Below are 72,089 nucleotides of genomic sequence, written 5' to 3'. Positions count from 1 at the left end.
GACTTTTTCCCTCTTCAATCCAATTTTGACCTTAACCCTTGTTAACGTTGGTGGCATTGACATTGTATATTTTATTTTTTTCGTTCACATGACTTTAGAAGAATCTACAAAGCAGTACTCTTCAACATGTACGAAAGATCCGGATCCAAAGGTCCTGTAAGTCTAGTCTACAACTTCTCATGGGAACTCGGTTACATTATAAGGTCTTGCTCCATATCACTAGGCTTATCTAAAGATTATACAGCAACTTGTATGTGTGTGTGTATATATATATATGTGTATGTATGTATGTATACACACACATACACAAAATAAAATATGATTTAAAATAGTGTCTTTGATTTTTTTTTTTTTTCGGTGACCATTGCATTTATTTTAGTTGGACCCAGATCTGGCAACCCACGTGCCACATAAAATGCAATCACTGCTCCAGCGTTTAGTACGTGTATATTTAAGTTGACGCTGTTTCGTGGATCCCACCCTTCAAATAAATATTATTCTAACGAGACCAAAAAGAGGGGCATGTGACGCTTCGCAGTCCATTGTGCCAGCTGATATATTCTCTCGTGCTTTTTTTTAATTAGTGTTGTACCTACGTTCCAGTAGATGGCATAAAAATGTGCAAAAAATCATCTAGATGACGTGCAAATGATCATTGCCAGTTGGACCGGTTTGTGAGAATTTCGGTGTATACTTTTATATCACCATTGCTTTAGTTTCGTTTCATCAGATCAGTTTAAAAACAAATCAGAATATAGTTGTCTACTATCTGTTGGTGACAATAAATCCACAGAAATAGCAAAGATGGAGGATTAAATAGCATTACTACTATTTAGGAAAAAAAAACTGCTAAATCAAAATATTAGATTTATTTAGGACTGCAAATAGTCTAAGCTATGTATGAACAATTTGGCATTGGCTTGATAAGAATTTTTTGAGTTCGGTTGAATTTAAAATATGAGATAGAAATTAAAACTCCATTTATAAATGAACTAACCTCAACATTATATATAGTTTGCAACAATTTTAATGGCACTTGCCTTGGATCTGAGTATAAGAGCCGAGTTCGAACATCGAATCTGAAGCTGGATTTAAGCCTGAGCTCAATCAGTATTTTATATGCAACTGATCAAGTCAAACTTGAGTAGCCTCGAAACTATCATGTTGGCAGGTAATGGTCATAATTTAGTTAAAGATATATGAGATTGTGGTAAGATAAATGATTTTAGATGCATGCAAATAATATTAAGTTATTGCTGTCCAGATGTCAATTGCTAAAGATCAATTAATGTGACAACATTGCTTTATTTTTGAGTAAGTATATTGAATTGTGTATAAAAATATACATTATACACACAACCATGTATGTGTATGTGAAGCTGTTTAATTAATGGTCGTCCCTCCTTTCTTCTATATTTTAGTAATGTCCGTGGCCTTCTTTGTTCCCCCATTGCCGTGAAAAGAAAGGAAAAAAATTGGACCACATGCATGCATGCGCGCACTCATATACATACATGTTTGTCCATGCATATTTAGTTGTATCTCTCTATTATCTATTATTTAAATTAACTACTCTGTTAAAACAAGTGCTGTCCTTGTTTTCTCAAAAAAAGGAAAAAGTGCTCCAATAGAAATTAATCTCATAACTCTTTCATATTAAAGCTAAAATAGAAGAAAGAAAAAAGACACCCAAGTTCAAGAAAAAAAAAAAACTGATTATAGATGGGATGAAATGAACTGTTTTATTATAACATACGCCAGTCTTCATCCACTAATTCATCATATTTCTAGATAAAGACATCAAACTTTATATTCCAAAAAAAAAAACTCTTAAATTCCCAAAAAAATGGAGAAAAAAAGGAAAGATAGATAGATAGATAGCTCTTACCCAAGAAGTCGATGCCGTTGTAGCCATTGCTGAACCTTCCGGTGGGCCTCGAGTGCGGGAAGTCGATGCCGTAATGAGGGAAGTTGGCCTTGGCATTATTCCCCGGCAGGTAGTTGTTGTTCCCGACGTCCGCCGTGGAGTCACCGAACACATAGATCGCCGGAACCTTTGGCTGAGCATTCCCACTCACAGACATAGAAAAGAAAAGAGCAAGGAGAAGAACAGGAGCTAACGCCATGGCTGCTGCTTCGAATTAAGCTCTGAAGATATTATTTCTCCTCTAGCTGTTATTTATTTATAGACTGGGGGAGCGGGCTGATTAAGAAGCCATGGGAAAGCCATTGCCGCCAGCTATAACTGAAAGCTTACGGAAAGCGTGCATCTACAATTAATTAATTAATAAACCAACAAGAAAGAAACAGTCGTCAGAGCGTCGGTCCCAGCGCCGAGTGGTGCTAGGTCTCCGTAAGCAGAGAAGGTACGTGGAGCCCTCCGCCTTTGGTCATTTTTGGATAGTTCCGTTGGAGTTTTTCCATTTCTTTCGTAAAAGATTCAAACTTTTAGATAGATATTTTATTAATTTTATTTTTTAAAAAAATTTATAAAACATTTTTAATAGTCTAATATTAGATATTCAAATATAAATATGATCATATTTATTGATGTCGATTTAGTTGAGCATGTGCGCCTGCTTGCTCCTTCGTATTCTGAATTGAATGTATTGTTTTTAAATTTTAATTTTAATTTTAATTTTAAATTAGATTAATAATATTGAAGGACTCTACCAAACCCTCCGAGACCTTTCAACTGTTGAGCCTTAAATAGAAAAATTTGAATCAGATCATGTGCTACTCTTAAAAATAGCATCTTCCTAGTCTTTCGATCTTCATTAAATTTTCTTTATTTTTCACTCAATATTTTCTTCTCTTTAAATTTTTCTAAATTTTTATTGTTCCTTTTGTGGAGCGATTGAAAGAGTTTATATGTCATATCTTCATACTATGATCAATATAATAACAGGTTTTAGGTTGAATTGGATTCATTATACCTTGAGGACAAATTCACTATAAATAAATATGAGAGGAAAAATTTATTCTTAGGATAATGTGCTTGCATTTCTCATTTCAAAACATCTATCTTTCAAATTATTGTACATAATTTATCTTATTATTAAATTTTTAAATTATTTATGAATTTTATTTTATGTAATTATTATTAATTTCTATCAAATAGCATTTAATAGTGATTTTATCTCAGAAAGGACTAGAACAGGATTGCCTAACATAATTGCCTAATGATAGTAGTTTTGAAGATTGTCCAATTACAAGAATGTAAAGTATATATACAGTGAGTATGAAATAATATGATGTTTATTTATTATGATTCTGTTCAATGTAAGAATTTCTTAACGAAGAGATGGAAACCAACTTAGCTATTACTTATTGAAAACGTAAAAAAAAGAAAAGTAAAAGTAGTTGTCATCCACCAATGGCATAGATAGCTATAGAGAAGATATTTTGCGTGCCATGGCCCAAAAACTATAATCTCCCAGTTTCTCTCGCTCTCTGTCTCTCTTCTTTTTTTTTTTTTTTTACCTAAACGTCGGTTTCCTATATCGCTTGTGTTTGCCCACTTGAAACTATTTGTCACTTATTCAACAATAGTTTGGCCATTGTCACACTGTGGCCATTGTCATATTGTTATTTTATTATAACGTTCTCATTTAATACGTACAACCAAGCACTGTTATTTTTTCGTATTTTCTTGTTTCTTTGCAAATAATAACTGATATATATTCCATGTTGAGGAGTGAGGGCCGATTCAATTCAATGAATGCGCGGCACATTGGAACGCCGCGTGGAGCTTGGGAGCCGACCTCGTGTTTAAAAGAAAATTTAAAAAAAAAAAAAGGGATGGAGACAGTAAATATTGGTGGCTGTCTGTAGCTGTGTGACCTCAGACAGCAGACATGAAATAAGACCATCCCAACCGGCATCAGAGGAGAATTCCATAGGGCCCACAACGTCTGCCAGGAGTAGGAGAAACTATTGCATGCTCCAGCTGTCCGCTGTTTTAGTCGGAATAGCTGAAGGCGTGACAGGGGGCGTCTGGGGACCTCGCTTGCGCCGCAGTGTGAGAACTATTCCGACAGGCTACGGTCAAACGAGGAGAAAGGAGTCTTAAAAAAATCGTCATATTTTTTTAAAGAAAACCTTGGGAAGTTTAGACTGAGTCAGGGAACACGTGATGACCGATAAAAAATTGTTTTATTTTTGACGCGCCACCCAACCCTCATTGGCGACCATATTTATTCTCCCTCACCTCCCTGTTGACAAAGATTCAATTCAAAACTTGAGGTGAACTCAAAAAATTTGATATATTTTAGTAATCTTGTGGATTATGTATGATATCATCTTCGATCTTTAATTACGAAATATGCATCATCCTTCCATTTGGAATATTCTTTTGCTGATAGTATATGTGGCCTCGTGGATAACAAGGGTGCCAACAAAAAAAAATCCTTCCAATATAATAAAATTTTCGAACCTGAGGGATGTGAGTACTTCTACCGCAACTCAGAAAGCTGAAACAGTAATTTTGTGTGAAAAAAAACATTTCATATAACTATGGAGCATTAATGAAGCTTGGTGCTCTCATGATGAAATTAATGATAATGACCACTCAAAACAATCCTTTTAATGAGGGATGGAAACTTATTGAGATACATACACGCGCCTCTGGTATAGTTAAATGTTACGCTCAATCCTTAAGTCCACGTCAAAGATTAGGTAGGGTTCCAGACAATAAGATGTGAAAGGGGTGTATCTTTTTCACAATGATTGATCTTCCTTCGCACAAGTCCACCATGATTGGGTCATATGATAATTGCTTTGAGATCAAATGGATGAGTGATGAAATCTGGATTACTTTAAGATTTTGGCAGATCGCAGTCTCAGAGAAATGATTGCGAAAGAAGATCAATTATGCTTTCATATGAAAAATACAACCAAAAGTGGGGTGAAATGTCGCATCCCCCATGCATGCTTTGCACAGATGCTTTTCACGTAACATCTTGAGAAATTAATTTAGCTCTCAAACAGAATTGTCCATGCATCTCCCGAAATTGGATGTTTGTAGAGTCGTCGTGAGATATGCTTTATTATTGTTACGTGTGCATCACCTTTCTGATTGAGAGTTTTATGGATTAACTAGGTCAAAGCTCACGTATTTGTACCAAGATTAGAGGATGACCTTGGGAAGGCATTATCAAAGGGAAGTACCTAGAGATTTGATAGTGTTGGGAGATAATTTCGTACTAGTTGAAGATGCAAAGTATATGAGAACGTGAAGCCACATCAAGTTTGGTCTAAAATCTGATTCCATCACATCATCCCATTAAAATATGGAAATAACTAGAAGTAAAAGAAAGGGCCATCCATTCTCAAAATAGCTAGTTGTCATCTCATGCCATTAATAGATGAGACACTCACATACCATGAAGAGATGTTATCCACCCAACTTGAGAAGGTCAAAAGGACAAACACAATCTTCGAGGATACTCAATGAGAATCATAAAAAAATGGATAAAAAATAAAAAATAAATAAATTTTTCCAACTAAGGAAAAGATAACAGACGTATCTCTGTCACGCCTCAAATTCGGAACATAATACGGCCATGCTACCGAGGGATGGACCCACGATAACACGAAATCAAAATTCATCTTCTTAAATATAATAACAGGTGTATCATAAATAAATGTAATAATAAAGTTCAATTCAAATATTTAATTAAACCAAAACTGGTTCAGAGCATCTAAATCCAAAAATAAAATAATCCAAGCCTTAAAATTCATAATGACTACAATCCATAAACATAAACTGAATTCCTAGTGCAAAATTTTCAAGCTTGCTTTGCTGATCCCCAAGCCTGGATTTTCTTTCCATCAGTCCTAGCCTTATTTCTCTGTACATAAAAAAGAAAACAAAAAGAATATGAGCTATACCAGCTCAGTAAGTAGACTTCCGCTTCCTTACCGGATCAAGCATAAGTTTTCTATGATAATGCATCATTTAGCAAATAACAATTATTGTAAAAATAAATATTTCATAGAACATATAATAAAATAAGTTATAAGCTCATCATGCATGCATAAATCATGTATATTTCACAATTATGAATCATAAATCATTTTCATCATATATTCATGTCATGTTTCAAAATATTGCTCACAGATATTTGTGCTAAGGTCACTATTATACCTATGACAGGGCCATGTTTCTTAATCGACAGAGTTTTTAATTCATGTGCCAACTTTATACTTGCTGACAGGGCCATGTTTCGTGTGGATGCTAGCTCCGGATATCGACCTTCCCGAAGAAATTCATTCATAGCCATCTGAGAGTCTTTGAAATCATTATATCTTTTTTCTTAAAGCATACATATACATAGATGAAAAAAATAATAAAATTCATGCTTCATAATCATGCTATTTTCATAAGACATATTCATGAAGTCAATGCTCATAATAAAATATGCTTTTTCATATCATATATGCCGATCCTTATTTTATGAAAAATTATGATTTCATTGATAGTAATTCTTTGCATAAAAATATGATCATTTAAAAATAAATAAGGAGCATAAGATCTACTTACCTCGATCGTCCTAGACCTTTTAATCTTCCTTAAAAGAATCGGACAATCCTATTTAAAATATTAAATCATCAATAAATTTTATTTCATATATTTAATAAAATTACATAATATAAGGAGATGACCGATTTGATGATCAGTCCAATAAATCTCTCCCTTCAGCTTTAAACCGATTTAAGATCATAGGTCCCTAGGAGTGGAGAAGATGGCCTAATAGGAGATCCATAGGGCTTCTTAGAGGGAGAAAATTTTTAGAGAGAGAAAGTAGAGAGAAAGTCTAATTCTAGAGAGAGAAAGACTTTAGAGAGGGATGAAAAAATTTTCTCTCATGTGTATTTATTATTATTATTATTTTTATTTTATTTTCTTTTCTTTTTCTTTTTCTTTTTCTTTTTTTTCCTTTTCTTATCTTTTTCCTTTTCTTTTCTTTTTCCCGTGACCTTCTTTGGCCGAAACAGGAGACCTAGAGGTCCCCGTACCTTAGACCGGCCGTTCACGATCGTACCTTACCCGACGGTGGCCGACAGCAAAAGGCGACTCTCCCGAGTTTGGAGAGGCCAGAGCCGGCGGTCGGCGTGACCATCGGTGCCTTAAAAATTAGGAAAAGGAAGAGGCCAAACAGGGCTTTCCTTTTCTAACAAAATCCGGCGACTCCTGTCGCCGGCAGTCATACCCACCGGCATAGAAAAGAAGGGAGAGAAGGGAGGAAGAGGAGGAAGGACTTACCACAGCCTCCGATGACCCCCACCGGCGTGAAATCGCGGCGAGCACGAGTCGAGGGGCCGCGGCTTCAATAGAAAAAATCAGAGAAGAACTCTGACGATCTTCAGTGACTGTTGTGTCCTCTCTTAGAGGAGAGGAGGGGGGTTCTTATAGGGCTCGTCCTAGGGTCTTTTAATGATCCTAGGACTTCGATTCCTGATCGAAACCGGGGAAGGGGAAGACTCCGATCGGGAGTCTTCTTCCCTTTTTTTTTTCCTAAGTGGGCTTAGTAGGCTTTTGGCCCATCGAGCCGGGTTATCACATCTCACCCAACAAGGCAAGCTTAACCACTTAATCCTCCTTCCTCTCATGGCTCTTTAACCACCGCCCATAAATAAACGGCCAAGAGGGACCCTCCAGATATGCGATCTCTTTTCTCCTAAAATGCTCGCTTCTCTCTGTTGAATAGAAGTATGACTTGAGCATCGGAGAATCTCCGTCGAAACCGACTTCGGTTGGGAATTATTTTTGCAAGTTCTGCCACCACCATCCAGCCATCGCCGACCTACTATCACCATCCAACTTCAACTGATCCAACCTTGAGATGAATTTCTGCATCAATAGATAATATCCGATTTGACAGGACCACATGGCATTTTCTTAAATTCTCATTAAATAAAGAAAAGAATAGATAAAAATTAAAAAAATAATAAAAAATAAGAAAGAATCTTCAATCATCCATTCCTAGCTGTAAGGATCCGTACGAGTATGTATTTAGTCCCATATCGATTATTCGTTGGTAAGGACTTAGATACTTATACAAGATCAAAAAATTCAAATAATACTTTTCGATTAATCTTTTTGGATAAGATCCTTGATTGTTACAATGATTTCAAAGCTGAGCCTATCATAGTCTATGTGGAATAGGAAATACTATAGCACAGATTTATTAAGGCTGACCACAAGAGGATATCAGGACTAAAATGAAAGAAGTATGTGAGGATCTGTGTGACATATATTTAGTCCCACATCGGTTATTTATTAGGAAGAATTTAAATATATTTACAGGACCAAGGAATACAAATAACATCTTCAACTAGTTTTTTTGGATGAGGCTGGATTGTTACAAATCGACTATTGGAGGCAACTGCAACTAGCAAACAGCTGCTGGCATTAGGCAGGCCTTAACCCTTCCATGACTATCCCTATTTAAATCTCCCTCTTCTCCTGCATTTAGCATCATTGAGCCTTTCCCTCCTTCCTCCTCTCAAGCAGCCGATGAACTATAGCCAAGCTCAGTCATCCAAAACCCCCTCCTTTCTCTCTTTATTCCATCATTACTCTATTTTTTATTTCAATTTTATGATCTTGAACCATTGGAATCCGCTGCCATTGACCAACATTCGCCATCTCCGTTGATCACTAATGAGTCTCTTTTGCTCATACATTTCCCCTCGAATGGAGCCCGATCCTTTCAATTTCCAGCCAAAAAAACACCATGTTCCATGGTATTCTTTTGGGTTGCGGCCATCCTTGCTAGCCGCCAACACTGTCAACTGCCTTAACTATCTGGTGACCCACCCTGCCAGCATGGCTAGATGACCACCAAGGCTCCTTCTTCTCCATCTTCTCTTCGCTTCCCTTTCTTTCTTTTCCCTCCCTTCCTCTTCGTTATCATCCTCCTTAAGTAGGGCTTCCATCCATATCTAGAATGCAATAGATAAAGAGACTCATAATAGAAATTTATGCTCTTTCTACTCCTAGAATAGAATTAGATGGCTGATAATATCATTTGTTGAAACAATTCAACCGACCTCCAACTCCGACTCTATATTGACCTTATGAACATAATACTCTAACTAACAATCAATTGACCGACAGACAGTCGGCTATTATCAACCAACAATAGACAATCATGACAACTCAATTAATATCCAACTGATGATCATCAACGTATCAGAGTCACTACCCGATGCTCATTCGGATCTCCACGACTACCGACCTACTATTACCGACATATAGTCGGCTTATCTTCCTACGATCACATAAGGCCGAAATATGCGGAACCTACACATCTAACTATTATAAATAGTTATCGACTATATGCCATGGTCATTAGTGGACATAAACAGTCCATTAACTCCACGATTATGGCCTGATAATTTAGAGTCATAAAAAATGAGATCACGTGCTCGACGGTTACACCTGAATCATCTATAAAAGAGAGATAACTGAACAGTATTGATAAGGCAATTCTGGATTGAAACTCTGTCATTTTAAATATTCTTATTTGCTGTTCACCACTCCCCACTGACTTAAGCATCGGAGGGTTCTTGCCGAACATAATTCTGATCTGTGAGGACTTCATTTTGCAGATGCTCTTCACCGACTCAGACGATAGGAGATTAGCCGCAACACTATTGATTTGAACTATTTACGTCCCAAAATATTACCACTACAAATATTCAGAATAAGCAGTATATAGGTGCCGAAACAATCTAACATTCCAACATTCCAAAGTTTTAAGATATGATTAGTGAAATATTAGTGAAATACAAGGAGAAAACTTTGATTGATGAGACTTTTGAGATCTAGATCCACACCTTATCTAATTGTTTATCACATATTCCAACCATGATATGCATGTGATGACTTAATCTATCTTGAAAAAGAAATTAGCAACAAGCATTAGTGCTTGAAATTAAGTTGTTGTTCTTGCTTTGTTTCTCCTATTTTCAGATACATTACCATATGTGTTAAATGTGTGAGAATTTTGAAAATATAATCTAGTTCAATTTGGCACGTGGCATCTATATCTTGCAATCACAATCAAGCCAAGCCACATCCTTTCTCCATCAATTGCTCTAACACAAGAATCTATTTTCATAAGAATAGGGACAGTGTCTTTCACCCAAAAGAAGGATCCACCTTCCATTGCATGGATCTACTAAAAGAAGAATTCATAAAGATTTGCAAGGACCACCCAATTCTTTCTTTTGCATAAATTTTAAAGTAGATCTAAAAAAAAATTAAACCCCATATACTCTGTATGTGAGGCGGAAGAGAAGGACTTCCAATAGAATCCACCTCCTCTCCCCGAATTCGATTAGGATCGGAAGTCTAGAGCTCACCATAGCTCTAAATCCTAGCTATAAATCCGATCCCTTTTCCTCTAAGCAAGTCACCCTTACCCCCGAACCACCACCGGCAAAATCCTTAAGCTTCCCTTGATTTTCTATTGAGATCCCTCGATGAGCCATCATCGAATACATTGTTGGAGACTAGGTAAAGGCCTCTAAATTCCCTTTTTCTCTCTTTCTTGGTCCGTTGCCATTGTTGCCATCTTGGATTGCCACTAGTAGTCATCGAATTTTATGATAGATAGGCCTTTCCTTGTTTATTTCTTTTTTCCTTCTTCTTTTCTTCTGTCAAGCTGGCTACCATTGCCAGGCTTGGACTTGCTTTGATTGTCGAGAGTCAGAGCCACCACCACCAAAGCGTTCGATATATCTACCATCAAGGGTCGAGGCCATGGAAGGTGGTCAGCCTAAGATTTCCCTTCCCCTGTTTTCCACAAAGAATAAACAGAAATAAGAGAAATTAAAGAAAAGGAGAAGAAAAGAAAAAAAAATGAGAAAAGAAAAATGAAATGAGAGAGTCTCTCTCTTCCCTCTCTTCACTTATTTTTCTTAATTTCTCTCTTTATAACTTTCTCTCTCTAGATTATTTCTCTCTTCGTGAATTTTTTTTTAGAAATCTTATAGATCAATAGAGGATCCAGATATCTAGCTATACTTAAATTGACCAATTGATCTTAGATGGGATCCTAGACCTGTAGTGCTATGGTAGTTTATCATAATTTTTCACCATCCTTAATTATCCATAATTTTTATGTTTGACACTCGTTATGTCGAGGTGCAACTATCTGCATAAGAAGATGTCAAGCGAAACATCTTATTTCTGAGTTCATAGATTAGAAAGTTGATCGATCACTGTACTTAAGTCTGGAATCAGTAGAGGTAATTAAGGACACTTTTACATTATCATCCATATGTATGTTTTTTAAGCATGCATGATGATTTTGACTTTATATTGAATATATGATTCTTTATTATATATGTACCGCATATTGGCTATTTTGGTTAATGAAAATATGATATCTGATTTTTTTTAAATTGAGCAAGAAATATAATAAAAATTATTGAATGGATTATTAATTTGTGTAAGAGGATTGGACTAGCCATGATGTGGATTGCCAGTCATAGGATGAATCATGATATCCTGAATTGCCAGTTATAGACCAAATCATAGCATCCTAGTTTGCCACCGTGATCAAAGTGTGGATATCCTAATTTGCCATCATAGATTGAAGTACGGATATTATGATTTTCTATCATGGATTGAAGCGCAGATATTATGGTTTGTCATCACAGATCTAAGCGTGACCATGATTAATCTAAAACTAAAAGACAAACATTAATTCGGATTATGTTAATAAAATATAAGTTGTAAATCGCATGAATCCACTGATGATATTTATGAAGGATTTGTGATAATACATGATTTACGAGTGTTGTTTATAACATTGTTGAGTCATATGGGATATCTGATACAAGATTTTGTGAATTATGATTTTTTTTTGATACTGCTCAGTCATTATTTTTAAATTCTATTACTATATAGATGCAAATATGATGGGATTCTTGTTAGACTGCAAAGATCACACCCCCAATTCTTTATTTTCTTTTAGAATCGCAGAATATCTAGTATTGGTGAGGTTAGGCATGAAATTTGAATAGTAGAGTTATTAGTCCACTAATTAATTCAATTTTTGATACTAATGGGTATTTGAATAATTGTAATTGAATAAATTTGCTTGACCATTATGAATCTATTTAATTGACATATTTAATTATTTATTATTTTAAATAAATTTTAATTTTTTAGAGGTTTTGTATATTTTATAGTCTTGCATGGCCTCTCTAGCTTACTTTAGGGTTCGTGCGACCATACCATGTAATCAACTTGGGGGATAGATTCGAGGCATGACAAAGGTCATGTTGTTACTTTTTTTATTTTTATTATCTTGTCAAAATAGCAATGGTGCATATCTAGTGACATTGTTTTTGTCATTACTTATAAAATATTTGGAACTTCTTGAGATGATATATATTTTGCAGTGGATATTGCTATGTTTACCCGATAATTTACACAAACTTGACGCCAAACACAGCAAGCAGATGGTTAATTAGAGGTCAGAATACCAACTTGTCCCAAATGGTTCAAAATAAAAGGGGTCGACCAAATTTCAAACAGACATTTGAGAAGACGAAGCAATTTTCTTGTTTACTTTTGGAAAGAAGTATAATAATTTTTTTGAGAAAAAAGGGATTATGTGCTCTTAACATTTAGGCTCCGGAATAGGAATCCTTTGTCCAAGTGCCATTTGATGTTCCATCCCTGCACGCGCCTAGCATTTTAGATTTAGTGTTTACATATAATTAAACTTGTATTTTGCACAATTAAAAGTATTTTTAAGGGTTTTTCCTACTGAAAAATACATGGTAATCATCGGAAAATATTGAAAATGTAATATCTAATGAAGCAATAGATAGGCTTCGTCAGCATAGAGGTTTTGATAGAAACCTGTGTGTCTTCACAGTAGGAACAGCATAGGTTTTGACAGAAACCTGTGTGTCTTAACAGCAGAAAATACAGGTTTAGACAAGATTTTGATTGAACATTACAGGCTTTTGAAGGTATTGCCTTAGCCATCTCGGCTGTCGGCAATGTTACGCTTATGTACAATTTACTTATATTTTACTAAATAAACAGGGCAGTTTTATCCTCCCTTTACATCAAAAAAAAAAAAAAAGAAAAATACATGGTAATCTTTGTTTTGCACAAATACACTTGGAAATACAATGCATACATTAATGAATAGAACCATAGATTAGATATAAAATAAACGTCAAAATTATGGACTTGATATAATATGCCGTTAATAAGAGCTAAACGTGAAATAACAGCCAATCAAAAGAATCGACCTTTGTTACCGTTATGCATTTTATTTAAATTTTGGCATTTTGGTAACGTAAACAGGAACAAGCTCTTAAATTTGATGGCTGGATGTGGCAGCGATGAGCTGCTGAAGAAAGAAGACTGAGCGCGTGGCCAAACAGGAACATGAAGAACATGCCCACAGGCTAATCTCTTCTTCCATGCATGTGCGTCCGTATAGATGGCTAAATAAATGGGAGGATAGATATATAGTGGTGGAGATGAGACGATTAAGTGGTTCTGGTTGACGGGTGGGATGGAGGGGGAGCTGTGCTCGAGAAAGCGTCAAAGGGCTTGGTGAAGGAGGTGGGCAAGGAAGAGGAGGATGAAGAATGCCTGGAAGAAGCAATCCAAGCTTAATTGATGATGACAATGGCATTCACAGACCTCACCGATTTGGTCGGCCGGGAGGTGGTCATCATGACCTGCCTCCATCTTCTTCTACTGCTGCTAGTGGACTCGATTTAATTTTATGAACCATGTTTACTTCCTGGAATGGTCTTGAATTTTCCTTCCCAAAGATTTTAAGGCATGTTTGGTTGGAAGAGTTTGGCTTTGGAATGATAATGGGAATGAATCACTCGCATTCCAACTATGTGGTTGGTAGAAGTCCTAATCTCATTCTAATTTCTAGGGAATAAGAATGTCCCGATCTCTCAAAATTTAAATGCTATTCCCACCACGATCAAAAATATATCACAAAATATGATCGTTCTGGTCTCCATTCTAATTCCGCTTCCAATTTCAATCACAAACCAAGCGCACCTTTAGCTTCCCAAGAAGGGTATCTGGTGTACTGGCTGGGCGAGAGGGCTGTAAATGCGGAGAGGTTTCTTGAAGGAAAAGGAGGGGCTTGCACGGATGTTAGCGGTCTTCCTGTTCTGGATTCATTTGTCGGAGTCGAAGTTTTTTCCGTGCATACAGACGGTAAAGATTTGGAAAACCGAGTTTGGTTTGTGATCAACTGCTGCTTGTTCTCTCGGTGAAGTGGGAGGCTAACCTCGAAAGAACAAAGAAGAGAAATAGAAGCGAGTGTGGCAGGTCTTAAAATCTCGCCATCTTGAAAACCCGCAGCCATGGCTAACAGCGGCAAAGAGCGACCAAGCGCTCGCAACTGATTAAACCATCTTGTTGAAGGCGAATAGTCTTCTTTTAAACAAATAAATAAGTAAGCCAAATCCGTTCGAAAAAGATATTTTATCTCATTTAGTAAGTAATCCCATTCGAAAAATAATACCACGAATTTTTCCCCAATGATCAACGTGATCTATCAAAAGCCAAGCCCCCAAAACAGCCATCATCTTATCACCGGAACAAATCCGGTCCCTTCCAGAACCAAGCAAGTACTGTTAAATTTATCATCACAACAAAATGTAGTTCCGATTCTACCCACAAACGAAAAAAAACAGCTTCGGAGTTGGCTTGTTTGCCATAACTAAATCCTTGAGGCAACCGAACAATGTTCGACAAGCATGAACCACGAGAACGTGAAAAAAAAAACGAGTTGCATAAACGGCAACATAGGTCCCACACGAGGAAATAAAAGAAACCGAATAGTGTTCGAGAAGCATGAACCACGAGAACGTGAAAAAAAACAAGTTGCATAAACAACAATACAGAGGTTCCACACAAGGACATAAAAGAAAAGCCTTTGATTAATTTGGGTTTTGGTTGTACCTTTCGCACCCTGCACCGATCTCAGAGCATGACAAACAGCATTCATCTATCTGCACAGCACTCAAAGCGACCATTGTGCAATCTGATGGTAGATCCGAAGGTGAATCCTTGTTCCGCGCGAAAGCTACGACCCATCTGATTAATTTGACATACTCAAACAATAAAAAGAGTCGGGTCATGAAGTTGTCTCAAACAAATCTAATTTGTCAAGTCATTGTTCGATCATGTAGTTTCTCAAGACACCAGATAATACTGAATTAAAGAGCCAATAGCTGACTTGAGAATGCTGTGCTGAACCGGAACCTTACAATACCATGTTTTTGGAGGGTGCTGTACAATACCATGTTTATTTGGAGCATACTACCTAAAGAAGAAAATGGACCTACGTGCATCATAATCAAAGCCAGAAAAGAAGGAATCAGAAAACCTTGTCATTTATCAGCAAAGATCACCAAATTAATGCCCTCTTAATCTGCATTAGTTCTCTTCTCTCTGTAATCTATTTTTTGTTCCATCTTCCTCAAAAAAAATATCATTAACTTCATTTAATAAATGTACAACAGATGGTGATACAACATAAGAATTGACTTCCACACGTCTCTGCTGGAAAACCTAGAAGGCAACAATATTTTCCTCATTCTGTCTAAACTAATGTTAATATGGCTTTAGTTTCATACAAAATCCCCGATAATCTGAAGAAAAATTAATCAGGGAAAATCATCTGATAATATCAGAAAAAATTGAATTATTCAATGTAGCTTTTCTGGCTTCAGCAAGACATCGAATGCATCAAAGCATTAAAAGCACCTGGACCAATAGCTTCTCAAGCTTCTTTCCGAGTTATCCTGTTAATCAATGGGGTAAAGCTGTCACAGGATGCCCCTGATTTTGGAAAAAGCTTGCATATAGCCATGAGTCAAATGATTGCCAAACCTGAAGCAGCTGATGCCCAGTGCATTGGTGATCTCATGGATGACTGACGTAGCAAAATGCAGGTAGAGTCCCACTGTTACAAACAGAAAATCAGTAAGGTATGGTATAATTGGAAGACCCGGGTCACAAATTGAAGTATTGCAAGCAAAGCTCAGCCCAATGCACGACACATAATGCCAAAAGCTAGGCAAAGATCGAATGATTTGCACCAGAAACCACATACATAACAGGACAAGATAGAGACCTATTTTTATGGATTCAAGATGCCACCCATGAGGGACAATATCAAATCAATAATCTATCATCTTTGCATAAATACTGACACTGCATTTGGCATACAACAGGAATCAGTCTTCCTGTTTAAACAATAAAGCCAATGAAACAGGTTCGTCACCGCCACAGAACCGCTCTCACAGCGAGAGCAAAGCCTAAATTGTAACAACAATTTAATTTTGACTAAAGCAAAACATTCAGGAAGACTAACCCAAGAAAGAGGTTAATCTCTGAGGTGACATAGCAAGAGAATAAAATATAACATAAATAACATGTCTATAAAATAAAGAAAACCAAGATAACTGAATCCCAAGAAAAACAGGATTTCTTCTACCTGTGAATACACAATACAAGAGAAGCATAAAATGCTCGTCAACCAGAGGAATTCTGCAACAAAGAGAAGGCAAATAAACACAAGAAAAAAAGCAAAGGCATACAAAATAGAAGCTAACTCTAGTTTCTAAAAGGCATGTGTAAAGCAAGAAAAAAATTGCATACCCATCATTAAGCTTTGCAGTAAGAGCATTTGCAATGGCAAGAGGAATAAACAACAAAGACTGTTACAGGGCAACATGTCAGTAAATTCAGAATAACAAACATGTTTAGGATAACTGTGTATGACGAACAAAAGCTACTGGCCCAGATTCATGATCCTGTTAGTATGACTTGAATGAATAGACAAAGGGATAAATAAATATGATGATTCATCGGTTCAGAAAGTGGCAGTTACCATGCACATTCCAGTTTTTAAACCCTTGGGTTCATCACAAAGGTGAGCCAGAATCATCCTTCCCTGCCAGTAAGTTCCAAATTAAGCTCTCCAATTACATGAAAACACACAATGGAAGCATTGCTTGCACTAGGTCTCCAACAAAATTTATATTGTGATATGCCATGCTGTTTCGTAAGTGTGTTGTATAGACAACATGCAACCCATGATGCAATGATGATTACAGCATCTGGTAAAATCCAAGTCCAAGATTTATAGCTAAGAAAGATAAAAGCAATTAGAAATCATACCACAAGAAATCCAAATGCAAAACCCGTTCCAACTATAAGCAAATGTGGGTGATTGTGCATAATATCAGAAGGAGACAAAAAAGACCTGCAATATATTCAAAATTCTGTCAGGAACAAAATTTAATACTTCTTAAGGCTTTTTCCCAAAAGGAAAAAAAAAATAACAGTAGGGAGCATCATATTCAGACCAGATAAGAACTGAGGCCATGAGGACACCGAAAGGAAAGAGCTGTCAAGAAAGGCAAAAAGTTAATTAAGAAACCTGGAAAGGTAAACGGAATGTATTACAGACGGAATATTACCATTGCTAATGCCAGCAACATGCTTCCTTTTCTTGCTCGGACAACCACATGGACATTGCTAATGCTGCACAAGAACATATCAGTTACGAAAACATGATAGCCATGATAGCAACCAACAAGCATCATCACAGTATTAGAAGTATGCTGGCAAGAAACCTCCATCAGCATTCATTCTATCAATGGCTACATCCATTGTAGCAACAAAAGTCAATTCATATGCAATTAAATAGTTTAAGCCTCTTTTGCAGTCAGATGCAAACCCAATACTAAACCTTGATCCAGTCACCAAGCTTGGGACTGGCATTTAGTGGAACTCCATAACTAAAACAAGTTATCCAAAAAACATGGAGGACTAACTTTGGCAACGTGACCCATTCAAGGACTATTTTTGTGGAGATTACATATCATGATTCACATGAAAATCACTTTCCTAAATTTTTCATCAGAAAAAGTTGGAAAGTTCAACCTTCCACATAAAGCCATGACATGAATCACAAACGGAAGTATAAGATTAAACGTGGAAATTTTAACAAAAGATTCAAAATAAAGAAGTCAACTTTATAAACCCAGGAGAAGGAAAAGGTGTCAGCAAATTAATAAACCCAGGAGAAGGAAAAGTAGTCATCAAATGAATAGTTTCGAAATAAAGGAATCAAGACTTGGAAATGTAAGACCAGCGGGCTTTTGACTGTCAATTCGGTCAGGTTAGGAAAGTATGGCATATGGGTCCAGAGGGAGAAGATGCACCAATATTTTTACTGTCTGAGACAATCTCCCATTTGATTGTTGTGCCATAAAGATAGAGTCAGACAAAGGCGGTGGAAGCATTAGAAGTGGTTGTGGAGGAGATTCAGGTTTCCAAGGTAAATGGCAACTTTTCTCTGTTTTAAGAAGTGGGGGAACCACCAATAATTTCAAACAAATGATGTAAGAAAAACCCAGGTCAAATACGTGGTCAAACACTCCCAAGGTTCAAACCTCGAACCTCTAAACCCTGATTTATTTATACAAAACTAGACAAATCTCAAGTACACCAAAATATACAAGATAAATCTCCTAGACAAAGAAAATTACTAGTAATGATTTTTTTAAATTCAGAAAACAGTAAGTTGCCAAGATAAGACCAACAATGGACGCCAAATACAGACGACTTTAGTTCTCCAAATTGCAGGACCAAGAAACAGTTTCCTTCTAATTTTAATGTTCCCTAACAGATTAAAGAGACAATGAGAGGCTTCTTTTCAGCCTGTAAAAATCTGTCCAGCATTAGATATTGTAACTTATATTCCAGTTCCTTCATGTTCTGCAATACCAACCAAGCTGCAAGTGACAGCAGGATCCCAAAGAAGATTTATCAAGATTATGTGTCATTAAAAGCTAGAAAAGAAAAGTGCTAAACCCAGGGGTAGTTTGCATGTTCAGGATGCAACTACCTGAAAAGGACACAGTATATTACACAATGACGGGATTACTAAAAAAGTGACAGAAGATAATTTATTTTTCTAAAAAATGGAGACTGGAACAATGGAATTCAAAGAGAGATGCATGCGGCTGACCTACATAGTTAGGGTAAATGTTGTCGGTTGTGGTAGCATCGGAAAAAATAACAAGCAGCAAAGCCAAGGTTGAACTGATAATTTAATTTGCATTAAAAAAAAGAAAAAAAAAAGAAACTTACTTAGATCCAATGGTTGGCAGTACACCGAAAACAATCATTAGAAATAGCACAGCGCCATATAGTGGTATTTCTGAATCAACATTAGGCCAAAAAGCTAGTCAGGAGAGGATGCTCCATAAATCATAACATAGTTAACTTGCACGCAAGATAGGTAAAGAATTTGATGAACAGTTACACCTTATAAAAAGCCATAACACCATTGATGAAAAATAGCTACTTTATCAACAGCTAAAAATAATAAAGGACCACAATAAACTGCTATATTGGATCAAAAAAATGAGGTGCCATTTTTAATCAACAAAACTGAAGAAGCTCAGCAATAGCTTCTTTGGGTAAAAGCATCTTGGAAGAGCACTTCAATGTCCTAATTACTGCATTCACATCATACCATATCAGTCACCATACGGATTTCAAAGTCCCTATATGAAATCTAAACATGCAAGCCTTGCTGCAATATCTAACATGTTACAAGTATATTCATGGCCCCGAAAGTTTTCAACACTTTTGAGACTAAAAGATAAAATTTCATTAAACTAATCGTAAACCTGATCAAACTTTTATACACAATTGCTAACTAGACTCTAATCTCATTTTATTCCTCAATTCAAAACATCATGTCAAATTAGATTTGAATATGCTCATGTGCCCAGGTTAATATCTCATGTTAGTTGCATGGGAATAGCACACAAGATTCCCTGAAGCACACCTACAACAAAAGCTTTCATGGCATGTAAAATTGCTAAGAAGGATTCAGCAAGGTTTTTAGCACCAAACTATAACACCCGATACAACATGTAATGTGCCGACCTGGTCCATACCAGCATGATACAATGGCTTAGTACGGGACTGTATTGACACATGCAACAAGTGCTATGCCAACTCCAACAGCATAACATGTATCAGTATAGGTATATGGAACCGATTCATTACAGGTGGTTTACAAATATGGGGTTTGGTACCAAGACAGTAAACCTTAGACCTAAGATCATGATCAATGCAGAATCCTGCACTTGTAGCTAGGCCAAGCTTTCAAGATGGAATGATTATCAAACCTCATCATCAATAATTGTGTAGATCAACTCCTATCTATCTCAACAAATTTGATGTGATATACCTGCATGATTATGTTTATCAGAATATTGATGCATCATCTTTGATTAAAATAGTCTCCTCAATGTCCTCATCCACCAACCAAATTTTTAACAGTTAAAGGCAAACTACTCTAATCCACCATAATCTAGAAAAACAACATATTTAAATAGATTCTCTAATTGTCACCTCTTTAAATTGTTGAAGCTTCATGATACAATAACACTTATCTCCAACCAATGAACAGTATAATTACCAGGTATCATAATAAACTTCTCAAAATTGTTAGTGATTCAGGTAAAAGTTTATGGACTTGTAGCACAAAAAAAAAAAAAATTGGTAAATGTAGCACTGGTTTGCATCAAAAATGATGAATTGCCATATGAATCTCTCTGATGCCTTTTCTATTACACTTCATATCTAACACCGAAAAATACAGCTCCAATGGATAAAAAATGTGAGAAAATCAGATGTCTAACTGAATTATAAATTAGAAAATTAAGAGGATTAAATTGAAAGCAACTTTTCGATCCGGTATGGTTTCATCTTCCTACATCAAGGCCATAATGACTTGAAGACTAAAAGACATCTTCTTTTATATATTTTGTTCATTTGTCCCAAGGCATACCACCACTACATTCAAGATCATACAGCCATAAATATGGTACCCATCCATGAGATTTGAGTTCTCGAGCTCAAAGCATGCTCAAAGATGTGCATCAGAGGAACCTTTGATAATGTATTATCAGGCTGAAAAAGAGCTTATATATCTTATTAAGGCTGTAAAAGTAATCTTTAATGAGATTCAACATTTTTTTGGTTGAAAGTGCCTAGGTTTCTCATATGAAGCCTAACAAGAGTTTCGATCTTAGGCCTCCTAACCATCTCACAGATAACAATATATTTCAAAACTGCTGCACAACAGAAATCAGTCAGCCAAGGTGACCTTGTTAGCAGGCCAGATCAGTCCGAGAAAAGGACTATCATTTGGCCGCTAACAGATGTTAAATTAAGCATTGTTAAGGCCGCTGGATGAAAGACTTTGGCAATAGAAAGACAACCAGAAAAGAACAGAAAAGACAACAGAGGAAACTAGATGCACAAGAGAACCTCAAAGTCAAGGAAGAACGCACTGATCTCACACCAGCTTAATAGGTACTCATTCTCTAGGGCCTTGCGCCCATATTCCAACACCTCACATGCATAAAATAAGAAGAGTTCATTCATTGAAAAGAAAAGCATACATCACCATCATCACAAAAACCCTAAAAAGAAGCCCTTAAATAGCCACCAGAATTAGTGTTCACCTTACAGTACCGTGAACAGTAACCTGCCCCAATTTTGTTCCTAAAATGCTTGAATCTCTAACTAATTATATGACCGAACTTAGTCACTTGAATTCCATCCTTTTATAAATAAACTACAGAAGACATGCCCTAGAATCACAAGAACAGAAAATAAAATAAAACCAAAACAAATTTACACTAAGATTAAAAACATGGAAAGCTCCAACTATGCTTAATTATGCTCGTGAAGCACCCCATCATGGCACCAAGTCATCCAAGTCAATCCAAGGCTTGGATGTTTAATCACCTTATGTAGACTCGAAATCTGCTGTGATCCCCAATCACCTCTCACTCCCTTAGCTCGTGTTTGGTAGCTGGCAATCTATCCAGATTGCTGGCAATTTAAAGGGGCCCCACCGGATTACTGCATTTGGTACATTCTTTGGATGGCAATCCAGATTACCTCCCAGAAGGTAATCTAGATTACCTAAGGGAAGGGTGGCTATCAAGACAATCCAGATTACCTCCCAGAAGGTAATCCCGATTATCTAAGAGAAGGATGGCCATCCAGATTACCAAATATTTGGTAATCTGACAATAAAATATTTGGACGAAACTGCCTTCATCAAAAAAATAAACTAAACTCCTCTTTCCATCACGTGAAGCCGCTCATGCTGTTGCCTCCAAGCCCTAGCCACCAAAATCTCCCCCTCACCTCGCCTCCAGTCGGCTCGCCGCCGTTCAACTCATCGCCAATGATAGCTCTTCGACCGAGGGGCCAGGGTGCGGTGGCCAGGGCAGCACAGGCAGTCGGGGTGTGATGCCAGAGACGCGACGAGTGGGGTTCTGCGGAGGGTGGGGTGCGGGGGACTGGTAGGATGGGTGAGGGCGGCGGCATGGGTGGGTGGGGCGGCGATGGAGACGGCCATAGCGGGCATGGGGTGCAGGTTAGCCGGGGGCCAGGGGGCGGTGCGGGAGGGTGGGAGGAGGTGCGAACAACTGGGAGACGGTGCCGAAGGCGTGACGGGTAAGGGGCTGCGGGGGGTGGGGTGCGGGGGACTGATGGGGTGGGTGAGGGCAACAGCGCAGGTGGGTGAGGGCGACGATGGAGGCGCCTGCAGGGGGCACGGGGTACGGGTTCACCGAGAGGCCAAGGGGCGATGCAGGAGGATGGGAGGAGGCACGGACGGCTGGAGGACGGTGCCGAAGGCGCAACGGGCGGGGTGCCGTAGGGGGTAGAGTGCGCGGAGCAGCTAGGGGCCACCGAGGGTGGGGGGGAAGAGGGGTCAGGATGTGGCGCGCAAAGGAGAAAGAAGGAAAATAAAATAAAATAATAATAATAATAATAATAAGTATTAAAAAATAATTAAAAAAATCTTTTAGATTTTTTTCATAATAATAATAATAACAGCCACCGAATCAACTATTTTGATAATAAATATTTTTTATCATTAAAAAAATTAAATAAATAATTTAATTATTTTTGAATTTTAATATATCAAAAAAATTAATTTTTTTAATATATGTTACATAGATTGATCTGGCTAAGGATTTGGATCACTGGTTCTACTAAATATATGTTAAAATGCTAAACTAATAATTTGATTTAAGGATATTTTGGGAATTTGATGTTACACTACTGATTGTCATACCAAACATGTCAATCAAGATTTTCAGTAATTTTACTGCAATATTACCTGCATGTACCAAATACAGTAATCAACATTACTAGCAATTTGATAGTGGCAATCTATCCTGCAAGTAATCCAGATTACCTTTTAAGATTGCCTGACAATGCACCAAACGTAACCTTAGAACTAAGCACAATAAGTGACATGCAAAGCAAAATTATGCATTCCTTATTCTACTTGATTACCAAAATATGATTAGAAGTCTATCAAAATAATTTACCATATAACATACCAGGAACTAATGGCACCCAGCTAAAAAGGGGGATGGACTTCCTAAAATCTTGTGCCCACCATTCAGCTCCTGAAGGAACAAAAAATGAAATCAGAGGAGCCACAAGACATGATAAAGGCATAAAGACTTACAATGACTATTTAAGAAATGACAAATATCTCACACCGGAAAGAAATAACATGTTGGTACTTTGCACAGTGGTCTAAAGAACTTTCACATACCAAGAAAGAATGTCAGAAAATGGCATGCATAAATCAGCATTAGCCCTTCCGTGGGTCCATTTACTATAGGAAGAATAAGAGTATTTGTAAAGAAGCTGCTTAAACAACAAGGACAAGTCAATAAATAAGCAAATCAAATTATTAACAACAAAAAAATGTAAAATAAAATCTGATAAAAAATTAGATTTATACTAAAAAGTCAAGAAAGGCACATAAATATAAGCTACAGAAAATCACAAAGTACATGTAACATGTTGAATGTATGGAGCACATGAATTTAACATAAAACTATGACCACAGAAACATATAATGCAGACTCATTGCACCATTGATATCGTCATTGTAAATTTTTCCATTTTGTGGTCACTAAAGATGCATGGTAATAAACCACCAAGGTATTTCTGTTTTAACCCACATGTAGATTTAGATCTGAAGATCATATCACGGGTGTGGAGTTTTGGATTTTCAATCTGTTGTCCTAATGTGCCTTTTGGCACCCTAGCTTCATCTCCATCGCTGTTTTTGTTTTGTTTTGTTTTTCTTTTTCTTTTTGTCACTCGCTGCACTGATAAGAATTCTCCAAAATGTTGTGCGATCATATTTAAGAATAAAAGAAAGTCTAGGGTAGATAAGAGATAATTTTCACCCAGTTTCTTTCCCTTTGGTTGTTGGTTTGTTTCTTGATATATAACTCATCAAGAACTTCACCCACATGAATGTCCACTTCCTACTTCTAAAAAGCTGGAGAACATCTTAAAGGTGGAACTCTTGGTGTGGACAGGGTTCATCAATCTTGAAACATGAATTGCTTTAAGCCATTTTACACTGGTTGTGATGGTTCCTCTCCAATCTGTAAAATTGTTTCACTCAAGAGGCATATAAAGAAGAAATTACCATGATTAACAACTTATGAGCTTATTGGGTGAACAGTGATGTGTCTACATGAGCACTTTTTGGCATGAAGAAATTCAATTGGAGCTTATCGGCAAGATACATCATTGACAACATCACCATGATCAATTAGGGGAATATATAAAGGTTGCTTTGTCGAACTTTGCTTGCATGGAAAAGATCAATGATCCTTTAGGGCCTGTTTGTGTGCCCATAGACCTTATCTGCTGAATATTCCTTAAACAGCATACAGTTGGAAGAATTTAGGGGGCAGAGGCAAGATTTCCTTCTGATTAATATATTTTAATTCATATCATCCCAAAAATCCAGGAATGCTGTAAATCACCTTTCATATTGTATCAGTTATTTCTATTATTTTGGGATGAGTGAAACTGGAGATCACACTGCTGCGTTGGAGTCTTCAGTTCCCATCGCCATCTCTCTCTAAAATTTCCTTACCTCCCATCAAATTTTCAAGCTTCCTCAGATACATCCAATGAACTGGATATATGGCATCCGAACCGCCCCTTACTAAATACCTTACCAATGATAAGATTTGTTTTGCAAATGATGATGTTTACATAATTAGAGTACAAAAGGAAACAATTTTATCTCAGTTTGACATTATTCTGCAATACTTTCATAACCCAGAGGTTGCAATGAGGTGGATGCATGCTTGCACATCTAAAGGAAAAGAATTTAGAACAATTAGTTGGAGACATGCTTCTTTAAAGACCATTCACACTGCAGAGTCCCTGTTAACATCAACTAGTATCATATTTTACTTCCCAGCTTCGGTTGTTTGCCTTGTTCTCCAGTACCTCATGCCAATAAGTGAAGGCTACAAAATGTTAGCATGGATTAGTTGGGTCTAGATACACAAGCCTTGCACTTACTCTACCACAGATAGGCTTGTCTTGGATCTGTGAAAAACAAACTCCCATAAGAACTTGAAGAGAGCACAATGCTCATTGCGACATATCACGATTTAGGAAGACAATAAAACTTCAATTGCATCATCCCTTCAAAATAATATTATGCTCTGAAAACCACTTCTTACCACATGCTTAGTAAATCCAATGAGATTTGACTTCCTGAAGGCAAGAGAACTGAAATGCTACCAGTTCACATTCTATATCCTCTTCTACCTTCTTTCATTGATCAAGAAGCAAACCATTTGTGCTAGTTCACCTTAAGAATCCTCAACTACCCCTCTCTTGCCGAACATGAGATAGCCCAATTTTACTATTATCTACTTCCTAAATGAAACTATTTACTAAACTAAAAATTCAAATTAACAAAATTGAAAAGCAAACTTTCACAACGATATTATTACAGGCTAGATCTGAGCATAATAAAATGTTTCTTAAAATCAAAATTGGCAAACCAACCTTTTATGTAGACATGGAGGCTATATTGTTAATAATGAAATGTTTCAGAATTGATCATGATGAAGTCTTGATTTCCACTTGATAACACTGTTATGTGGACCCTCAAAATTCTGACATGGCCCATTACATTTCCATGTCAACTTTATGCAGACCTAGAAATGGTGTACAATCTAGCACTGGATCTAGGATATCTTCTATTAAGTTATACCATGTGCAGCAGCTGGTCTGACTGATTATACATTATTAAAGAACATACATATAACAAACATGCAGAGGCATTCTATTACATAAAAACTGACATGTTAAATTCTTAAAAATACTCTGAAAGTCAACAACTATGTCATTTGCTGTCAATATTGCCTAACAGACACAGTAAGAGGTATTAATCTCATGGTAAAAGATTTTTAGCAAAAGCAAGAAACTAAATGCAAAAGTACGCCTATGAACAACAAGTACATCTAAACTTGAATATGCATCCTTTTCAGTCTTTCAAGGCAATAAACAGGGTCATGCTATCAGTCTTTCCAACAGTGTCTCAGACTCTCAGGACTATAAGAATTCATGCTGTTAGTTTCAAGAATTAAATCATATAATTAAACAGCATACAGAAGTGTCTCAATAGCAGACAAAACTAAAGAAGATTTAACTATCTAAAGACAAGCTAGAAATAGGTTTGAGATTAAAAGGAGAAAAAGAAAACCTCACTTTCCAACAGCATTGATACCAACTTTGTGGGTCATGTTGCTACTATTTCAGCAATCATATACTATAAAATAGATGGCGTTCCAGATAAATGACTACACAGAAAAGCTAGTTCCACAAGGAACCAAGATTCACTATCTCGGTACCAGACCCTGTACCAGTACCATCCTATCACGGTTCAATACGCGGTTCAGTACAGTACCAGGCAGTGTACCAAATGTTGGTATGGTACAAGACAGTATATCGGTACGATATGGTATAATTGCCCCATACCGGCCGCAGACAATGCAAGGAACCATAGATAAAGTTTCACTTTCATTACAGTCAGATCCAAGGAGTAAAATGTGCACCACAAAAACAAATATGAGAACCTTAAAAGAACTCACTGTTCCCATGTGGCCAAATAAAATGGGATAGCTGCAATTACCCAAAACCAGAAAGTAGTCCTTCCACACATTGCTGTGCTTCCAAAAGCCAATGACTCAAACTGAAAACAACATAAGAATAAGCTTGTTAGGGAAGTCAAAACACCACAAATGTAAAACAACACCAAAGGACAAGAAGGGTGAACATACAGCACATGCAAGTGCATCACATCCTGCAATAACACAGATTTATAAAAAGATCAATAAAGAAACTTCTATCACATGGATATAACCCTTATAAAGGATTTCAGGGCAAAAGAAATTACCGTGATCAAAAAGTTCCCCTAATGGACTTGATGAATTGGTACGCCTTGCTTGTTTACCATCAACAGCATCAAAGGTCTGATGCATACATGATTGAAGCTTGTAGTGTTAGTAAACCTGAATTGATTCCTATGATAAGAAAAGGGTTTAATAATCGTATTTGTTTTTCTTGTATGATATTCATATGGTGTTAGTTTATGTTAAATGTATAAATTTCTTTAATAAGCATATTGCAATTCTCTGATGATTTCTTTTCTTGACTCCAACCAGGGAACAACGATATGATGAGGACAAAGATCCTTTTCAAGTCCAGTAAACAAACTTGAACAAACCTGATATAAGAAAAGAAGCATTCCATGAGCAAGGTGGACCCATCTTGGGGGGGCTGTGTCTAGATGAGGTGAATAAATCTGTGAAGCCAACATAAACATGGATAACATGCAAAATGAAGGGGACATGATTGTAGATATACATGCAAAAGTCGAATTGCTTGCAATCAAAACAGAGAGATAAATTCACCAATATGACAAAATGCATCTTTACTGACAGCGTGTTGGCAAGCTTTAAAAAGCACAATCAATGTCTATACGCAAAGTATATATCAGGTGATACAGAATAACAATATATCATCAATTATGAACCAAACCCAAAGTAAAAATAATTTGAAGCCCAATAATAAATAAACCTAGAGTCATTATTTAAGCCCATTAACCAATATATATGCCGATGCAAATCTAATCTGTAACATAAAGCACAAAATTAGATTAACTCTTGCAAGTGCTAAGTTAGAGAACCTAATTTTAAAATTACATTCCTATACTGCCTTCAGCAGTATATTTTGAAACAGCATTTTTTTCTGTAAATTTTCGAAGTTTGTGATAATAATATGTAGAATATATTTAACAGAATCAAAAATAGTAATATAATTTAATACTACACTACATATAGTCAGAATGGCATCAGTAACATAATATTTAGACAATATGTTCTAACATAATCATACTTGAAAATTAAGAGAAGAGAGTTTGGTAGTAAAGTTCACCAGAACATCAAGCAATAAGAATCAAGAAAACAAGGTGAGCATGGAGAAGATTAAAATGTTGAGTTGAAGTTGCACCAAAAAGAACAAAAAATAGAGTGAGGAGCTTACATATTGGAGGAGTGCAGCACAGATCATGTGAGGCTTAATTAGAACAAAGATCTGAGGAGGCCTTTAAGGAGATGTGCCCGAATCTAGTCTAACAGTCTAAAATAGATGACAAAAGGAAGACTCACAAAGATCAAAGTGATGATAAAGGAACTAGAAAAGCTCTATTAACAAGCGTATTATTTAAGGTAGCTCTTAATAAGAATGATAGGAAAATCACAACCCATAAACCTATCAATATGGACATAATTATGGTCAAATCAAAAGTGTTGTTCCTTGTTACCATAAATTCTAGTTTTGCAAATGCAATGTGTTATGTACTTTTCCTATGTTTTTAATTTTTTTAAAAAAAAAGCAAAATTTTCAGGAAAATTCAAGGTTTTATAATAAGTAATCATTTATATCCAAGTTCAAGAAGCATTTGTTTATCATTGATCTACCCAAAAACAGTCTGAAACAGAAATTAAAAATAATTTTAGCATACAATTGCATATTCTTAAAACATTCATCCACATATTCCAATGTAAATGTGTGATAATGGCTGGCATAATGAAAATACCAACATGGTACACATCAAGGATTATTGGCCAAAAAAGCATAGCACGACTTCGCACCATTCTTCACCTAAAACTTTTAAAATTATAACCCCATCCTGCCCCTACATCAAAATCATTACCTGCTCCTAAATACTGACATTCTAAAATGTCTCTACAAAGTAGATACATTGAATATGCTGACTGCCAATACCCTGCCAAACCTACAAAATCCACCAATACTCAACCTTCTCTGAGATAAATGCCAGAGGCTGGTCTGTTTAAGTACGAAGTTCATCTTCCCAAAACTCCCAATACTAGATCATGCTACCTATTGTCAGCGGAATCACAAACCTAACCAACAAAATGGCAAGCACTCCAATTTTTCCCACCATCCTTTGCATAAAAATGTCTGTTAATGGATTCCAAGGTGCATGCCTAAGATTTCATTGATAAAATATAACACAAATATATCTGCCATTACGAGTTGGTTAGATCTCACCACCACAATTATAATTTTTCAGATTTTAAATTCTAAAGTGACACAAGGAAATCCTAGATCTTTAAAGAAAACTCTCCACCGTGCAACTCATACAAGTTATCTCCAATCTAAAGAACCATCCAGAACAACCTTACTGAGAGACCTTCCATTGACGTTGACCTAAGACCTGGAAGTACAAAATCTTGGTGTTGTATGCTGAAAATAAGGAATAAGGAAAAGGACTCACCTCAAAAAGCTTAGATTAGTTGATAAGATGTTTTATACAATTTATAAAAGTAAAAAGAAAAAGATCCTTTGGCACAAGGACCTTAAAGCTTTTGAGAGAGAGCTTTTAGGAAAGCAATACGCACAAATAGAAAAAGAAAGGTATAGGAGTGAAGAAACATACAGCTGAAACACCAAGTTTCCCTGGACTTCACCTAGAGGTGAAAATCTCAAGTTTTATGCTGACTCAAAAAGTTCCAAATTTGTTGAACCAAATTGTCACTTACTCAAAACAAACCTCAAAATTCAGAATGATGTGAGAAATTGAATCACAGGCTCATACAAAATAAAATAGTCGATAAAATCAATTGATGGTCTCTGGATACATGTTAATCTGTAACAGATGGATCAGTTCTTGCCAAGACTTCTTGGGATTAACAAGATGAAGAATGCCATGGTTCTCTTATATGCCACAAGGTGAGCCAAAAACTTGAAAATCTTCAATCAGACTCCTGCATATTACCCATGACTGGGTAACAAGAATTTCAGACACAGGTTTTGCATATCAAGCCATAGCCACTCATAATACTATGTTGTGCCTCAATAAAATTACGGATACAATAATCTAGTAATTCCCAAAATCTTTAAAATACCTATTGCTAAGGAAAGTTTTTCAAAGAATGGCACAAGTAATGTGAACATCAATATCAAGCTAGAAAAGAAAAATAAATGCATAATGACATCATAAAATCTGCAATAGTTTATTAGCAGAAATACTTACATAGCCAAGAAGTGCTGATATGACTAAAAACATGAAACCTGTAAGTGTGATCTGGAAAGCACATTAACAGTGTCACTGCCCCTACAGTAAAAATGATCATCTGGAAGAATCTATAATAAAGAAAACCTTTAAAAGAGAGTTCTTACCATATTCGGACTGGAGAATCTCCCCCCCCCCAGCCCCAACCACCAAAAAAGAATAACAAGAAAAAACAAAGTAAACTAATGTTAGAGATATCCAATGAAAAAAAAATTATGATAATCTACAACTACAACTTGTATCATTCATGTACAGTTAGTCACATCCTAATTTTAGTGAGGTGAAGGGATAGCAGTTAGAACTACATCAGGACAATTGCATACCCAATGCAAAAATCATCCCAAACAGACTGACATAAATTAGTGACATTACCAGAATCATAGATTTTAATCAACAGTTATAGAAATTGAATAATTTCACGTCACAATTTTCAGAGGAAAGTTACTTTGCATATACGTATCAATAGATCAAGTTAAAGCAATAAAGGCACAGTTGTCAACAGTGCATCTACACTACAAACATACAAGTTCATCATCTTGCAATTTTGTATTCCTTTGTTTTAATGAGTATGTACATGGATTCTATTATATGGAATATGTACACGAGAAGTCTAGTCACAGTTTTGTGGCCCTTGTAGTTGTTTGCGTTAGGCTTGAATTCCTGACCAACACAACATGTGCTCAAGCACTTCCCGCAGAAATCCATTGATGTACACAGAACAAGACTAAATCTCAAAATTTTAACCTCAAACTTTAGAAATGCATTATTTAGATTACCTAAATTGTTGCAATCTCCATCATTAGATATTTAGATTGAGATTTCAATAACTTTATCCACAAAAGGGAAGTTTAACCAAGACCAATTTTCCTTATGGTCGAATAAGCCAATAAAGCGACAGGGTTAAAAATTAAAAAAAAAAAAGGGGAGAGAAAAGCAATGCCTATTTCACACTATACAGTGAATTGTTGTAGCTTTATTTCATAAAATTACTAACTGCTTGACTATAGAAAGGTACCAAAAAAAAAAAAGGAAGAATGCAACCATATATTGATCTTATCGTATATATTCAGTTGAAAACTGACCTGGTGACATATATATTCAAATCTTTCTAGTGGACTATCTCAAGAATGAAATGTCTTCCTAAATGCTAAGGTACACATTTCATTGTTTCAGTAATAGGCAGAAATATATCTGGAATTATCACAAAGAAGTATGTGAAAAGCTCCACTCAAACATGGAAATAGTTATATACAGAAAACAGGTGAAACTATTAGACCCCTTAATAGAAATGTTAATTTACATTGCTAAACATTGTAGTTCTCTAATCTGTGTACATTCAACCACATATCAATATTTAAGAATAAATTCCCTTGATAAGCAGAGCTAGAAGTCCACATGCTTATCCAGGCTAAATTTAGAATATATATATATATATATATTCAGAACATTTTAATAATCTGCATAAATGGAAAGCTAAGACCTCAAAATTCTTCAAAAATCTATGGAAAAATTTATTTTTAAAAAAAAAAAAAAAAAAACATGAAGTAAAATCTAATGAAGCTAAAGGTGACTCCATGCAGGTTGCTCATGCTTGGAGACTGCCAGTTCTGAGCACAAAAAGAACCTTTCTTCTCCATATAATTATTTGCAGTTCATCTACTTTTATTACTTTACGCAATCTACAATGTATTGACATCAAAAGTTCAATATTTAGGATTCAATGTATAATATGATGCATAATCATATTCAAAAGGCTAATGCCATAAATAAGTGTTTCGAACAAATTATCAAGTACGGATAAATTTTCAGAAAATAAATACCACGTGTTCAATAGACGGATACAACATAAATTTCAGTGCACATGATTTTAACGTAAAAAGTGGATACACGACTCAGGCGAATACAAAAAACCATCCATGAAGTACAGCACTTTAGTAAACCTATATAATAAACCGCTATGTTTCAATCAGCAAGGATCAACAAAAAAACTCACGGCATCCAAAGCGGGAAAAGGGTCACACAGCGACTCCAAAACGGCTGTAATATATATTTCGCGAGCAGCGAGTTGTCCACGCCACTGTACTTGTACTTGTGCAGCGTCGCAACACCATGGTGCCCTATATATCCCATCTGCAACGCAACAAAACCTCAAATTTCTAGTTTATTGCACACAATTTCTTAAAAAAGGCATTAAAAAAAAAAAAACGAGAACACATCTCGAAGCAAGAAAAAGTCAACGAAGGCAGAGTTTTTTTTTTTTTTTGATCGAGAAGAGGAAAAAGCCGACGTCACCGATTCGCTGTTCTAAGCAACAAAACAAGTAATAATCAAAGCATAAAACAAACATTTCGATAGTGCAGTAGAAGTCCAAGAAACTTGTAAACAATCCGGCGATGGGAGACAAAAGAACGGAGATAAATCTAAGGAAACCCCTCCTAAAGCATCGGAGAAAAATAAAAGGGAAAGAGATCGAAGAGAAAATCATAAGAGGGAATGTTAGGGTTTGAGGATCACCAACCTTGAGTTTGGGGATCGAGCGATCAGGACGGAAGGAGAGGGCCGGCGATCTGGGGGAGCTTTCGTTCTCCCTTCTGGCGCCCTAAAATCTAGGAAGGAGGGATGCGGAAAACGAATAAGGGGCCGAATACGAAATAGAATAATCGAACCTGCGCCCCACTGAAGCGGCCCAATGATGAATATTTGTCGATATTTCATATATTTTTATTTTTCATAAAAATAAAAGGGAAAATACAGCTGCATCCTCAAACCTAGGTGAGAAATGCATTGATGCTAAAAGTTTAAAAACTTTTAATGAGCCAACAAAGTTTATTTTTCTACACTAGGGTAGCCCGGTTGTCCATCTGGCCGTACACCACTTCAGAAGTAGCTAAAATAACTAAAATACCCATAATTATTTTTTTAGTAAAAAAAATACCCATAATTATTGACCATAAAATAACTCATAACATATTATCTAGCAAAAAGTAAAACAGGAAACTCCACCTCCGACAATTATCATCTCCAAATCCATCATAGCTTCCGGACGACAAGTCCAACTCCTCCATAATCTCATGCAGTTACCATCTCCAACTAAAACTGTAAATAGGTCAAATCGATCCATGATCCGATCCAATTTGTACAGATCCTATCTGAACTATTTTTAAAGTTTCATGGATCCAAATCAAATTTTGAATCTATTTTATTTTTTAGATCGAATCTAGATTTATTGATTTTAAATCTGATTCGATTTGATCCATGAAGATTTTTGAATTAATTTAGATCTTGATATAAATGATCCGATCCGATCTAATCTTTTTGTATCATGTCCCTCCTTGCGCAAGAAACACTTATGAATGTTTCTTATATGCTAATTAACTTACACACTTTTCTGTTACATTGATCTATACATTTGTGGATTGTGCGGAGACATGATTCATGTACCTTCATTGCAAAATTGACTTATCGAACCTATCAATAAAATTAGTGTTATTCCACTCTACTTATGGGAGAAAGGATCTCTAAATTGGCTTTTCTGTGGCTTAATTGCAGTAGTTTTTGTACTTCTGATTCGAAGCCGCTGCTGTAATAATAATTTAATCAAAGCGAATACTTTCATTGTGCAGAGATTTAAGAGCCATTCTTATTCAACATGAAAATATTACTGTAATAATAATTTAGTCTTTTAGGATATATGCTAGCTAGTGTCGGATAAAATTATATACGCTGAGCCCCTCCATCAAAGCTCTAAATAGATTCATATTTTATAATTATGTGCCTAGACCCGAACCAATCCGGATCCGAACCGACTTAAACCCGTACTTCATAGATCGGGATTATATTATACAGGAATCCGATCAGATCCAAATGATCTATTGGGTTAAAAAATTTGATCATTAATCCAATATGATCCGATCAGATCTTCTATTGAATTGGATTTGGATCAAAAATTCAGATTTGATTAAGAAATCGATCAGATCGAGATCACTCATGATCCGATCCAATCTGACCTATTTGCACTCCTATCTCCAACTTTTCCATCTTCAACTCTAACATATTCAGCAAGCTACTTGAGTCAAGATTTTGCCATCAACCTATGAATCGAATGGTAAAAATTTGTCAACCCTTTTTTTTTAGCAAGAATGTTTGATTTTTAATATTTCACCTTTCTTTCCACTAAAAATAAACATATTTTTGTTTAAGAATGATTTATCAGCATAAAGCTCTCTCAAGCTGATTAATCCATCAGCACCATTGCAATCACTATGGGAAGCCAATTTGTTCACTGCTGTCGATCATCCAATAAGTTGGAGTTTTAACTCCTCAAAGAAACCCTTGCACTCTCTCGCATTACCAGATTGTCCCTCTTCAATAAATACTTGCACTCTTACGTTAGATTTTCTTCCTCCGAAGCATTGACCTAGAGATGCTAGAGAACATAGCCGCAACGATAAAGCTCTAAGTCCTATATGGCACCAATTTAACTTCCAACTTTGATCGGATAAATGGAGATGATCCAAGTACTTACCCCCTCCTTTGGAGCACCAACCCGAAAATATAGGAAAACAACCACCATTTTGGAATCTCTCGCTAGAGGACTCAAATAGGGCAACAACCATGGGGTTAGCATAGTGAAGACATCAGTGTATGCATTGCATACTAGTGACAATGATAAATTAAATCACAAATAGGGTGAGGGAGTGAAGGGGAGGCTATCATCTAGTGCTTTTATTTTCTTTTATGGCTTGTAACTTCAACAAAAAAAAAAAAAAAATCCTTTCTTTGACGTGCTTGAACACGGAAGGTCATCGGTGGTGGACAGCCTGAGGAGGATGGCGATCATAAAGTGCTTTCTTTTAAAATGTTAATTGGAGATGCAAATCATTCGACTGCCATGTAACTCTTCTTTTCTTGTATAAAAATAAAAGCTCAAGGCAAATCAAAAATAGCAATCCTATTAAGTTATCATATCATGATCATTTAATATACTTATGAGTAGAGATGGATTGTTGGACCATATTATTATAAAATAATAATTTTCGGGGGGTTAATTGCAAAATTTTTAACTTTTGGAGTAATGCGCCACGTGTTTAAATTTGAAAGGATGTCATTATATTTTATATGAAAATAAAATGATGGTAAATTGTTTTGTGGCCAAAGATGTGGTTAGCTGACATGTACCAACTTTTGCGGGTACATGAAGAATGGCAAAGATGTTAATCAAACAAGGATTAAGTCTACTGCTCCTCAAAACTTTTAATGGTCTAAACTAGAAATTTTGTTCATGTAGTCACCTTGGATGATAGATGACTTAATTAACCTTAATCATTAATAGTTTTTTTTTAAAAAAAATAATTTAGAAACAATTTTTAGTAGCTTATTTGTTAAAGGTTTAAAATATTTATATAATAAAGGTGAGTCTCAATGCAATAGTGAGGTTCTTCACTATGACTCAAAAATCATGGATTATAAACATGTAAATATGAAAATAGTCTCTCTACATGACAACGTACATATGATTCTTTTTAAACTCCACAATGATAAGAACCTCGTATACTAGACTGCCCTTTAAAATATTTATATAATAATTATATTTAAATTTTTTATTGAAAATGTTTAGAACATGGTAGACTTCTACAAAATAATAGATTTTAATGTTGATGGACTTTGAACATAATGATAACTATAATCAGTTTTTTTGCTTAAAAAGATTGATATATATTAGATTTTTAAGGATGAGGAGACTCTAACACTGCTACATTTTTGGAGAAAAGAAAAAGCATAGACAGTCAGCAAGAAAAAGTTCATCTCACAATAATAATTAGGCCTGAGCAAACATCATTTAGGATGAAATTCTAGCTTAAAATATAGTTCAAACTAAATCTGTTTCACCTTGGATAAGCTAAATCAACTCTAATCCCTGTGTCTATTAAACTTAAAGAGGAGAGAGAAAGAGCACTCAAAAAATCAATATGCCATATCATGAATTTCAAACTAATTAAACTTTTCTTCCTCGGACCCTTTGTAGAAAAAATACAACTTTTCTAGAATTCTGACCAGATAAAATTTTTTAATTTATCATTTTAATTAAAAGTTTTATTTACCCAAAACTCTTTATGGTAACTATACTTCTATAATTAAAGAGATTCATGGATTAAACATATAAATCAATATCTTATTATTAAAATTATTTTTATAGAAAAAGTTTATCCTTGCATGCACATCTTATATATGGAGTGCTGGTAATATATTAATAGAAATAACCTTGCTTGCACCATATAGGTTTCACCAAGCGGGCACTTAATTAAAAAGCTCAGCAAAATTCAATTACACAACTTTTATTTAATCAATACATGTTCAATTTATATTTTATATTTATCTCTTATGTATAATAAAAATTTTTGAGGTTGCCTCCGTGAAGCTAGGCGTAAAAGTGAAGTCTCCAAATTTCTAAAGAACAACCGTAGCGAAAGAAAAGAAGAAAAAGGAACACATGTGCAGCAAATACTAGTGATATTTTAAATAAAGCCATTTAGAACATTGCTAGTTGTGCCTTTATGTTCCAAGAATATATGCAGATGCCTGAGAAAGTTTCCTTCCATCGTGCACATCTTTTTTAAAAGCTTTAACAAGCACTTTCCATGTCTAAAATCAAGACTTTCACCACGGACAATGAAACATATACAGACTTCATATCATCCATTCCAGACCTGCGATGGCCGCATTGTCTGGGCTTCCAAAAATATTATATTAAAAATAGAAATTCAATATGGCGTTTTTTTATTTTTTTTTTATTTTTAAAAACAAAAAATAGAGATTCTATTTCTATTTTTAAAATTTAAAATATAATCATGTTTGGTGTAACCAATTATTTTTAAAAAATATAAATATGTTGATCATGGTGACTTGTTCAGCCTCCACTTGCTTAAAAAATTCTTATCCATATTGACGCTTGACGTCGCAACATTGTAAAAAGCTCAAGCATCTTTAGCTGCTCGACCTGCAGTTGGGTTAGCTTAGCTACTTTAGAAGAGAATCATTTTCTCCTTCCTCTCAAGTACCACATCAATTGAGCCCGGTTATCTATACGATCCATCTTGCCAAAACCATCATGGCCTAATGTTGTATAAGCTGTGGCGAGCAAACAGCGAATAACAAACTCTACCCTCCTCCATCAACCTTAATTAATTCCCATTATGCCTTTGATGGCGGGGGCATGTAGCATGGCAAAGATGTTGACGATGGTTACTGTTGTGCGGCAAGAAGATGGGAGCACTAGAATGCACTTGAGACCTCCACAACGACGACACCTGTGTGGCAGAGGCAAGAAGGTCAAGGTGGTGGCATCACTGGCAAATGGTTGTGGAAATGCTGGCAATATGGTAGAGATGTTGATAACGATGAGAGCAACACAATGATAGCATAGTTGAAAACATAAACAATGATGGTGATAGCAAAAATGATGACGGTATAATCAATGTGGATGGTAGCAGTAAAACAATATACATTTTTATTTTTAAAGCATTAAAATATTTTAAGATTTCTTATTTTTTAAAAAAAATAATGAAAAGTTAAAAAAAATATAAAACATCATCAAACATATTTTTTTTTATATCAATTTCATTTATAAAAATTATAAATGAGGAACAAAAACGATGCTAAATAGGCCCTCAGCGCTAATTGGAATCAACTAATTGTTCAATTATTGTTGGTCGTGCCACGATGAATCCTATATTAGCTTGTTAGAAGCCAACCAGCCATGCAGGCAGGGAATTGGCTTTCTGGGAACCTACTTGCTTGTGCATAGACTTGCATACCTGTTTGTTGAGGCAATCCTCCCAGCATACGCTCTCAATTCTTATATTTCATGTACTTCTAATAATAAAAACTCAATTTTCAATCTTTTAGCTAATCCAATTCATAAACTTCAGATTTGCAATACTTAGACTTCAAATGACTCATCCACAAACATAACCATTGAAAATGTAATACCGTATAAGACAATCAACAGGCAAGCACTGGAAAACAAATTCTACCTTTCTTAATCCCCAGGTAGGAAACCAGTGACCGCAACTGGTGACCCTTTACAATTGTAGATATACAAGCAAACTAGGTATCTGTGGGAAAAAATGGTTGCTTAGCCCAGGGTAAGGCTTAGCTCCTTGACAGGGTTATGCATTGGGCCCATCAAACCTACTAGAAATCAGATAGAACTGGATAAACGATCTAAACTTTAATGGCTACGGCTTTTGGTTTGCTGTTTGTGAAACAGATGTAGGAAGTAAGTGCAGTTTTAGGAGAAGGAAAAAAAAATAGAAGAAAGAAAAAAGAGGGCGAAAAGAAGAAACATATGCAGAATGCCTATCTTTTACCACAATCATGTTTAAAAGGTTTACTTTATGGATTCTTCTAATACTCAAGTAACTATCTACGCTGTTCAAGTTGGTCCCAAAATCCACAGCTGAAAAAAAAAAAAGAATCTTCTTTCCCACGGTTGGCAGGTGGCTCAACGATCAAACAACTTGCTGCTGCAGATTGGCTGGCAACGTCTTGATAACTGCACTTTCTGCAAAACTGGAATGCATATAACAAACAAAATTTAAAATGCTGAATATTGTATATCCATCATCAGGAACTGAGATTTATGATGGAAATTTTGAAAAGATCATTGTAGCAATTGCTCACGAAGACAGTGATCCTGAATGTTGTTACTATCTGCTGATAAGTAGGCATGAAGGAATGCAACAAATTGCATGGCACCAAATGGATTGCCCCGTGACTTTATTTATAAGACTAGCACAAGATGTGCCTTTGGTCTATCCACTAAACAATAATTTGGTGGACCAAAACATCTGGAATTGTGCAACCAGGACAAGTTAGCAACAAGAGTCGAGGATACAGGCAAGTTACACACGTTTGAATCTAGCAAGCATCAGTCATATTAATTGTCATGAATTTAGCTTTCAAAGTGAAGCAGTTGCAGCAAGGTTGTATAGGTACCATTCCTAATTTTGTTTATTCTTTAGTAACTCGTAGTCTATCCTTGATGTTAGCTTGGGTCAGCAGGACATTCAGTTAAACTCTGAGGCATGTAGGATCTCCAATCAGTTCAAGAGGAAGTGTTGGGAGGTGGTTGGAGATGACAAACATACAAGAATTTGGATAACATTTGTTTCTGCAGGAAAGCATATGGGAGTATCAGGTTTTATTGCTTGCAATGAGAATGCTGTGGTCTAGTTTCAATTCAACAATATGAATGCTTCTTTAATAATGAAAACCATATTGCATGGTTAGAACAGGTGCTTCTAAAGATGTATACATGGTTTGCCATACCGCCCCGTATAGAGTAGTACGGGACATACACCATACCATACCGGTACACCATACCATCCCATACTGACACTATTATACCATACTGAACCACATACTAACATTATAATAAAATTTTATTGATACAGGGTCTGATACCAAGACGACAAACCTTGGACATATAATCCTTTTTTTCCTGAGCTAAGCTTCCACTAGGCATATTTGAAGCTTCTTCAAAGTTTATATGAAGATTAAAAGTAGGTCAGTATACATCAAAGATATCTAGAAAAATTTGTGTGCAAAAGGATATGATATAAGCCTTGGGAGGTAAAACCCTTATAATTTGGCGTTTCAATCCACTCTGTCAAAGGGGAATAAACACCATATACATTCCATTATACCTCATGCATATGGATGAAATTGATCCTTTCCTAAGATAGGTCCTACTTCTAAGAAGAAGAAAGATCTAGTAAACCAGTAAATTTGAAAACTGCAGAGAATGAAGCTAGCAACCCACATATTTGTTTTGATTTTTTTGGTGAACAAATCAATCCCAACAAGTTGTACACAGATACAAAACCTTCCAAAAAATGGTTCAGGTCCCATGGCAGAGGATGTTACGATTCAATGATGATTAAGGATAGAATTCAGAAGATCACTTGAAAAGGTTGAATACAATATTGTGGTGAAACATATGATCGAATAAATCGATATTTCTATAATTAGTGGACCTTGTACAAATATTAAAATTCTCAATCAGTGTCCTATTGTTTGTCTTCCATCATCTTAACCCAATGACTTGCTACATATTTATCTGTGAACAAGAGGGACTCTACTCAGTAGCCAGCCTACAAGAACAACCAGGACTATTGAATAAGAAAAGTTAAGTAATGTGGAGAAACTTATTAAACACATCCATATAAAATATCAGGTAACCGGTGAATGGTCTATAGGCATTTGCTCAGAATAACCTCATCAATTTTTTTCTAGAAAGACATACAGATATGTTATTCAATAATTTAGTAATTAATAGGCTTCCTCAACAAAGAAATTTTACCAAGTGTATGGTCAATAAAAATCGCAAGTACAATCCTAACCTCCAATGTGCCTAATGCCAATTAAAGGGTACCCCAATGAGAGTTGATTGCAGAAATCCAAACATACATGTAAGTATCTTTGTACAAAACTACCAAAGGTAGATCAAAAATAGTTGTTTCAGTTCTTACAAAGAACAACCCATGAGAACTATTGAACAAAATGCTAATTGACACTGGAAATTTAAGTTTATGATGGAGTTGATGAAAATCTTACTTCATAAGATTCATCTAATCATAATCATAATCATCAACCTTCAAAACAAATATCTGGGCTCAACTTCATGATCTCTCATTTGTCAGGCATTCCATTTAGAGCAACCTTGGATATTATATCAAGCTTTCTGCATCCATTTTCATGATAGTTACTAGGGCTGAGCAAATAACAGAAACCCAAAGAAATCCACCCAATCCGATCCAATAAACATCAGTTTTGGTTGGTTGAAGACATAAATCGGGTGAAATCGGGTTGGAGTTTGTAAAAAATCGGTTATTTACAGTCAGATTCGATTTCTACACTTTTAACTCGTATGAAATCGAATCCAACCGATGAAGTATTTCACAAACTTACTTTCATTTTAGGATGGCGTCGTCTAGACTTCAATACTTTATTCTAAAAAAACACCATGTCATCCGTTTGGATTCATGGGAATATTAATGTTGAATTATTGATTAAAGCACATCAATTTAAGACAATTCTAAAGTGAACGCTTTCAGATGTAGTTGCTTTTAGATGAATAAATCTTCTCTTTTTTTTATTTTATTTTGTACAGATTAAAAAATAAGGCCAAAATTTGTAACTTATAAAGTTTGAGCCTTTTTGCATTAAATTGATTAAAAAAAGTAAATAAGCTTAAGTGGACCAATATTGGACTTAAAATCAACATTAGGTCAATATTGAAGTCCAAATCGACACAATCCATCCGAAACTACTACAAATCGTTCACTTCGATTTCAAACAGTTTATACATGATAAACGGTCAGCAGTCGGATGAAATTTTTTTCTCAATCCAACCGAATCCGACCCGTGCTCAACCCTAATAGTTACCTTCTATCTTCCCATTCTTCACTATATCCTTCAAGAAAGATTAAAAGACATCTTCTTCTTCTTTTTCCCCCTATCATAAAGTACCTCTCCTTACTAGAACCCCCATAGGTCTCATTCTAAATGCTCACATTATCAATCAATTCCTCATAATTTTGTCTTCAATTTATGCAAATTTTACAACCCCTCTAACATATTCATTTCTCAAGATCTACAACAAACCTTCTCACCATGATCGTTTCTGCTACTCTCAGTTTACTTCTTAAACCCTCTTTTTATATCCTTCATCTATATACATAAATAGGTGCAACAAAAAGAAAAAAAAGAGTACATGCAAATAAAAAGTAATTGAAGGGGGTCCCAACTTTTATTGTTAGTATTCATATGTAACCTTTCTTCCCCATTACGTATCTTTTCTTCTCAGTCGTAATTTATCGTGATTCATCTCCAAACTTTATTTTAGTTGAAAATCTTCTGTGTTGAAAATGCTTTCAAGCAACGCCAAAAACAACATCATTTTTGCTTATTGTTCTTTCTTTTTGCATGTATGGATAATTATTTGGTTGCAGATATTCATTAACGTAGAGGAAAGTAACAAAATAGCCCATAGTTCTTCATTTTTCCATCTCAATCACAATTTCTTTCTTCCATCATTCCGTACCGGAACGAACATCGAGACAGATAAAGGACTATGACTTTATGCTACCAAAATGCAGCTAAAGAAGTAACAAAGGAAACCCTAGATCAAACTGGTAGGGAAAAGAGAGGATGGAAGGTGTCTGACCTCAGGGGAGGGGAGAGGAAGCTTTGAAAGCTCAGTGTCATCAGTTCGGGTCTTGGAAGAGGCGGCGGAGGTGGGAGGCGAGGAGGCCGGAGGGATCAAGGGAGGCCTCGTGAAGGAGGGCGTCCTTGATGGAGGCCATGCGGAGGGCGAGGGAGTCGTTCTCCTGGCGCAGTTCGGAGGTGTCGCGGGAGAGGTCGTGGATACGGTATTTCTGGCCCAGCGATCGCAGGCTTATCATCAGGATCCCGGTCATCAGGAACAGCTGCACGAAGCTGTCCTTGCGCTTCATCGCGTTCTCCAAGAGCCCCAGCGGCCGCCTTCTCGCGCCTCCCCCGAGGCCGCCCCTGCCATGAGGCTCCGATGAAGACGGCGAAGAAGACGAAGAGGGAGAGGTGACCGCCATGGACTGCCGCAACGGCTTCTTCCGGTGCCGCTGAGAGAAGCGAGGGTTTTAGCCATATGCTGCCGGGCACGTGCGTTGTGCATGACATAAAATATGGACGGCCGTGATTAGGGCTGGAATCGGGCCGGGCTGGGCCGGGCCACACTCCTACCCGAGCCCGGCCCAGATTTTTTTGTCGGGCTTCGGACCGAGCTTAGGCCCGAATTTTTTTAAAAATATATGGTCCGAATCTGGCTCGAGCCCAAATTTGAATTCGGCCCAAACCCGATTAGACCGACCCACATCCAAGTCTGAATCAGGCCCGACCCACATCCAGGCCCAAATGAGTCCATTGTTCAAGCCCGAATTAGGCTCGCTTCCAAGCCCGATTACTATGGTTTGTGTATGGTTTCCAAATTTTCAATGTCTCTAATACATCATATCTAAACAACAAATCAATAATTACACCACCGACAACAACAGGAGATCTAAACAAAGGATGGAGATCTAAACATTTTATTTATGTTCCTCAAAAATTTTCACCAAATCAAAATAGAGGATGGAGATCCAACCATGGCTCAGACAAGGTGTTGAACCCCAGACTCCCAGCTGCCCAGCATGATGATGGCAGTCATCGATCAATGGACGAAATTGAAAAAGTCAGGAGACAGAAGAGTGAAGAGAAGAGGAAGAGCCGAAGAGGATGGGTTTAAGGGTTTAATGGGATTAAAATGATGGAGGTCTCACCTTGGGCAATGGCAGCACGGTGTTGAAGCAGCACGGCGACGGCGACAGCAGCACGGCAATAAACTTTAAAACCCTAAATTCGGAGGATCTTTATCCAAAATTCGGAGGATCTGTCGACGATGATGGCGGTCGGTAGACAAAACATGGATCAGGGACGGAGGATCCTTACCCTAAATTTGACGGAAGATGACTTCGACTGACGACAGCGACACCGACAAATGACTTCGACGAGGAAGAACTGAAGACGGAGAACTAGAGAAGAGAAGAGGAAGAGGGCGATGGGAACTGTCGATGCGGTCGAGGCGATGGGCTCAGTCGACAGCCGCTCAGGGCTCCACCGACAGCCACTCAGGGTTCCGATCCGATTTTGCGAAGGAATGGTCGAATGGAGAGAAAGGGGAGGACTGTTGAGGCCTGAGGGTTTTTCATCTTCCCAATTCTCAAGCCTCTAATCGGGCTCAATTTTGAGCCCGGGCCAGGCTCAGGCTGAACCAAAGGTCCCGGTCCGAAATTAAAATAGACCCTGTTTTGTTGATCCGAGTCCGATCTGGATGGTTTCAAGCCAAGTCCGAAGCCCGATTCGAAGCCAGTCCGACCCGATGGGCCTCGGGCTGACCCGAGCCCACTTCCAGCCCTAGCTATGATCGCATGACGGAAGATGCTGATGGCTGTAATCCTGTCTGCATATGGCTGATTTGGGAGAAATTAAGGCTTCATTAGAGTTCCATTCTCACAAACGAGGATGTAAAAAAAAAAAATTCTTGGCACCGAGAAACTATCCATTGCATAGACAATGTGAAATTAAATACACATCTACACTAGTTCTTATAATATGTGCTCGGCAGCATTCTTCCTCACTATTGAAATTTTCTCTACAAATTTTTGAGTTAAGAGGATACAGTTCATCCCTTCAATTTTTTGTTGAAAAAGGAAAGTGGACATTTTCAAAGTGATACTGAATGTTGCAGCAGAGTTGAAACCTGAAGCTTGCATTAAATGGTAGAGATATAAGAAACAAGATCTTTAAAAGCATCGATCTCAGTCATCTTGGTGTATAGCTGATGCTCACATGATTGCTGTCATGGTTAATCTCAACTAAGATCTTAGATCGGTATACAGTAATGCAATTATTGTCCATGCGACAGACAGCCCATGTTGGTGTAGCCAACATGTATTCTTGTAGTTGCTCGCATTATTTTGTTTCAAATTTACCAGATACTGAGATTGTCAACCCCTTGACACAGCTTGGATTACGCAACTCCTGAAAATCCTATTACTATCAGCAGCAAACAGTTCAAAAGACTTGTCAGATACTGAGATTGTCGATCTCTTGACACAGCTTGGATTACGCAACTCCCGAAGAATCTATTGCTATCAGCAAGCGAACGGTCAAAAAGTCTTTCAAATAAGACCTGTGTGGGGCTCCCTAAGCATCTGTTCAAAAAATTATTTAACGTTTACATGATATGAATCATGTATTTTCTAGCGATTAGTGCAGATTGGCTTCTGCATCGGCACAGGTTCTGGCGAATATCTAGCATTTCACCTATAGAAATAAGCTGCCCCTGTTCAGGTTTAATCCTTTGGATTATGATTCGATCAACTGCTAACATACAATCTTCCATTAAAGCGGGCAGTCCAATTTTGCATGTATAAATTAAGATTTCATGATATTGCTGAAGATTTTTATAGAATATAAGTGTGACACTCCTTGATGTGATACAAGTTAAAAAGCAAATGTAAGCAAGATATTTAGCACTATATTGAACATAAGCAGTATTCATTAGTTCAGAAAGAATTCTCCGCAGATAATTAGAAATCAAGGGTTCCACATTGTTTGCTCTGTAAGTCTGACCCTTTCACTCCTGAAAGTAACGTTCTTTGTTTCCCATCCTTCTTCGCCCTGTCGGGCCCTCTACTTCTTCCAATACCCAGTTTTGGTAAACCCCGATTCAACCCCTCCAGCAAGAGGCATGCTTTACACAATTTCTGCAAGTCAGATAACAGAATGATCAAAGCTCTTAAAAAAAAAAATCTCATACAAATTTTATCTGCATCTTTACAAATATAATGAACCATAAAGAATGTGATATCGATGTCAATTGTAACAATTTCTTATACAAATGACTGATTAACATATATTCAAAGAACTGAGCGAAAACCTTCCCACAAATGCATGTAAAAGTTTCCCATATACCAAAAAAAGCCTACTTTTTTTTTTTAATGGAAGTAACTGGGAATTGAAATACTACAAAGCTCATGAAAGGCTTAAGTTTGGATAGTTAACCTAATCACAACATTATGTGATTTTTAACTGGAAATTTGAAAATGGAATTTATAATTTTAAACATGTGTAGTCAGGATTAAGAGATCAAAAGCATTTCCTGAAATCCTTGAAATGTTCGTTTCTTCCTGGAGTAGAGTTCTTAGATTTTATGAATCTCTCTTCCCACCAGAGTGCCTTATTTTTCTAAATGCATCATTTTTGAAACCAAATAGCTCTTCCTAAAATCTGATCTTTGCATTCTATGGTTTCCGAACCAAAAAATTTCAAGACATAATCATATTGAACCTTAAAACATCCAAACACAGGCAAAGTATGTCAGCTTGTTCTACCCTATTCCAGTCAGATGACAGGTCTTCATAAATGTTCTACCCTGTGCTAAATAGTTTTTGATACATGCAATGCACGTAAAAGAAGGTAATGATAGCTTGAATTAATGTGGAAGGCCAACACACTCCAAAATTCTTCATCTAAGGTCCTGCAAGAATTTATTATTAGCAAAAATGTATTAATGATCTTGTTGAGGCAGGCTTCAGCTCAAAAGTCCGGCTTCACATGGCTCGACAAAGTGTTTGCATTATATATATTAGATCAGATAATATTTATGTAGTATTAGATAATAACGAGTAATTATCAGCCAAATTCTTATTAGTTCACTGAGCTCATATATGGAAATTCACTAAACCATCTCCTTTAAACAAACATAAGCATAAAGAGCAAGCCTTATCCCATCTAAGCGATTTGTCTTTTGAACAGATAGTAGTAGGGGCTTCATCGCTACTTTCATTCTAAAGGAAACCAAATAACCTTTAGTCAATAGGAGCCCTACATTTTTCAGTAGCAAACATATTAAGAGTTTGTTACCACATTCATCACATCGTCTTGGATTTACACCTACAACTAAAAGCATCTTACCTAGCAAGTCCATGAGGAATATGTCAGCAACCTTGAGTATACTAATTCAATTTTTAAGCTCATAAGTAACCTTTGTCTCAACTCTGGCAGGATCCATCCCACTTACGCACAATCTTCAGAGAAATTACAATAATAAGCTCAGCACCTTGTCTGTCTTGTTCTTTATCCAGATCTGATGCACTTAGCATGACCACTAATTTACTCCACCAGAATGGGCAACCATGTCTCTCCAATGGGGCTTCATTGCAATAGGATTAAAATCAGCTATCATTTACTGGCTACTCCCAGATATCACAATTAATAACTGTCAGACTTAAACTTTTCATAAAGAAGTGATCTGACCAGCTGTATAAGCAGACCTGAAGATCTATCATCCACATAACTTCCCTCAGCTCCAACTTAGCCACATGAGTAGGAATTATGAATGAAATAGGAATATCACAACCTTTTCCTGATAAACCCACAGTTAATCGGAACAGATCGAAGGCCAAGCTTTGGTGCAGATGAAACTAATGCGCTGTCAAACAAATGTAATATAGTACAAGGCGTGGTTCCAGATTTGTCACAGGGCTGAAGCCTTGGACACGGGCTTGGCACGGGCGCAGACGGCACCGTGCCATGCCTTGCTGCGTGGGGGGGGGGGCTCGGCGCAGCATTGTGCGCAGGGAGGGCGCACATCTTCGGGACGGCACACCGAAGGAGCGCGCGACATGGCGATGATGCGCGGCACGGGCGCGCAGGCTAGGCGCACCTCGGCCTGGGTTCGGCCAGAAGGACTCGGGGTTGTCTGCGGGCATGGGCGCAGCACAGCTCGGGCACAGACGCGGCACTGCATGGACGCAGGCGCGGCACTGCTTGTGGACGCGGATGTGATTGCTCGGGCAGCCACTTCATCGTGAAGACCGACAATGTCGCCAACACTTTCTTCCAGACGCAACGCAAACTTTCTGCCAGGCAGGCGCGCTGGCAAGAGCTGCTGGCGGAGTATGACTTTGCTTGGGAGCATCGGCCTGGTAGGCAAAACCAGGTGGCCGATGCATTGAGTCGGCGCCAAACCGAAGAGGTGACTGCTGCAGCAATGGTGCAGATCCAGGGAGATCTACTGCAGCGAGTCAAGGAACAAGCGCCATCTGATCCAGAATATCAACGCTTGGTACAGCAAGTCCGGGATGGCTTGGTGCGGCGTTATTGGCTGGAATCAGATCTGCTGCACTCTAGAGGTAACAGATTATATGTCCCTCTTGGTGCAGGATTACGGGAGGAAATCTTGAAGGAATGCCACGACAGCAAGTGGGCTGGTCATCCGGGTCGCGAACGGATGCTGGCTTTGGTGGAGCGCAGTTATTATTGGCCGCGCATGGAGCAGGATGTCGAGGCATATGTCAAGACATGTCTTGTGTGCCAACAAGACAAGGTGGAGAGGCGGCGTGCAGCAGGATTGCTTCAGCCACTGCCCGTTCCAGAGAAGCCGTGGGTGTTAGTCAGCATGGACTTCATCAGCGGTTTTCTTTTGGTGGATGGAATGGCATCGGTCATGGTTGTGGTGGACCGATTCTCCAAATATGGGGTGTTCATCCCGGCCCCAAAAGCATGCTCAGCAGAGGTGGCTGCAGAGCTCTTCTACAAACAGGTGGTCAAGTACTTCGGCTTGCCGGAGGACATTGTGAGCGACCGTGATGCGCGCTTCACAGGGCGGTTTTGGACGGCACTCTTCAGCTTGATGGGGACCAATCTGAAGTTTTCCACCGCCAATCATCCTCAAACGGATGGCCAGACAGAGAGGGTCAACGGCCTACTTGAGGAGTATCTGCGGCACTTTGTCACAGCCAACCAAAAGAATTGGCTGGAATTGATGAACTAAGTGCAGTTTTGCTACAACCTGCACAAGTCTTCGGCCACAGGTATGAGCCCTTTTGGGTTAGCAATGGGGCATCAGCCCTTAACTCCTCACAAAGTTGCCAGGAGCAGATCACAGGGTAGGTGCCCAGCAGCCTACCGATATGCGCGATCGAAGCAGCGCAAGACAGTCTTCACAAGGCAGCTCGGTGCATGAAGAAATATGCGGATCGAGGAAGGCATGGTCGGGAGTTCCAGGTTGGGGATCAGGTATTGCTGAAGCTGACTCCCTAGATTTGGAAGAAAATCAGTAGCAAGATGGTGCATCGGGGTCTAGTTCCCAAGTACGACGGGCCATTTGAGATCGTCAAGAAGGTTGGTACAGTGGCATACCGGTTACAGCTGCCCGCCAGATTGAAGATCCATCCGACTTTCCATGTGAGCTTCTTGAAGCCATTTTACCAAGACGGTGGTGAAGGAGTGCCTTCACGGCGACAGATGAAGCGTGCCCCTCCGACAGTCAGAATGGAGTACACACGCAAGGTGGAGAAAATACTTGATCGCCGGGTCTTGGGGCAAAGCAAGAAGAACAGGAGGGTGGAGTACTTGGTGAAGTGGAGCGGAGTTCCAGACAATGAGACCAGCTGGGAGAAGGAAACTTTCCTCTGGCAATTCGAGCAGCAGGTACATGAGTTTTTAACTTCCCGACCAACAGAGACGTTGGCTTCATCAAGTGGGGGAGGTTTGTCACAGGGCTGAAGCCTTGGACACGGGCTTGGCACGGGCGCAGACGGCACAGTGCCATGCCTTGCTTCGCGGGGGGGGCTCGGCGCAGCATTGTGCGCAGGGAGGGCGCACATCTTCGGGACGGCACACCGAAGGAGCGCGCGACATGGCGATGATGCGCGGCACGGGCGCGCAGGCTAGGCGCACCTACCCTGCTGATGTCGCGCGCTCCTTCGGTGTGCCGTCCCGAAGATGTGCGCCCTCCCTGCGCACAATGCTGCGCCGAGCCCCCCCCCCGCGCAGCAAGGCATGGCACGGTGCCGTCTACGCCCGTGCCAAGCCCGTGTCCAAGGCTTCAGCCCTGTGACAAACCTCCTCCACTTGATGAAGCCAACGTCCCTGTTGGCCGGGAAGCTAAAAACTCATGTACCTGCTGCTCGAATTGCCAGAGGAAAGTCTCCTTCTCCCAGCTGGTCTCATTGTCTGGAACTCCGCTCCACTTCACCAAGTACTCCACCCTCCTGTTCTTCTTGCTTTGCCCCAAGACCCGGCGATCAAGTATTTTCTCCACCTTGCGTGTGTACTCCGTTTTGACTGTCGGAGGGGCACGCTTCATCTGTCGCCGTGAAGGCACTCCTTCACCACTGTCTTGGTAAAATGGCTTCAAGAAGCTCACATGGAAAGTCAGATGGATCTTCAATCTGGCGGGCAGCTGTAACCGGTATGCCACTGTACCAACCTTTTTGACGATCTCAAATGGCCCGTCGTACTTGGGAACTAGACCCCGATGCACCATCTTGCTACTGATTTTCTTCCAAATCTGGGGAGTCAGCTTCAGCAATACCTGATCCCCAACCTGGAACTCCCGACCACGCCTTCCTCGATCCGCATATTTCTTCATGCGCCGAGCTGCCTTGTGAAGACTGTCTTGCGCTGCTTCGAAAAGCTCCTGCTTCGATCGCGCATATCGGTAGGCTGCTGGGCACCTACCCTGTGATCTGCTCCTGGCAACTTCGTGAGGAGTTAAAGGGCTGATGCCCCATTGCTAACTCAAAAGGGCTCATACCTGTGGCCGAAAACTTGTGCAGGTTGTAGCAAAACTGCGCTGAGTCCATCAATTCCAGCCAATTCTTTTGGTTGGCTGTGACAAAGTGCCACAGATACTCCTCAAGTAGGCCGTTGACCCTCTCCGTCTGGCCATCCGTTTGAGGATGATTGGCGTTGACGAGTTGGAGTGGATTGACACGTGAGGGGCTGGCTTCATCACCTCGGCCACCCTCCTCTACCACGGCATTGAGTCTTTCCTTCTTCGGGCAGTCCTTTGCCCTGTGCGGTCCACTACATATGAAACAACCAGAGAAAGTACTGGTTTTACCTTTCTCTTGTGCGCTAGCCTTGCCAACGCTTTGGCCATTCTCTCGGCCTTTGGATTTCTTCTGGGCAGCTGGCTTCCTGCCTTTGGACTTGGGCTTGCTAGTCCCTTCTATACCCTCTACAGGCCGACTGATGCGAAAATCAACCAAGCCACCGCTGCAGCCATGGCCGAGGGCAAGTCTTTCACGCCTTGCCTCCGGAGTTCCATCTGCGTCCACGGTTGCAAGCCGGACAGGAAATTAAATAGCCTGTCCTCGTCCGACATGTTGCGGATGTCCAGCATCAACGAGCTGAATTCTTTGACATAGCCCCTCACCGAGCCCACATGTCGCAGCTTTTTCAAGGATTCCCGCACCAACCATGAAGTATTGCAAGGTAGGAACTGGTCCTTCAGTTCTTTCTTAAGGATCTCCCAAGCCTCGATCCTCGGTCTGCCCGCACTAGCATCATCGTCTAACCTGGTGCGCCACTATAACTTTGCATCTTTGGTTAGATACATACTAGTAAGAGTTACCTTCTCTTTATCAGGGACTCTTGCAGCGACGAAGTACTGCTCCATGTCCCATAAAAAATTCTCGATGGCCTTAGCATCGCGCTCCCCCTCGAAGGCCTTTGGCTCCGGCACCTTCATTGAGCGGGATGGTTTTGTAGCAATGGCACCCGGGCTGCAGAACGCTGTCTTGAGCACTCCCATTTCGCTCTCTGCAATGCTAACACGAGAGGCTAGAACAGCACTTACTTCTTCAAACCGAGATTGAAGTGCGCTCAGCCTTTCCTCGAGCTCATCCAATTTGGATATCACCGGGCGTTCCAACTCCTCTGGGACTTCACCGAGTACCTGCTTGATGATTGTTACCCGCTCTCGAACAGCATCCAAACCGGATCCACCAGCCATTGTTCAGGCAACCTGCTCTGATACCAACTGTCACGGGGCAATTTTCAGCTTCCAAAATTACTTCCGTGATGGCGCTAACTCCTTTAGCCAGCCAACACCCCAAGGTATGAGACAAGTGTTTACAGGGAAAAACCCCAACCTTTTCTTACTTTTCTTCTCAAAAGTACAAAGGACACACCTGCCTCATGCAAGAGGTCTCTCACCCTCTCACCCTGGGGGTTCCAAATGATCGAGTAGCATTGCAAATTTTTGCCAAGCCAAATCCTTCGCAGCACCGTGCCACGCCCATGCCGGCACCCCCTACGACATGCCTGCGGATAAGTCCCTGACAATTCTCCCCCACTCAAGCTGTCGACGTCCTCGTCGACGTTCAAGCCACTACTTGACCATTAGTCGCCACAACCAAATTTCCACTGCAATAACTAAAAATATGGTTCCTCAAGTCAGAGACCCACGGTTTGTCACAAGTCAAACAAATGTCAAACAAATGTAATATAGTACTATCTTCCCCTCATCCTTTTGACAAAGTGGACTTATAGGTCAATATGCCTACATCTTTTAAAAGTCAATATAGAGACATCCTCGTACATAATACTTAATACGTCAGTTTTGCCATTATTTGGCATGCAGTCTGCTACCCTGTTTGTCTGCCTAGACACATATTTACATGCATAAACTTGTAGCGTCTGAAGATGTTCTGTGACAATGCTTTCTGGCTGCCAGGGTAAGCACTTGCACCTTGGACTTTGTAATATAAAACATAATATTCACTTTCTACAAGGCATTGTGACATTTTCTAAAACATTCTTGATCATATTATATGATATTAACTGATATAGTTATGGTTGTAGTGGTTGCCATTGTTGTTATTGTTGTTCTTGTTGGCAAAGAATAGTTATGGAAGATCATGGCACATAAAATTTTGTGTGGATATCATACCTGGCTAGAAATATAACCACACTGTTCGCATGTTCCTTGCTCTGGCATCTTTGTTGATGTAGATATCCTGAAGTTCTCTCCTGACCTTATGATATCAAGTATAGCTTGTGGCCTACATCATTGGAAAGGTTGCTTCAGTTACAAATACAAGGTGATACTACTAAATTATAAATAAATTGCATTCATTTGGATTAAACAAATACAGCTAAAAAATAAATCACCTAATCCTTTCCAGATCTTTAATAAATTCACGGGCAAACCCACGATATGCATTAGGAGAATAAATGCCTGCACTAGAAGTAATTCTGACTGAGATTGATAAAGACAGTAATTCTAAAGCACAACAAAAATGCAAAGAAAAATTCTGTTAATTGACAATATCTTTTTTGAAAAAACCAAACAATTCAATACATGAGTCTAACTAAATTAGATTAGGCAATTTGCCTCATATGCATATATAAGTTTAAAAACAAAAGAGATACATGTAAATACCTAGTTCTAGGAACAGAAACCTTTAGCATCATGCCATTCGAGAAATGCAATACCTTGTCATAATTGATATTCAAATACCTCACACATAATACACATATATAAATTATATATTACACATTGGCTGGCTAAGGTGTGATATTATTCATTAATTGGTATCAACTATCAACCATCCTTATCTGTATATGCAAACAACTACTAGAAGTCTATATATCCTGAACAATTAAGAAGGTATGGGGTCATCTGTTCTCTTCTCCCTAAATTTTTGCAGAATAATACAAGTTTTTGACCACACAAACACCCAATGTCATGGCAATAATGTATCCAAAGACCCCCAAGAGCATGACCTGATAGATTTCTGCATCCTCTGAGAGTTTCATTTTTAGACATACAGCCACTGACATTGCATTATGTAGGACAAGCATTTGGCTTTATATGCAGAAAACTTCTGATAGGGTTCATATTCTATAAATCCTGTATTTCTACAATATATTATAGATTTCTAAATATATTGGTACCGAATCCCTTGCACTTTTTGCGCAACAAAGAGAAAATTTGCACCATCCATCTTAATACCATATTGCTTCTAACTGTTAAACTGCTACAACTCAAGTTATCACCTAGTACTCTCAGTTATCAATATTGAAACATTCAGTATTATGTGATGATCACATGCTACAAGTGTCCTTCAGTTATGTAACATGCTGACTTGCGAGTAGATTAGAAAAATCAAATCAGCATTGTAAAACAGCACAAATTCACAAAAGAATCACCTTTAGCATTATAAGAGAATTTCAGATATCACATCTGGTGAGGGAAATGAGGTCATTAGCTTAGTAATGTTTTATTGCATTGCTATGTTAGAATCATCATGAATAAGAAATAGTGCCAGAACCAGGGAATCTGAAAAAAACAATTCCAGTTCATAGTTCAAAACAGCAATGTAGCTAGCCAGAGGCTACTGGATGAGCTGCATAGCCATATAGAAAACATGGGATGACTGTAACTTTTTCATATAAATCTAATGTGATTTACCATTATACAGGAATCTTTTTGTTTGCTAAAATGATGTTAGTTCTTTTTTCTTTTTCTTTTTCTTTTTTTTTAAGGTATAAAATGTTGTCAGTTGTAGAAAGGAAATGTAACTTAAGCATATTCCACGAATTCCAATCAATAGTTAAGCATCATCTATAAACTATAGAAGTGAGGCACATCTTCGAATAGGAAAGGTAACAAAATAATAAGATAAAATGACAAAAATTAAAAGAATTAGAATATGAAATATTACATTCTGTGGAGAAGTAGTCCAGTTTTTTGAAGTATGCATACGTAACACTGTCAAGGCTTTACTGTTTTATCCAATTAAATAATTGCTCTAGTAACATATATCATAAGACCAAGTAATATCAGCATTTCAAAGAAAAGGATATATAACAATCTCCTTCTCATAGGTGTATTTGAAAGGCTTGCATCTTGGAATAGGTCCATCTTCACCAGTAGTTATAAAAGTACATCTACTCAACCTACAAGATATAATATCAAAACATCATTTTAATAAACAATTAAGAGATAATAGCAAGGAAGAGCAACAAAACTTACTGGATGCACATTACCTTGCAATGTCACCCCGTAGAATATTTAAGAGAACAGTCTCTGCCATATCATCTGCATTATGCCCAGTAACAAGCTTGTCTGCTCTCACTAGCGCAGCACCTCTATCTAGGGCCTATAAAAGTTACAATATATCTTAAATGTAAGCAATAAATGGATGTCTGACCTACCGCAATTAACCGACAGTGCTCAAAAAAAGAGATAGAATTTATCACTTCCAAGTATTTATGAGAACTGGCAACAGATTCATAATTTCTAAAAGAAATAAAGAAGTGGCATATGTATGTTAAAATTAACAAAAAAAAAAAACAGTTACCAAGGAGAAGAAAAGTACTTGTCCAATGTTGCTCATAAGCCCACCACTGCCAATATAGAACTTACAAGGTATTTTAAAAGCTATGTTCATAACGTTTCTCCAACTTATCTGTAGTATCATAGGCATGCTACGGTCTCAACTTTGATGGCCAAGCAACTTTTACTTTTTAAATTACTGTATAAATATAAGATATTCAGAACTGAGTAATGATTCAAACTCTAAACATATACCTCCATCAAAATGTTTCTAAATCTTTAAAAAACCCAAATCAATAATAAATTTTTTAACGAAAATATCTTGGCGTCATCAGGACCCAATACATAATTTCTCTTCCAGTTTTAACACAAAATCAACTAGTTTTGTGGAAACTGTATTTTGTATTAAAGTTTTGCTAACAATGATCCCTAATGGCATGACCTTACATCTTTTAGATCAATTCTTCGAGACAGCATATTCTTCTTAGTACCCATATTTTTTCAATAAGTTTAGTACGTTGGAAGGAACATGTGCAACACTTACAATGTACCAAAGTGGTATTGAAAGAAAGAAAAGGAAATTGCCTACATTCACTCCAAATGAAAAGATAAATATCAGATACCTGACGGCGAAAAACACCGCAAAATGTACAATTATTTTTCAATCCTATTGTCTTCACTATTTCATCCATTGTCCAACCGTATAAATCCTTGTATGAAACCACTTTCAGTGGCAATCCATACTGCAAGAAACAGCTGTCACAAAAAATCAGATCATATTTAAAACATCCAACTAACTATAAGTTTAATCAAGTGCAAACATGTTAAGTTGGTAAAATTAATCTTATGGAAAAAAGAAAGAAAAGTATCAGGTAAAGAACATCCATATAAACATGTGCAAAGAGCATGTTAGATCATTTCCGCACTTTTCGGTGATCTAATAACAGTTTAAATGGCTCATCAGCTTTTCTGTCTCATATGCCTACATCAATCTATGGGTTTCATTCTGTGCATGCAATACTGCAGTTACCCACAGATCGCACTCAAAAAGAGAGGTTACATTTCAGTGACCCAATCTAGACAACCAAGAAACTGCAGATTTAAAAAGGCAGTAACATCATAAGTTGCACCAGAAGAGCATGCCAGGATAAAATCATAATTTTTTTAAATATAAAAGAGATTGTACAAAATTGTAGTCATGGTTTCTTCTTAAAATAAAGAGATTGCATGACATTACCCATGTCTTGGCATTACAAACTTCTAATCCTGTTTCTTTCTCAAGCAAAGATTATGCATATACGTATATATAAATATGCAGAAAATTCTGAGCAGTGCTCAACGTACTCAAGCAAGAACACACTTTACATCTACAAAAGCTGAGGTTATGATGGGTAGCATTGCCATCTGACCCAAACTAATACTTTTTTTTTCACAGATTAAAAAGGCTTGGCAACCAGGAGACCGTGCCCATGCTGACTTCTAATATAAATAAAAAACTAAATAGTAAGAAACCAATCTTTAGCAGGCATATTTCTGTAATATTAACAATCTTATAAAAAGAAATTTTATTTTTTAAAACCAGCATGTCTCCTAACCAAAAAATGGTAATAACATTAAGATCTGATTGACTGCTACAATGATGATAACAACTATTGCATACCCAAAACTATCTATCATAAAATTTATTTAGGAACAGATAAACATTGTTATAACAGGTGTTATTTATCATTACAGTGGAAAAAAATCAGAAAACCAATGATGTGATTTTACCAGATCATTATTACTAAACATAAATTAATTTCAGTGGTTATAAACTCAAAAAATAACACATCACATGGTGGCCATCAGAATGAATGGATGGATAATAATTGCTACTTACATTCAATTATTAATCAAAAAATATTTTCAATAGTCCTTTGATACGAGAGGGAAGGAGAGACAAATGGTAGATAATAGATTTCTTTCCATTTTGATAGAAGTGTTTCACTTGGATTAGGATTTAGAAATCAATTAGTTAAGGTGCAAAGATTTACCAGCTAAATTTCTCATATTCCCTACCAGCTGCCTGTGATGCCCTTTCAAAACTTATTAAATATGGTTTGTTGGAAAATGCTACGCATCATCACCTCTGCTCATATAGATCTAGGACACTTACATGCATGAGTATCTCTGTGGAATTCATTGAAAATTTTTTATGCTTTGGATGTTCAAGGCTTTGTTATTCTAAATTCCTTCCATCATCAAACCTAAATCAAGACAATGAGTGTGCTAATAGTCACTATGAGCCTATGAGGGAGTGGGTGGAACATATTATTATTAACTTAATCTAGTCTGAAGGTAAAAAAGAAGGAATGGTGCTCATATAGAAAGTTATCAAGGAGAAAAAACATATAAACAGAGGTTTCTTGGGGAATATGAATAGAACAGATAAAATTTGTGTACTATCATGAGGATATTTGTATCAGTGATTAAAATACTAATAAATTACATAGTCATATATCAGTTGACCTGAACTTCATTTCTTCTGACAGTTTCAAGTGAGTCATCCCTGTAACCTGTAATGCCTTCATCAACAGATAAAAGGAAGAGATCCAGGCCATAATTGTGCCGGCGATTTAGCTCTGACAACACATAAGCAAGAACAGTTGAATCTGCATAGAAGGAAAGTCATATTGCAAATTTCTTAGGTTCTCTAGGTTGAGAATACTGTAAGGCAAAATGAAATGTGGGACATGAGCTGAAATTATAATGACAACACGGAAACTAGTAAATATTATGTAGTCTCTCATATTGATAACCAAGAAAAAATACTGATATCTCTTAGAAAAAAGCTATGACATATAAAGGAAAACAATCATCCTATAATTTCTAACAAGTGCTCATAATCTACTAAAATTATTGCTTCATTTTATTGTCTTTCATGAAGTACTTCCTTGAGCTTTAACAATTAGAAGACATCAGAGAAAACTGGACAGTTGAAAACTATATCCCTAATCTAATATGTCACATATTTAGCCTAATGAATTTTGTGGTCCAAGTAAAATACGTCATAAGTAGGTCAAACTGTAAGAAGATGAATAAGAAATAATATGAAGAAAATTGAATGTGTATGCTTCAGTTCAAACATCTTGCATACCATGGTCAGAAATTTGACTTGAGTTTTTCTCTATAGTCTAAATATATTACAAGAGAAGTTTTACTGTGGTGAAGTTCTTATATTTCCGATGAGTACCCTAAACAGAGCATCAAAACGAAATACAATGTGTTTAAATACTATGCCACAATGAGCAAGAACTTTAACAGGGTTTAATAAAAAGAATCAAGACAAGTTATTGTCCATAAAAATAAGATGAGCATCAACTGATGTTCACCTCACTGAGTTTATCATTCACCTTTCCCTCCAGATGCTGCAACTGCAATGCGCTCACCAGGTTTAAATAAATGATTATCCACAATAACATTATGAATCTCCTCCTCAAAGACACTGTAAAAGCATTCCCTACATATCTGAAGAAGTACATTCATTAATTTTCTAGATGAGATTATGGTACAAATGCTCAATGTAACATATAATAAAAAGAAAAAAAAAAAAGAAGAAGATATTCCGAGCTTATGTTCCCATGTAAACAGGGGCCAGAGTAAAGACTTGTAAAATTATAAACCTAAACCCCAATTTAGAAGCAAATTCTGATTTTTGTTATCTAAACACTCCTAGATGCATGAAATGGTTGTTATGTCCACATACACTGCATGGAGACAAATCAAATGAATCAGATGGTTATTATGTCCACATACACTGAATTCTTCTTGTAGATCTTTTGATTTAACTTAAAGAGGATAAGTAGGGTTAGCAAACCTCAATAAAGATTTAGACTGCAATGAAACATTGGAACCATGCCTACATTAATACACACACACACACACACACATACTGGGGTGAGAGTCTTGCCTATTATGCCATAGAACAGTAATAATAGCTTCCTTTCACATAAGTGGTAACAGTATGCATAACCATGAAAATAACATAACATGATCGTTTTGTGTGATCTGCCTACAACTCAATCATGCTAGGTAACCAGGAAGGCTAAACTTTTTCATGAATTTGTCTCACTTCTTTCTACTCATGAAGTAAAAAACAAATCAACCCCTGTGGATTGAAAGACCAATAATCTACCTTATGGTGCTTAAACTATGTCTGATCTCTGTTGACCACCTTTCACTGTAATTGTATAGCTTATCCTTGTTAAGAGTTACCTTGAGTTATAATTCTTTAACTCTTTCAACAAATCAAAGAATATTCACCATATCAGGCACCCCTGTGCAATGCTTCTAAGCAATTTCCCTGTGCATGCCGTCCTTCCCTGAATTCAACACCCCTCAGGAGTATAAAATACATATCCCCTAAATACAAACAATGCCATCTAGCATTACTTTATATGACCCTGATGTCCCCCTTCATTTGCTTAACCTAAATATCTCACAGTAGATGGAAGAAAATATAAAAAAAAAGTTCTAAACTTATAGTATCGATGACAAAAAATCTTCTTTTTTCTTTTTTTTTCATTTTTTCATTGCTTATAAATCGGTATGAAATCCATAGTCTTCTAGTGCAATCTCTGGATATGACGATTTCCTTCTAATAATTGCACTGAAAATACAAATTACAAAAAAAAAAAGAAGAAAAAACTCATCGTAGAGCAAAGGAAGAATAAACGAAAACATCAAAAATAGTATTCTAATTGAATCAACAAACTAAATTGTTTTTTTTTTTTCTTTCTTTTCCTAGATAGGAAAACTCGTAACCATCTTCAGTTCGATCTCCACGTGAGAACTCTCGATCAAAACCTTATTCACAGCCCTTTGTTCTAATAATTGCATCAAAAAATACAGTTTACTTTGAAAAAAAATATTATAATCGTCGAACAAAGGAAGAATCGAAAGGGAGAACCTGCTCTAGGGTTTTGGGTCTCTTGAGGGCAGGCTTCTTCTGGTTACAGATGGAGCAGAGACGACCCGCCGCTCTCTTTGGCTTCCCGTCCGCATCGCCGTTCTCCATGTCCAGGAATCTAGGGTTCAGGGACCGGAGGACGGGAAATAGAGATAGTGTGGAAGGATCCGGCAAAGCTCAGAAGAAAATGTTTCCACTGAGAAACGGCTGAGCCGGCGAAGTATGCTGCCGGTCGTTACTAGCGGAAGAATTTGGCCCGTGAGATACAGGCGTTCTTCTTCTTCTTCTTCTTCTTCTTCTTCTTCTTCTTCACGCTGCAGCTGCAAAGATGGGTAGCCAGACGCATCCAGAGGGTGAAAAAAACCCTCTGAATATTCTTCGGCTTACGATGGCATTTGCTGTATTACATAAATAATATTGCTGTGGTTATATGATTATAAAAAAAATAAAATTATTTAATAAAATTATAAAAAAATTTATATTATAGTATTTGATATATATAATAATATTATGATAAAATTATAGAGAACCGTATGTTGCAATATATAATTTAGATTACATAAAATATAAATTAATTTTTTTAAAATATTTTCATCTTTATTTATTGATTATTATCTATTTTTTAGAGAGAGAACTTAATTTTAAGATCAATCATTTTTCGTGTCATCGCTTATTATGTTTTCTTTTCTATTTTTATTAACTGAGACTATCCATAATTTTTTTTGATTTATTTTGATGAGTATATTTTGATCTTGAAGTTATCTTGTTGTAAGATTACAAGATTATAAGATTATATATAATCACATAGCCACCTTTTCCTAAACAATCAGATTACCTCTTTTAGAGATAATACTGCATTACACGTAACGCAGCATTATATCAAAAAGTAATGAAACAAATAATATAATCACATTATCTGTTATAAAATTATATATAATCCTATGATGATTACATGCTACCAAACATCCCTTAAGATTTGATTGACCCATTAAGCTCCTCAACCCTCACGTTAGATACTACCCAACTAGCACTCAACCCCCATGTAACAAAAATTTAATTAATAATAATAATAATATTTTATATTAAAGATTATTCTCATCAATTAATTCATGATAAAATCAAAAGAATCTTTAAAGATCCTTCTTTCTAAAGATAGCCTCTCAAATCACTAAAGATTATTGCATTAGGTAAATGCCTGACATCGAACATCTCCATAAAGCATTCAACAGAATCCTTCAATTTCCTTCCTTTTCATAAGTTCTGAATCAGAACTGCATAACTAAAAGCATTTAGTATATTCCATTTTCTTTTGCATGATCTCAGAGATTGTTTTTTCTCATGCATTAATCCGAATAGCTTCATTACTTTTTGAACTAATTTATCATTGCAGAGCCCATCAAGCATGGCAACTGCATTAGAAATGAGCCCCATCTTCTTTATCATCTTGAAAGTATCATCGATATCTTCGGATGGAGACTCAAGCACCATGGAGTTAGGTTCAGATAATTGTTTCTTTATTATATGTCAACACGAAATGCCACCCCTAATTTCTTCAATTTTTTAAAATAAAACTATGTTATAATAATTTTAAATATTTTTTATTTTTTATCAAATTATTTGTACTTTTATTTTTATTTAAAAAATAAAAAAATAGAAAAAATAAAATTTGACACATGGCATTATACTAAAAAAATAAAAAATAAAAAAATAAAACTTGATACATGATAATGCGAGAGATTATTCTATAATCTCACATGTCAACATAAAATATCACTCCTAACACCTACATATCGCTTTATAATTATTATATAGATATAGATAGATTTAAAATATTCTTTATTTTTTTATCATATTATTTTTATTTTTATTTTTTATTTAAAAAATATAAAAAATAAAAAAATAAAAGTTGATACGTGGCATCGTGAGAGATTATCCTATAATTTTATGCGTCAATACGAAATACTACTCCTAATACTTGTATATCGTTTTACTATTATTATATAGAAATAAATAGATAGATTTAAAATATTTTTTATTTTTTATCATACTATTTATATTTTTATTTTTTATATAAAAATAAAAAAAAATAAAACTTGATATGTGGCGTTGCGAGATGCCATCCCTTATATCCGTGTATTGCTCTAGTATGCCACACCTATTTTTTTTGTTATTTTAAAATAAATTTTAGTTATAATAATTTAAAATATTTTTTATTTTTATCATATTATTTGTGCTTTTATTTCTTATTTAAATAATAAAAAAAATTGACATGTGGCATTGTGCTTATTTAGAAAATATATAAAAAATAAAAGATAAAACTTGATATGTGGTATTGCGAGAGATTATACTATAATCTTACGTATCAACACGGAATGCTACCTCTAATACCCGTACATTGTTTTACTATTATTATATAGATAAATAGATAGATATAAATAGTTTAAAATATTCTTTATTTTTTTATCATATTATTTATGCTTTCATTTTTATTTAAAAAATATAAAAAATAAAAAAAATAAAATTTGATATGTGATATTACGAGAGATTATCCTATAATCTTACGTGTCAATACGAAATACCATCTCTAATATCCGTATATCACTCTACTATTATTATATAGATAGCCGCCTCATTTATCTCACCCGATGGACACTACGATCCTGAAAACAGAGCTATGGATAGCATGGGCTAGTATTGCCTATACAAAATTGGCTCTTAAAGTAAACTAGCTCATTGAGGGTGACTCTGTCACGATAGTCTGATAAATTTAGATGCAGGATTCAAAAGATACTGCTCGTTGATTTCTGAGAGATATTACAATGTTGCTGAAGGGGGCCATCGTCATATGCACCAGGCATTTTTATAAAGAGGCCCACACCGTAGCAGACTGGATTGCTACTTTTATGGTGGAGCGCTCAAAGGATGTGATTCAAACTGATATATCGGCCATGCTATGCGATCTCCATGATGTTTTATTTTCTTATATTTTTTATTCTGTTCATGACTTCATATAAAGCTTATGATTAAGGACCTTCCGAGTAAATTATGGTTCAATCAGGAACTCGTAGATAGTTTTTCTGCTTAAAACATTGCCAATTTTACACAGATCTTATCATTTACTATAATTTATGGTTAAGCCAGCGATTTATATAAATCGTTTTTATGTTTTGCGAACTCCATACAACTTAAAGTAGGCGTGCCGTGGCTTTGCTGGTGAATTAATTGCAGGCAAACAAACAAAATCCCAAATCGATTCTTTTCCTTCTAAACATTACTCATTGATTAATCAGAAGAGAAGAGAAAGAACGCTAAATAAAACAGTAGCCATGAATTCCACGGTTTTCATGCACCAATGGTGTCGGAGCATTCCATGGCACAAGACACTTTACCTCAGGCCTACAGCAAATATGCACATACTTTGAGCAAATGCCACACCAAGGCCAAGAGATGTTACACGAGGCCCAGCAGAGTTCATGTGAGGAACCCACGTACACTGACATCGACCATCATGGAACAAACATGCGTTGAAACAGCTAAGCAGCACCCATCTGCATGCTATCATATCAGCAGCAACTTTTGCATTTCCAATTCCATCATCTAGGAGTCCTATATGGTAAAACATAATTCGACAAGAGCAGCTGCATACAGGGAGAAACACACATCCATTTCAAATTTTGGAAGGAAAGCATGACTGGATGATTTATCAATATTGCAAGAGATGTAATCTCTGGTGCCTGCGAACTGAAACAGTTCATAATGGAGAATAGTGGAGATCAAAAAGAAGCCTGAAAAACTAGATCCTACTCTGACTTCTAGTTTCGCTTGATAAACAAATATGGCTCTGGCTTGAAGAAAACCACATCCAACTTTAGGTCCTCCATCAACTAGAATAGCAGACAGCAAGATCGATGACGTTCACCAAGTTTAGATAATACTTGGTTGTGGTTTTTGGACGGATGAAAGAAGAATACCAAGAGTTTCAGCAGAACACACAAAAAACAGAGACGCTCACAAAATAGTCGATAGACCTTCCTTCTTTGGGACCTTGTTTCCTGGAAATGACTTGCGAGAAATATCAACCAGTGCTTTAAAGCTATATGGCTCGTGCATTGACAACTCTGATAGCACTTTTCTGTTCAGATGGATGTTCTCCTTCATCAATCCATGCATAAAATTACCATAATTCACCTGGCAAAACCACAACAAAGTGATACTTCAGAAACCTCCTTGGATTTCTATGACATAAACCATGCAAAATTGTAGCACTAATTCATATATTTGATAAAAATCGCGATAGATTCTTCTTTGAAGAAATTTTCTTCTTCTGCTTCAGCTTCTTTAGTTTGTCTCTGCAAATCCATGGCTAAATGGTTGGTATCAGGTCTTCATTTCTTAGCTATATTTTCTTATAAACATGAGGAATATAAGAAGCATCATAACAGGAAAACATCGCTTTGGAAACACATTCAGCAATTGTTTAGTCAATCAAGTAATCAATTGTGCAAAGACTGCAGCAAAATGAGACTCCTTGATCTAGTTGGCATGGACATCAGAAGAAGCCAAACAGCAAACCTAATAAATCATTTTACTAAATCAACTGAAGTTTCATTATGAATTTTTGCAGGCCACAATTCTTCAGAGACAACTAAATAGTACAGCAACTTACATTATTCAGTCGCTTATACTTATTTTCTCCAAAGAAAAAGAAAAGTTGAAATATAGCATGCTATTAAGACATTGCTCACTATTCTGTATGGAAGCCAAAGGCAAACTGAATCGTTTATAGAACGGAATGGCAGGCTTCATCATATACTACTGATGCTATTAAAAAGGCAGCATAACGAAGAATTTCTTCACCTTAGTAAAGGTGCTTTGATTGAGGAATTTAAGCATCTCCTAATACAGTCTAAAAATACCATTAGAAATGACCATGCTGCATGATTTACGCAGTCAAGAGTATAAGAAAATCATGACTGCGGAATTTAATGGATAGACGTGCTTCATTTCAATTCATTTTAATTATAGGTCATAACCTCCATATGACATGTTTATTATATCCAGCACTCTTCTGTCTCAATCTTATTAGCATGTGCTCATACTATCTCAACAAAAAATCCATAACCTCTCTCCTGTACAATTCTTAAACTTCACCAAATATGCTCATGTTTATAAAGCTAGTTCTAATACTATTTCATGTCTACACCAAACATTTATAATAATGTGATGCTTATGTTGTCAGTCTGGATTTTCTTCAAATCATTGTCAACACAATCCTAAGAAGTGGTTTATGTGAAGGCAAAGACAAATGAAGCCCCATGTACTATAGCTGTTTTTCAATCTTCCTACTCAATTTTGAAGAATCTTATATGCATCTTATCGATGATTATACAACACTGCAAAAGTGCATTAGTTTTGACTGGAGAGAGCACATGCCAACCCATTCTGAATAGATTAGATGCTTCATATCTCCTCGTTCTTCAATACAGAAGTTCAGCAAAAACTATGAATTAGAATTCTAGGATGCCCCTTAGCCATCAAGTTTGGATGAACTGCACTTTCAGTTGTACTTCTACTGAACCTGCTTACATATATCACCAAACCAAATCTTGTCTCTGAAAAGATCAATAGGTAATTCTTATTAACACCCTTTACCCACGTCCTTGTTGCATCAATTAACACATTTAGCAAAAATAAAATTACAGCAAGGTAGAAAAACAACTCTGTCACATTTCACAATAATAATGACAATAAAGGTGTTTCCTATATTTTGGACTCTAACTATTTAAATGAAAATAAACAAATTACCTCTAAATCATGTCCCTGGCCAGTTGCTCCATGTTAAGATATAACCCTCCCTTATCAGAGAGAATAGAGCTTGAATCTTGCTTTGGACAAGGGGGCAATTTGTGAATATTTAAATAATCACAAGCAATGAAGGCTCTCTAAAAGCAGACCTCACTTTTCATATTCTTCCGTTCTCCTCTCCCTCCTTATGTTATGCATATATACAAATTTCATTAAATAGTTGCGATCGACTTTACTTTGTTGGTTTCTCACTAAGAGACTTTTCTTCATTGTTATCTCGAAAGAGGAACAATTAGCATCTCGTAATTCTCATCTCACATATATAGCCCCTTCAGATATTATACAATATCCTGCTTGGCAAAAGAAGAAAAGGACGAAGATAATGAAGAATCTTTATGATACTCAACTTCACTTTTCAATAAAGTTTTTTTTTATTCGATCCAAGATTCTAAACCATTATTTTTGTTCAAATGATTATCTCAAGCTACTTTGTACGCATTTTTCTGTATTTAATCTCCTTTATGGATGAAATACAAAGTAAGAAAATGCCCAGAACAAGGTACATATCAAAACTTTCAATGAATATATAAACTTCTGAGATTAGTAACAAGAAGAACTATAGATTTCAAAGAATAAAAAGGTCATTTTTTACAATTATTTTGTTTCTTTTTTCTTCTCAGAACGCAATGATAATTCAACATTACCCCATGCAGGCGTGCGCCAGCGTTGATGCGCTCGATCCAGAGGGAGCGCATGTCCCTCTTCTTGTTGCGGCGGTCCCTGTAGGAGTACTGCAAGGCCTTCTCCACCCTCTCCCTTGCTATCCTTATACAGTTCTTTGCCCTCCCCCTGAAGCCCTTGGCCAGCTTAAATATCTTGTCCTTGTTCATTCTTCCCCTCTTCTCCGACTCCCTCTTTTTCTGTTCACCTACCCTCTTCCGTTACCTACAACCCAGAAGAACTTCTCAAAATCACTTCCTTTTTAACTCAACCATTTCCCAATGTCTATAAGAGAATAAACAATTGAAATCACACCACAAAAATGAAAAAAAAAAAAAAAGACACCTACCGATCAAGACCGGACATAACAACTCGAAATAGGGTCATTAGAAGGTGGAGTTGTCTCAAGTTACTTCCTTTTCCTTGAAGGAAAAGACCGTATACGTTTCCTTTGAGATCTACAGAGAAAGCTTACCAGGATTGTGGCAGGAGCACGAGAGAAGTGGAGGATTGGTGTCCGAAGGTGGAGGTGTCGGTGGGCGGTCGCATCAGTGGATGCGGCTTGGAGCGAGAGCAAATTTTTTTCCGAGGTGCTCGCTGGAGTGGAAGTAGCGCTCGGCCGTGTTCAAGGCCTTGGCGAGACGGCGGGAGGAGGGCTCGGGCTTCGGCGAGAGGGCAAAGGGTATAGCGAAGTGGGCAGCAGCGAGAGGAGACGGGGCGGCGACCGGGGGACCTCGGTAATCATTTCGTTTGATTTATGGTGCGCTCGGGTCCGAGCAACCGGGTTTCTTTTCCGTCTTCCATGGTTACGCAACTCAAAGATCTAAACTCCACCATCTAACGGTTGATATTGCTTCTGGCCGCAAGTGGTTCGAAGGCCATCCGACGTGACCCGAACCCGCGTCCGAGAACGTACCACCGGATGAGTCCAGCGTGTATCTTCCTTCTTCCATGGATTTTGCCGCGCTGCTCCAAAAAATCATTTAATTTTTATATAATTAATTTATTTTTAAATATCAAATTAAAGATAAATAATTTGAATTTATCCATCAATAATTTGAATTTTTTTTTTGATTCTCTTAGAGGCTTGCGGTGAAGAAGAAAGCATCGGGTGGAGGAGGGCGCGGTCTGCAGTGGAGAAGAAAAAACTGCATTGGGGTGTAGGGGTGGCGAAGAAGAAGAAAGCGCAGGGAGGGAGACAATGCGATTGCGGGAGGAGGATAGATAGTTTGCAGCGGAGAAGAAGAAGGGGATCTGTAGTGGAGAAGAAGAAAAAGAGAGGCGGCGACCAATGGTGGAGAAGAAGAAAGTGGAGGGGGGGACGGTCTACGACGGAGAAGAAGGAGGGGAGATGGCGGGGGAGAATAAGAAAGGAGGCGGTAGACTGCAGCAGAGAAGAAGAAAGAGAGAATGGGGTGGCCTGCGGTGGAGAAGGAGAAAGCGAGGGAGGGGAGGCGGTCGGCCTGCGGCCAAGAAGAAAAAAGCATGCGGGGGGCGGCCTACGGCGGAGAAGAAGAAGGAGCGCAGTTTGCGGTAGAGAAGAAGAAGGGAGGCAGTGCGGTTGCGGGAGGGTGGGGGCGCAGACCACTGGGGAGGTGGGTGGGTGGGTGGCGGGCGACGACGAGAAGAAGCGAAAAAAAGATAGAGGAGAATAAAAAATAATAAAATATTATTTAAAAAATAATAAAAAAATAAAAAAATAATAATGTAATATTTTAAATATCTTTCATAATAAAAAAATATTAAAAGAGCACCATGGTAAAATTTTTTTTTCATTTGATCACTATATTTGAAGGAAATAGACGATATATAGATATATTCCCCACAAATCCCGTGACAATGCCAAACACGACGGTTTATTGAAAAAAAATATAAAATTTGGAGCTATTAGAAGGTAATATTCTTTTTGTCATGGTAACGTTAACGATCATGCCTTTTGTTTCGTATTGTGATAACTAATAAGAAAAATTATTTATAGATCTTTAGATTGATCTGAATTTACTTTTAAGTTCTTGGACTTCTCAAGTAGAATAAAATCTTCTTGAACTGCTTAAGAAGTTATTTTTAGGTTTCTACCATTCATACGTTTATGTTCAGGTCACACAGATTTATGTTCAGATTACACAGATTTATGTTCAAAATTACATAAGTTACACAGTTCTCTGGTTACTTAGTTTCAATAATTGATTTTGCATATTTATGTTCAGATTACACAAATATATGCCTTAGTTATACTATTGCCTTATCCGATTACAAAATTTTATTATTCGGTTATATAATTGGATGGCAGGCACCTAAAATTACCTCCTTAAGCAGTTCAAGAAGATTTTATTCCACTTGACAGGTCTAAAGATTTAAGAGTAACTCCAGATCAATTTAAAGACCTATAGATAATTTTATTATTTGGTTATATAATTGGACGGCAAGAATCTAAAAATACCTCCTTAAGCAATTCAACGGGGTTTTATTCCACTTGAGAGGTTTAGGGATTTAAGAGTAAGTCCAAGTCAATTTAAGGACCTATAGGTAATTTTCTCTAACTAATACCAAGTTGTGTGGTAATTTTATCATATGTGATTCTTTCCATAATAATGCCTCTTGTTTCATAATAGTTTGCTGACAGAATTATTTGAAAACAATGATTTGCTGACAACATAGTGCTGATGGAAGCTAGGTGGCACATAATTGCTTCCTCCATTTGTTGATAGGACTCAAATGCATGTTAACAAGTTCCTCTTATCTGAACAATTGAGTTTCTGTTGGGTGCTTCCTCGTAGGATATTTTACCTTGGAAATGCACGGTAGGGTCCGCTAATTTAAAGCAATCATATTACTGTCTACAACCATGGGTGGCAAATGGCTGCATTCATGTGTAACAACAATCGGTAAATATATTGGATATTTAAAGATTTGTGTCCACCGTTATGTGTATATTCCTTTCAAGTGAAATCTAATATGAACTATTATGGAGGCTACAAACAGCTTTGATCTTGGGTCATTAGTGATTTCCATAGCTATCATGTTGTTCCTTGTATAGCTAGGCTACTTGTATTTGTCACACCTCCGATCCGAGATTGTGAATCGAGAGTCATGGCAACCGCCGCATACTTATAGAATACTTTTCCCATAAGCATGCAAGGCATTTCATCATGATATCTTCACAAACAGTTAAATAAATTTTTCTTTATTCAATAATCAAACCTTGGTTCAAATAACAAATCAAAACTAAGTGTTCAAAAGAAAGTAACTGTCTGACAAAGTCAATACTAAAAACAAAACTAAAGGTCTTGAATCAATTCTGAGAAAAATCCTAAATCAATGAGTTAACTCCATCTCTAATCGCTCTCCCAACCGAAATCCCGCATCATGCTAATTTTCTGGATCTGTAAGAAAAACATAAAACTTATCATGAGCTAAATAGCCCAGTAAGCAGTGTATACCTTTAACTGAATAATCAGGCAAATAATACTATGCATAATAAATCAATATGTAATTTCATGAAATCATATTCATACTGTCAATTATATATAAAAATCAATTCATCATAATTTTCAATTATGCTTTTCTTCTTAAATTCATCAATTTCTTAAATTCTTCTTACCAACCATGATTATGACCACATTATCCCTATGGCAGGATCATAATACCGCGTATCTGCTTGCGGTGGGCTGCGAATCATCTGGCAGCCAAGTCCTTTGGAACCGCTGGTCTAACTGGCGGTTTTGTCGCTGGTCTATCTGGCGACATGTCGCTGGTCTCACTGGCGATATAAACCCTCAGGACAGTCAATTGCCAACGTATATGCCCCCATTGGCGGGGTCCTCAACACAGTCAGGTTGTCAATTTCATATTGTCTTCCAATTCATATATTATTTTCAAGAATAATAAAATTAATTGATATTCGAGTCAAATCAATTATAACATTCTTTGAGATCATATATTATCATAATAATTGCTCAGCAAATAACATCATTCAATAAATAATTTTTTATAATTAACTTTCATCATAAATAATTCCAACAATTATTTTAATAAATAATTTCAATCACAATCATGCATGAATTTATTTAATTCATAATTTACCAGATAAATTCAGTAAAAGTAAACACTACTTACCTCAAAAGAAAGTCCAAATTAAAAATTCTAGGGATCTCGAAAATCCTTCTCAGAACCTGATACGTCAAATATTATATTTTAAATCAAAAATTTTATCAAATTAAAAATAACTAAATTATTAAAATCTAATATCCCTACTAGGATCAATTCGTCGACAGCATCCCGATTTTCGAATTAATCCATAGACATCCTAATTTTATTTTTATTTTTTATTGCTAATTTTTTTTTTAAATTAATTTCATAAATCCTAAAATCTAAAGAGAGAGAGAGAGAGAGAGTTTCTCTCTCTCTGCCCCTTCTTTTTTTTTTCTTTTTCTTTTTCTTCTTTTTCTTTTCCTTTTCTTCTTTTTCTTCTTTTTCTTTTCCTTTTTCTTCTTTTTCTTTTCCTTTTCTTCTTTTTCTTTTCCTTCTTCTTCTTCTTCTTCCCGCGCCGGAACAGAGGACTCTTGGTCCTCAGGCTTTGAACAGCCGTTCGGGCCGCGGCTACCACGGCGGAGGCCGGCGGCCGACGGAGCCATCTCCCCCGGTCACGAAGGAAATATGGCCGGCGGTCAATTTTGATCGCCGGCGTCGGAAATTCACGAAAAATAAGCCCCAAAAACAGAGTCTTTTCCCGACCAAAAATCGACGACGTTCATCGCCGGCCACCGCGCACAAACGCACGGGGGAAAGAAGAAGGAAGAGGGGAAAAAGAGAAGAACTTACCTCGGCCTCTTGGGACTTCGTCGGAAAGAACACACGGCGAGAAACCCAACTGTGCCCGCTGCTCTTCTTCGGGAAAATCGGAGAGAAAGAGAGAGGGAGGAGGCCGATCTTCGGTCTCAAGGGGGAGGGGTCTACTTATAGAGGACCCTAGGACTCCGAGGGGTCCTAGGAGTCCCGATTTTCTTGGGTTTCACCGGAGAAGGAGACTCCCATCGGGAGTCTTCTTCCCGATTTTGAATTCCTCTATTTTTTTTTTTTCATTTTGGACTTTTGTGGGCTGTAATGGGTTTTGGGCTATAACATTCTTCACTCCTAAAAAGAAATTTCGTCCTCAAAATTTTTCATACCTGTAGTCTCGAAGAGCTGGGGATATTTTTGCTTCATTTCTTCCTCTAGCTCCCAAGTAGCTTCTCTTTCTGAATGTCGGCTCCACTGTACATTGACATAAGGAATGATGCGACGTCTCAGCACCTGTTCTTTATGGTCTACGATC

At 37.1% G+C, this 72,089-nt stretch overlaps 5 protein-coding genes and 1 long non-coding RNA gene across 7 annotated transcripts in view; 1 reads left to right on the top strand and 5 right to left on the bottom strand.

Moving 5' to 3' along the window:
* The window catches only part of LOC105055168 (GDSL esterase/lipase At5g55050), a 4,871-nt gene extending 2,699 nt beyond the window's left edge, over positions 1 to 2,172 (bottom strand). The window contains exon 1 of the mRNA XM_010936910.3: positions 1,889 to 2,172. Within this exon, the coding sequence (XP_010935212.1) occupies positions 1,889 to 2,126 (238 nt within the window). The 5' untranslated portion in view covers positions 2,127 to 2,172. The remainder of the gene's footprint in view (positions 1 to 1,888) is intronic.
* Positions 2,173 to 15,496: 13,324 nt separating this feature from the next.
* On the bottom strand, positions 15,497 to 33,276 carry LOC105055169 (choline/ethanolaminephosphotransferase 1). 2 transcript variants are annotated; one of them, XM_010936911.3, is made up of 19 exons: positions 33,103 to 33,276; positions 32,578 to 32,714; positions 30,692 to 30,701; positions 30,546 to 30,596; positions 27,711 to 27,788; positions 27,381 to 27,456; positions 27,265 to 27,287; positions 27,076 to 27,176; positions 23,706 to 23,800; positions 23,485 to 23,553; positions 19,187 to 19,256; positions 17,509 to 17,572; positions 17,395 to 17,435; positions 17,207 to 17,291; positions 16,917 to 16,979; positions 16,685 to 16,743; positions 16,521 to 16,573; positions 15,914 to 15,986; positions 15,497 to 15,825 (listed from the first exon to the last, which is right to left on the bottom strand). In XM_010936911.3, exons 2-19 carry the CDS (start codon positions 32,712 to 32,714, stop codon positions 15,804 to 15,806), a joined length of 1,170 nt encoding a protein of 389 aa, XP_010935213.1. In that variant the 5' UTR covers positions 33,103 to 33,276; the 3' UTR covers positions 15,497 to 15,803. The 2 variants fall into 2 exon arrangements, with proteins under 2 accessions (XP_010935213.1, XP_019709787.1); XM_019854228.3 differs by lacking the exons at positions 30,546 to 30,596; positions 30,692 to 30,701; positions 32,578 to 32,714; positions 33,103 to 33,276 and adding an exon at positions 28,529 to 28,630.
* Positions 33,277 to 38,932: 5,656 nt separating this feature from the next.
* On the bottom strand, positions 38,933 to 43,260 carry LOC105055170 (uncharacterized). Its single transcript, XM_010936916.4, has 2 exons — positions 42,814 to 43,260; positions 38,933 to 39,155 (listed from the first exon to the last, which is right to left on the bottom strand). The coding sequence occupies exon 1, from the start codon at positions 43,214 to 43,216 to the stop codon at positions 42,854 to 42,856; it is 363 nt and encodes a 120-aa protein (XP_010935218.1). The 5' UTR covers positions 43,217 to 43,260; the 3' UTR covers positions 38,933 to 39,155; positions 42,814 to 42,853.
* A 2,355-nt stretch (positions 43,261 to 45,615) lies between these two features.
* Positions 45,616 to 60,638, bottom strand: LOC105055171 (cytoplasmic tRNA 2-thiolation protein 1). The gene is made up of 10 exons (XM_010936917.4): positions 60,251 to 60,638; positions 58,695 to 58,809; positions 57,811 to 57,953; positions 55,926 to 56,045; positions 55,014 to 55,126; positions 54,831 to 54,923; positions 54,689 to 54,729; positions 53,133 to 53,199; positions 52,912 to 53,023; positions 45,616 to 45,931 (listed from the first exon to the last, which is right to left on the bottom strand). Exons 1-10 carry the CDS (start codon positions 60,356 to 60,358, stop codon positions 45,755 to 45,757), a joined length of 1,089 nt encoding a protein of 362 aa, XP_010935219.1. The 5' UTR covers positions 60,359 to 60,638; the 3' UTR covers positions 45,616 to 45,754.
* Positions 60,639 to 63,915: 3,277 nt separating this feature from the next.
* On the bottom strand, positions 63,916 to 66,990 carry LOC105055172 (uncharacterized). The gene is made up of 2 exons (XM_010936919.4): positions 66,760 to 66,990; positions 63,916 to 64,438 (listed from the first exon to the last, which is right to left on the bottom strand). Exons 1-2 carry the CDS (start codon positions 66,943 to 66,945, stop codon positions 64,259 to 64,261), a joined length of 366 nt encoding a protein of 121 aa, XP_010935221.1. The 5' UTR covers positions 66,946 to 66,990; the 3' UTR covers positions 63,916 to 64,258.
* On the top strand, positions 66,856 to 67,484 carry LOC140852893 (uncharacterized). The gene is made up of 2 exons (XR_012135886.1): positions 66,856 to 66,995; positions 67,246 to 67,484. It is a non-coding gene; the product is annotated as an uncharacterized lncRNA (long non-coding RNA).
* The last annotated feature ends 4,605 nt before the right edge of the window (positions 67,485 to 72,089 follow it).

This window comes from Elaeis guineensis, chromosome 12 (genome assembly GCF_000442705.2).
Source record: "Elaeis guineensis isolate ETL-2024a chromosome 12, EG11, whole genome shotgun sequence".
In the NCBI taxonomy this organism is placed as follows: domain Eukaryota; kingdom Viridiplantae; phylum Streptophyta; class Magnoliopsida; order Arecales; family Arecaceae; genus Elaeis; species Elaeis guineensis.
This window is presented reverse-complemented; position numbering and strand designations above follow the sequence as displayed.

Bases quoted from the DNA above. Each gene is read 5' to 3' on its own strand.
- LOC105055170 (XM_010936916.4), bottom strand. From the start codon at position 43,216: ATGGCGGTCACCTCTCCCTCTTCGTCTTCTTCGCCGTCTTCATCGGAG.
- LOC105055171 (XM_010936917.4), bottom strand. From the start codon at position 60,358: ATGGAGAACGGCGATGCGGACGGGAAGCCAAAGAGAGCGGCGGGTCGT. The intron at 58,810-60,250 runs GTTCTCCCTTTC...GTACTTCTTCAG, and splicing joins GACCCAAAACCCTAGAGCAG to ATATGTAGGGAATGCTTTTA. The intron at 53,200-54,688 runs GTAATATTTCAT...CTTCTAGTGCAG, and splicing joins GGACTACTTCTCCACAGAAT to GCATTTATTCTCCTAATGCA.
- LOC105055172 (XM_010936919.4), bottom strand. From the start codon at position 66,945: ATGAACAAGGACAAGATATTTAAGCTGGCCAAGGGCTTCAGGGGGAGG. The intron at 64,439-66,759 runs GTAATGTTGAAT...TGGTTTTGCCAG, and splicing joins CTGGCGCACGCCTGCATGGG to GTGAATTATGGTAATTTTAT.
- LOC105055169 (XM_010936911.3), bottom strand. From the start codon at position 32,714: ATGGGATATATAGGGCACCATGGTGTTGCGACGCTGCACAAGTACAAG. The intron at 27,177-27,264 runs GTATGTTCACCC...TGTTGTTTTCAG, and splicing joins GTGATGCACTTGCATGTGCT to TTTGAGTCATTGGCTTTTGG. The intron at 16,980-17,206 runs GTATGATTTCTA...ACTTACTGGCAG, and splicing joins TTGCATTTGGATTTCTTGTG to GGAAGGATGATTCTGGCTCA.